The sequence below is a fragment of the Dicentrarchus labrax genome, unplaced genomic scaffold, assembly GCF_905237075.1.
Source record: "Dicentrarchus labrax unplaced genomic scaffold, dlabrax2021, whole genome shotgun sequence".
NCBI classification, from domain to species: Eukaryota; Metazoa; Chordata; class Actinopteri; family Moronidae; genus Dicentrarchus; species Dicentrarchus labrax.
Genome location: NW_026136710.1, coordinates 5,473,541 through 5,545,629, shown reverse-complemented (window position 1 = coordinate 5,545,629; position 72,089 = coordinate 5,473,541). Strand labels below are relative to the sequence as shown.

Here is a 72,089-nt window from a genome sequence, read left to right as displayed (position 1 = left end):
ATGCAGGTCTGACTTCACCTCAGTGACATGTGAAATTACCCCTAAAGCCCCATTTTCTTAAATGCTCAAATGTTGTCAAAATAGAGAAATATTCCTTTAACTGAATTTTTAGGTCTGGACAGGTGGAAGACAGCTGTCATGATCTAAAACAGAAAAGGGGATAATGCTGCCGATGTGTCTGGCTCACTCTGAGGTTATACTGTCATTGTTCAGTAAGAGAAAAAAGCAATAGGGACGGAGGAGGTGGGACAGGGCGGGGCTCCCGAGCCATGACTGGAAAACTTCAGGCATACAGATACACTAGACGAAGGTGGAGCTCATTGTTGGAAAGGCAGCTTTGTCGGTATTACTCCACCCCCTTCTCTCCCTACCCCCTCCCAATGCACACACAGATACGGTTTTCCTATATTTTCTCCGCAGCCTATCATGTAATAGTAGAAACATATGCGCACTGGTGTGCTGACATGTGCGCAGGCCCTGGGTCCACAGGGAGGGTGAGGGATACATGGTGCACTGAAAAAATACTATTAATTCTTCTGCTCCTTTCCTTTTTTCTTCCTGTTTTCTTTCAGTTCCCTCTCTGCTGTGTTGTTCTTTTCACTTTTGACTTGGTGCACAGTATTCCCCATATTCCCCTCCCAGTTCTAGCTTGTTCCATATGCAATATGCTGATCTCCACTTTGCTCCTGTTTCTAATTCCTACTGGCCTGTCAAATTCTCTTTGGTGATTTTCCTCTTGCTATTTACCAGTCATCCTTGCTTCCTTTTTTTCTCTCCCCTCTCACTTTTTCTTTTCCTCCCTGACTTACATTTTCGACCATTGCCTCGTGTGTTGAAACAAGTCGCACAAAGACCGAAAGATGTTTTTAAAGAGAACAAAACTCCTTGACAGCTGCGCATTTGCCTTGGCTCTTACTTTTGAGCAAATTCCATCCCGCCCTTTTGCATCACTCACTGCTCCGTCTGCCTCACGTTCTCACAGCTCCCACGTTTTCTCTTTCCGTCAATTTTTTCCTCCTTCCTTTTAGCCCCCCCTCCTTTCTCTTTCTTCTCTCAACTCTCCCCTCTTTTCTTTTCCCCTACTTTATGACCCCTTCCTTCCAGATCCCTCCTCCCCAGTTCTCTTACCTCTCTTTCTCTGTTCTTATTCTCCCTCCCCCTCTGCAACCCATCCTGAAGGTTGGTTTTGCTTCCATTTCTGTCTTGGACGACAGAATTGTCATTTACTGTGACCGATCCAATATCCCCCTGTCAGCGTGATTTAACCCAATCAGGGTGAAGCATGGTGTGATTGTGACTCCAAGAAAAAACAGGGAGGTAACCGATATCAACAATCAGGATAGACAATTGGGACAGACATACAGTACGTAAAGAGATCCAAGAGATCTTAAATCATTAAGAGTAGTGCCTGTCACAGCTATGTCTGATAGCTTGATGGTGGATAATTTTCTTTCAGGTTTGTCTCATGAGTGTATATTCTTTGGATGGGTGGGTGTTTAGTAAAAAAGGGAGGATGACTCTGGTCTCTAGGATGAGAAACAGACATGGCCTCTGCTCATTCCAGGGGGGAATGTAAACAGCAGTATTTTAAAAGAGTATGTCATTATTTTCTCAAGACTTCCTCTCACTGAGGTTGCTGGTGGTAATGAGAGGAATTCCCACATCACTGATGCAGTAGTTGCTGGATTTCCTCTGGGAAGCTTTGAGCTCTCATATGAAGTGGGATTGGTGGTCAAACAATATCTCAGTGAGAGTGGCGATTAATCATTGATCTTTAAAGTCACATTTAGTCATTCCCTTTTTTTAGCCAAAAATAATGTTAGTATTGGGGTGCCTAGTAGCTCACCTGGTAGAGTGCATGGCCCATATAGGTCCCTACTGGAGCTCTTTGATGCATGTGGTCTCATCTCTTTCTTTCTCTCCCCACAATCTTTTTAATTATTAAAAGAAATTAAAAGTGTTTCTAATGTTATAAAGATTCCTTTTGCTCTCAGCTGCTGGAGAGGTGTGTTGGTGTCTGTGTTTTATTGACAGCAGCTGGCAGGCTGAGCACCAGCAGGGGAACTAGAAGAAAGGCAAACAAACCATGGGCCTCTTGCAAGAACCACTCGTACGTACAAATTCGTTCTCAAGTGGCACGAGTGATTTAAGACAATTTAGAATTTTCTCATAACTACAGCCAAAATGTACAATCGAAAATTGAGGTCTGGACCTGTCATATGAGTCATGTACAGATATTCTTCATTAGTTTGACTTAAGAATCATAATGCCTTACTGATTCTGACAAATTTTGAGTTTAAATACTACTGAAATTAACTAAAACAAAATACATAACTAAACTGATTGATGATGATGATTTTGATTATATAGTACGGTAGTTGTTAGGAAAATTCTCTCAATCTGACAGCTGCACCAGTCTTACGCAGGCCAGTAGCACCTCTGTTGCACCCGACAGGATTTTTTCTGATGAAGGTCTAGTACAGAAACATTGCTAGTAAACGTTTGTATTGCAAGTTAGACGGTGTGCAGGAATTGATCTTTTCTACTTTTGGTTACTCATCCCACTCCTACGCACCTGCCTCATGAAATAGATGTGCAGAATTTTTTTTATTTTTTATTTATAGTCTATTTTGAGCACCCGAGAGTGTAACATCACCCAGTGCAGTCTAATATCTCAGTGACTGCCATGGTCCCTTGGACACCTCTCATATTAGTTGTGGACTGTTCTGCTTTACAAAGGTGTTTTTAGCATCTAATTTAACTCTTTATTTCCTGTCACAGTGCATCGCTGATCCAATGAAGCGTCATTGGCTGCTGCATCTATAGTCGTCTAATATCACTACTTACTGCTCAACTTATCTTTTTGTCTGCTGGTATGCAAAAACAGGGCTGGAAACTACACAGTGTAAAGTTTTACCAAACAACCCAAAAAAATTAAATAATAAATAAAAGGTCCTGAAAACTTTTCAATGGAGTCCTACATGAACACACAGTTTCCTGTCAAAGGATTTAGAAACATTTTAATCAAAATGAAATGGCAGTTGGTGGGTTGTTTGTTTATATGGCAAGCCCTGTCGATCAAATTAAAGGAAACCACACCCACACAGTGCTAATCAAGCAAATTATTTGAGTTTTTGAGTCTTAAACTCCTAATGAATAATAATAATTGTTGATGCTTTTGCAAAAAAACTTTTGATTGTTATTTGATTAAAGTTTTCAGAGGCTTTAATTATTCTCCATCTTTGATCACAAAGAACAACCACCCTCCATCTATTTAGGGACAGTTTTCAAATTTAGCCAAATGACAGGGAAACACCACAACCGTGTGAGGTTGAGGCTTCATTACTTTTAGCTTCTGGAGTCAAACGAGACTCTAAATCATTCTCTTGTGGATGCTCATCTTTAACATTGTGCTGAAGCTGTGGTCACGGTGGATGGATGTGGCCAGGATGCTGCCTGTTTTGTTTTGAGACACAGCTTTTGGTAGGTGACACTCAATTTAGGTGTCAGGTGATATCAAATTAAAGTTGACTTATGGAAACACTGGGCCTGCCAAGAACATTTCTTTTTAGGTGGGTCTGACCACAGCTTTAAAAAGTCATGTGAAAGTCTCTTCACTCTTGATGCAAAAGCCGTGAGAGAACGGATATCATTATAAACTGTCAAAAGGCTGCCCCCGTTTCTTCTACTCTGTCTGAGCTGAAGTGGTTATTTGGATTCCTGAGCTTGTGCCTGCTCCATCTCGTCCTGCCCCAACAAAGCCTCAGGTCAAGGCAGGGCATAGCACGTCTGCAAGGGTCAGGTTTTCATATTAGCCTCGCCTTGCCATCCCCACCTTCTTCTGGTCCCTGCACCCATCTTCCTGCATTACACCAAAGCATATAGTGTATTTTTTATAAGGCAGTTCAGCCAAAAGTATCAGGTATCCAATCCAAATCCACAGAAATGACCTTAATACAGAAAATGTTCCATTTCTTCTCTTACTGTGCTGACAAAAGTACATATTACTTTACATTTTAAAGCTTTTGAAAACTGAGGTTTTCTCATGAAACCATCCTGTGCTTAGTGGAAAACTTTCTTGAGGGGTTGCGATTACCCCGCAATAAAGTTTCTTCCATGATTCAGCAAGCTGGGTCTTTTCCATTAACAATTCAGTTATAGCGGTCACGTGCAACTTTTCAATAAAATAAATGAGTTGACTGGAAGTTGTGTCAGTCAGTCATGGTTAAAACATAAAATGCTATCACTTTAATGACTTAAAAACCTGTCAAACATTAAGAATCTGTAGTGCAGTGTTGTTAGTTGCTACTTCTGACGTAAGGTGATAGGCATCTTGTGGCTACATTTCCTCCATGTTTGTATTGTGTGATGTGGGCTGTTGCAGGCATGTTTTGCCCTCACTCTGAAGTTCTCCCAAGCTCCAGGACATGGTCTTTAGCCCTATTTAATGAGCCTCAACTTCAGCTGCCTTTTTACAGCAAGCTGTAAAGCCAAACAATACAACATCATTAGTGTCTTTTCTCTTGGAATACATGGACTTCGAATCTATTTATTATATAACAACAAAAAGGGAAGTTTGCATGTTACATTCCCACAATAATGACAGATACATTGAGGAGATCCTGTCAAATAAGATTCCCACTTGGTTTCAAGTGGTTTTGTTTAAAATGTACTCTCCACAATTGAAATTCTAACAACAGTATTTCTTCTTTCTCTTCCTCTTTTGGTTGGCAAACAACAAAATCCTTCCTTATTAACACCATCTGGTTTTGGACAAATGTGGTTGAATAATCTGCTTGGTCTCTGCAGGGTGAAGCTCTTTTTTGTCTACTTCAATTATATGTGTTTCAAAATAGCTACTCACAACATACATGTGCATTCATTGACATTCGTTTCTTCTTTTTTTTTTGTCAAATGGCTGCGTGAAAATTGATGCAATTTCATCATATGGCAATTAGAGCTAATGAGGCCCTCTACACATGATCGGTGACATTGGCTGTGACCATCTGCAGGACAGGTGCAGAGGCAAAGTGTAGTTTAGGTTTATGTTGCCAGGTAGCATGAAAGCACCAGAAAAAAACATAGATGAAAGCAGATGAAATTATGACTTTTAGTCCAACACAAAATAAAGCACTGGCAATTACACAAGGTTGAAACTGACTACAACAGCAAGGCATCACCTCCAAGCATCGCCCTTTGCCAGCCGGTGTGACATCTCTTTTTAAAGGAAACGCCAACCAAAGGGATTCCACTGCTGATTATGTACTGCGTTCATACCAATTTCAGCCCAGCTTAAAGAAATGCAGCACACTTTTGAATGTGGCCACTCCATTGAAACCAAAAACATGCAGGGTATTCTGGAAAAAAACCTGGCTTAACTTTTGCTGGAATCGCAATGTGACGTAATTTGGCAATGTGTTGGCCGGTCAAATATGTGCAAGTGAACATTCCTGATATACTTTGTAACGTGAAAGTCGTATTTCTACTGGAAGCTCACAATTGTGACAACGAAGGATAAAATAATTGCCTTCGTGATAACTTTCCAGAGTTGTAAAACCCTGTCTCTGAATACTATAAACTACTGTACGGTGTGCAGCTTTCAAACTCGTAGATCTGTCCAAACTGGACTTCCTGGATTTCACATCTTACTGGTACCTCAAACAGCACACCCCTAACAACACAGCCTTTTGCATTTATTAAACGTAGGGCTGTTTTCAATCCAAACACCCCCCAGGTCTCCAGGGCAGCTGAATTGAGGCAATATACTGTAACATTCTTTACTGGTCTGACTGCATGGTAATGATATGTCCATGATAACTCCTGTTTTGTGTGTATATTGCCACACAAAATTAGTGATCACAGAGAAGGATGAAGGCAGCCAAGAGTTGGACTATTAACATATGTTAGTCCATGAAGTTTGTGAAGTTTGACTTTCATAGGTCAGCATTTTCAAAGAGTTAAGTTTTCCTCATGCACAGTAAAAAATGATCCTGTCATTTTTAAATGTATCCACTCCGGAAAGTGTTTTCAAAAAGATGGATACAGAAGGAAATGCATATGGGGATTGGAAATAAGATGGATTATAAGAAAGGGGGAAAGTAATGATAGAGGATCCTATAGGAGGACAGGAAGCTGGTAGTGGGATGCAGGGCCGAGCGGGTCAGGGGGTTAAAAGGCCCTGTTTATGGAATCCACAGTCTGCTAAAGACATCAGAGCCCTCTCCCTTCAGCTATCAACACTTCCAGGAACGTTAACCCATAATCTCGGTCATGCCAACTCAGATTAATACTCCTACACACACACAGAATCACAGAAAAGCAGTTCACAGTCACGTTTGCACAATGAGTACAGAGCTTTCACAAATATAAAGACATATACAAACACACTATAAACTATTAAAAAAAAAATCCAAGCTATGGATTGGATTAAATGAGTCTTGCAGATAAGGAAAGTCAGTCCAGACTGTAATTAAAAGACCCAATGGGCTTGTGGGAGAGTGCTGACGTGGATGTTTCGCCTGGAAAGAGATGCTTTGCAGTTGAGTCATCCCAGGCAGAGGGAGCCATATTCTGGGCAGGCTGGGCCCCTCTGACCCCTCCCTGGTTCTCCCCCAGGCATCCTCCTCCCTGACTCTGATTTATGCCGTGTTCCCAAAAAGAATCTTTGCTGATACGCTGTGCTGGATGCCACCCCTCCTGGGAGGTCATCCCAAGTCATGACGAAGAGCTGGCCCCCCAGTAGGAAGCTGGCTCCATGAGGAACTCGAGAAGGTCCCCACTCCGGGAGATGGAGGCTGACCATTGGTTGCTGCTGGAAACAGCAGACAGGTGTGGGTCTGTTCCCCATAAACTGCCTCTTACAGGGCCAGAGACCCCCAGAGGAGGCCTGACACCTACACATGTGTGTGTAACTGCAGACACACACACACACAAAACACACCTAAGGCTGGCTGGGTGGGCCTGCTGTTTACTAAGACAACAGGAAACATCACGGCTGTCAACAATTCAGCATTCTGATTGTTTGTTTCTCTGTTTTTGGTTCAACATCTCCCTGCTTTCTTTTTGCATTAACTTCACTTTTAAAGAGACAGTACACCCAAATTATGAAAAATACCCAATTTTTTCTCACTTATAGAGTAGTACAGATTCACTGCACTTCAAAATTGCATTTAAAGAATCTGATGTGTCTTTCCAGCATCAGTGTCCCCATTACTTGAAACTGACCCTTTAAAGTCTCAGTGATCCTTTAAAGTATTGGCAGGCAGATGTTTTTCCATCTCCATGAGGGCCCTAAAGTTCTCCATGCAAGAGGCTTCTCCAACCTACACAGTTTTTCAGTTTGCAATAAATCACATACTCTTGAATAAAATCTTAAAGAATGCATATTTTTATGCATGTATAATTGTATGTATATATGGAGTGTGTATGTAAAGAACATGATTTGTGTGCATAGACATATTTCAACAATTTTACGTCCTATGTTATTGTAATTTAAAGGACCAAATATCACGTTTTTTTCTATTTCTATAAATCATATATACTTTATATTACATTACACAGGCAATATATGACATGTAATTTAGTAAGCATGGTAAGCAGCTCTATAGCTCGCTCTGTTGGCCCACAAAAATGTCCCCACCCTTTGGTGACCACATTTTTCACCCTAGGAGGCCAACATTTGGCATGGACATCAAGTGTGTGTGTATGAGTATGTGAATGTGTGAGTTTGTGTTCATGCCAATTGGTTAAAAGGGGGCATTGGTTGTGCACCATGCATTGGTCCACAAAAATCTATCAATACATTGTGCCCACCTAATCCCAACCCTAAGCAACTGCAGCTTTCTATATGAGGTGGTTATTTTCCATGCATTCCTGTCTTTATGCTAAGCTAAGCTAACTGTCTACTGGCAAGCTAAGCTAACTTTCTCCTGGCATATAGATATTGAAGTGAACGATTTTCTCATCTATCTTTTGGCAAGAGAGCAAATATCTCCCAAAATGTTGACCTATTCCTTTAATGTTTTACCTAATTCCTTGTGTCTTGGGTCGGCAGTGAGCTGCTGTGCCCCATCAACCAATGTTGTGCTCCAACTTCTGTCTAAAATTCAAGGTCAAAATGCAAGCATGGCCACCCACTTTCTTCCTCTCTTTCTTTTTTGTTTTGCCATTCAGTACCTTTTCCATCTCTCTGCAGTTTGCGTTTTCATTCCCCTCCTCCCCATCCGCTTTACTCCTCCTCCACTCTGCCTTCCTCCTACTCCATGTGTGAATGGTGGGTGAGGGGGTTTGGGATGGTGGGAAAGCTGCTTGTAGGAAGTTTTTTCCCCCTTTGTGCTAACGTGTTCACCGGCTGGACAGCACATTCTTTCCACCTCTGTCGGCCTCGCGGGTCAAGCAGAACCATACCTCCTCTCTCTTCTCTCTCTCTCTCTCTCTCTCTCTCTCTCTCTCTCTCTCTCTCTCTCTCTCTCTCTCTCTCCCATGGTTAATACACAGATCTGAGCTGCTGCAGTGGGAGCCTCAGATGTGGTGGTGGTGGTGTTGGGGGTGGTGGGCAGACATTTTCAGTTGAATCACACTTTCCAGCGGTTTCCCCCTCCTGTGTTTTTCAGGTGCTCTCTCTGTGAAAGAGTTAAAAAAAAAAAAAAAAAAAAAAAGGAAAAGGCTTTAAATATAAACATATGTGGCACACCAGTAACGTGAGTGTTTCCATTCCAGACACTTGATTTATGTCTGCCAGCTAAAACACAAGACACAGGATAAAGAGGAGGGGGTGGAAGAGATAGATGTGGTCGGAATGGAAAGACTGAGGATGGAGGAGAAGATGGCAAATGCTCATTAGGTTACAATAAATGCAGGCCTTACAAAAACCTATCTCTTTCCCTTTTTCTGTCACTCACACACACACACACACACACACACATGCGCAAATAGCAACACAAGCTCTCAAATGAGCATACAAATCCTCTCGCAGCTGAGCAGTCATTAAGACGAGATCTGGAGAGTGTTGACCGTCTCCAATGTTAACATCTGGAGTCTGCGCGGCCAGTTTGTTTACTTTATTAAAAGTAGGATATCTCCTGGTCGTTCCCTTAAGCTCACACATGACAGGAGAAACTGCAGAATTGGAGCCATCATAGAGACATGCTGTACAGTATGACTAACGTGAAGTGCTACAGGGGTGAGTCATAGGGTACTTAGGGAGACATTTCCCTCATTGTGGGTTTTAACAGTCCATCACCCCTAGTAATCACCAATATGGACACAAGCACAGACACTGACTAATCCTGATGAGAGGCAATCCAACAGCTGCCGCGTAGAAGAAATCTGAAGAAATCTAGACCCTTAATACTGTGGGAGAGTGGAAAAAACACAGCCTCTTGTTCTGCGGGCCATTCTACATTTCCATGAAATGGTTTAGATTAAGTTTTGGACAGGAAAGGCTGGTCATGAATCTGTGATGTGGCAACACAGTGAGGTCATGACACAACATTTCAGAAAATTGATACATCAACCTGGAAGAGCTTATCATCCCCAGGGAGGTTTGTGAAGAACAAACAGTCAAACACACCTCAGCTGAGAACAAGATGATTAGAGCCGAGGTACAGTGGGTTTACCAGACTTTGGGGAGCCGAGAGGAAGAGCCATAGGGCATGGACGTCCAGAGGGGGGTGAAGATGGTGTGTGTTTGTGGGTTAAAGGGTCAGACATTTGAAATGTAGTGTTGTTCAGATCTCCTGGCTGATATCTGAGGTAATTTAAAACTCTTTTTACACACACAGCTTAAACCTGAGAGACGTATGGAAGAGAAAAAAGGGTGAGCTCATTTGTTTTTGCCTGAGGTCCTGGATGGCGTGGGGTAAGGGATATATGCACTGGTGTAGCCCAGGGTATACGCGGGTTTTTCAGTCAGCATTGCGTATACCCACTTCTAAATCCCAAATTGCCCATTTTTTCCTTAGGATGGTGAAGCCATGACCCAAGCTACTCTGCCTCTAAATGGCTCGTACTCGCTGCCTTTACTGATTAGATTGGTTAACTTTTGGCATGACGACGAATGAGCCAATCGGAGGAAGAGAAGGGCGGGTCATGCCGAGGTAAATATTGCTAAAGACAAATTTACTTTTACAAGTTTACTTTAAATGATTTGCCTTTAGAATTTGTAATGAACCGGTAAGATGAAGCGAGCTATCCAAACAAAAATTCCATTTGACAATTACAAACGTGCTCGCGAATCAACATCAGCCAGCAGCTCAGCTAATGTTAGTGATGCTACACCGGTACAGTTAAGACCAACATCGACGCATCGACGCACATTTAAATAAATGTTCAAAAAATAACTGAAACACCTTGTTTGCCTCATCTATATTTTACATTCATGCAGGCTGCCTGTGTGACCAGTAATACCTACAAACTGCTCCTGATCAAGTCATGTTAATTTTATAATAGTGGCACACTCTGGCCCACAGTATCTGTTCCAAATCAGCTGTTCAAAGACAGTTTACAAAAGAAACTACTGACTTGCCAAGTGAGAGAATAGGTGTCATTCCAGGAATAAGGAATAGTTGTCTCTCACTAGTCTGTGGGCCAGTATTGGTTTAGTAATTTCATAGTTTGGGTAAACTAAATAGAGTAGTCTTACATGTCACTGTTTGTAAAACAGGGCGTTTTTCTGGGCTGCATTAAAAAAGGGCAAAAATTGAGAGTATACCCACTTCTCCAGGGACCACTACACCACTGGGTATATGCTGTCAAGTAAAACGGGGATGGCTGAGGGTAAAGAAAGGAGGGGGTGAATGACAAGCCTTTACTGAAATCAGCAGGTAATGAGAAAGCACTGAAAAAGAGTGAAAAAGCACTCTGCCTTTTATCTCATACACGAGAAGGTGTGCATGCTGTTTCTCTCCACATTCTCTCATGCTTTCAGTTCTTAAGAATCTAGACTCAGACATAAACCCACTCAAACAAACACACACTTCGCCATTTGCTGTAATAACACATACGAGTTGAATGACACGCATCCAACTGCTGACCCAAACTGTTTAAAGTTACACAAGTGACCTGTGATTGTAGGATGATGAGAAAACTAAAACAGTAGTTCTCCTTTAAGAGTAGGTATACAACGCTTTTGTTTATTTTCAAAAGAAATCAAATCCAACTGAAAAGGCTTAACAAAAGTGGTCCTTGAAAGGCCTAAAACATTGGTTCAGATGTCTGAGAGCTGAGAGGTCCCACAGGTTTGCGGGGGAGTAGGTATAGAAAAGAAAAACAAAAATCGGTGAAACACAGGAGATGGGTAATTTTATAAAACTTTGGCTGCCTACAGGATTCTGTTCCCTCCACACATTTGTTGATTGATAATTGCTGCCATCTGTAGTTCTATGGCTAAGAGGACACTAAACAGAGGTGTTTGAGGAATATGTATCCAAAAAATTGCTACAAAGAGAATTAAAATGATCATTTCACCACTATTGTACTCAGCTTCCATTTACAGCAAACCAATTTTTAACTTAGTTGAATCTTTTTGACAGCACCTTTGAAGCACATGCACACTGTCCACTTGATGAATGCACAACACTATCTGTTATACACCAATAACAGTGTACAGTTGACATAAAGTAAAAGTGGCAGGGGTTTAATGATGGACTGAAATTAATTCACATACTGCCTGCCAAATTTAATACAGTTCTGTTAGGAAAGCCCCTTGCGCCCTTTTCTCTGGCGTCCATATAAAGGGATACTGATTAAACTATTGCTCAAGCTTGATCCTGATATCCTTTACAATCAAGGTTCCAATGTCAACATTTCCCTGCATTTCTAAAGTCCTGGAAAGAAGACACAATTAACCTATGATCTCTCCACTAATGGTCTATTTGAACTGTTGCAATCTGGCTGCAGGTCTTTCCATAGCATGATACTACAATTTCAATTGTGGTTAACAAATAATTCCTTGTCCTACAGTCCACTTTTTATTCATTTTTGATCCCACACTATTTAGTACAACTATAACAGTCTTTGAAATCACATACTAAATCCCACTGTAATCTCAATTTTTTTGGATTCTTCTGTATGAGTGAATTAAGTATTTCTCAAAACATTCCCTTTAGAAAACTCCAGGGTCACCTTGGTGTATTACATGGTACAGCTAAGTTTACATGCTTGCTTTATTTCCCTCTTGCCGAAACCCTCTGTACTGCTGTCGATCTAGACTGTTATGCTGATGACACCCAATTCTACACAGTTTATTATGAGCAATGGCTACTAGAAAATAGTATCCCATCCGAGAATACTGTTGTTTTACATCCTTATAGGTATCCTCAATCTAAATCAGTCCCTGATGTGACGCTTGTAATGAAAACCACGAGGCTTGGCCTGGGTTCGTGTACCAGGATAAAAAACCAATCATCTAGAGTGTCTACAGCGTTCCTGCAGTTTGTGGTTACTGACTGTTGATACTGACTCCATCTGTAGGAGGTTTTCTAGACAATGGCAGTGTAGGGAGAACAGGAAACATGCTTCTTTAGGACCACTGTTGTCTGAATTAGATGAATTAGATGATTAAAGGGAAAGTTTAATTATCCCACTGGAAAAAAACAGCTATTTCGGGCAGAGTCTGAGTCAACCAATTAGCCTACTTTTAGCTTATTACTATCCATGCTCTGCTTCAGAATCCTCTATAATGTATTTTAAAGCACTTTTTGTTTATCAATGCTGATCCAAAGATCCCCTTTCTTCAAGAGGTTCTTTGAAGCTGCCTATGTGTCAATTTAAGCCTAATCTTAAAATTCAAAAACTGTCCTAGAGTAATTTTGCTTACTATCATAATGACAAAATGATGGCAGAAAAATATATAGCCTGATCCCTTTCAACTGTAGCTACAGTTTTAATCAAATTGATATCTGTGGATTACATTTAAGGGCTACCAAAGACAAAAACTATAAAATGTCTAACTACCCAGTTTTCAAAAATCCTCTGTGATTCAGGAGTTCTGTTTTTGGTCCAAGCAGCGATGATGGACCTTCACACCCAGTATCTCTTCTGCCAAACCTGATTGCATCATATCACGAGTCTTAGCAGACCCCCCCTCTTCTGGTACAGAATCTGGGCATTACTCAACCTTCAGCAACAAGCAGTCTGCACATTTTCTCCTTCCATCAACAAGAAATGCAGTTTTTACAACTCACAATTCCCCCAAATGAATGGAGGAGTGGAAAATAGCAGGAAATAGCAGAAAGGCGGAGGTGTGGATTGTGTTGTTTGATTGAAAACAGCTTGTTGGTCTTCATTACCATGTTGTTTTGAGAAAAGATGAAGGCAAGGCTGACTTAAGGCTGCAGCTGGGAATTATTTTGTTCCACAGCCTATGCTGATATTCTGAAAGATGATTTATAAACTCACAGCTGTGTGTATAACTTGCTCACCACTGGACATGTTTCTTTTTGGATGGACAGAGTGCTGTCATGTTCAAGATATTATTTGTTTAATCACTGAAAAAGGGCAATTACAAAAAGAAACTCATGTGCTGTGCATAAATAATACAAAATGTATTAGTCAGTTTTCATCAACAACTTGCACATCTACAAGTTAAAGCCAAGCAACATGAAGAACCTTGCCCATGTCTAGCATGATACAACTGTGTAAACCCTCTACAGAAGCCAAGCTCTGACAAAAGTGTTTTAAAGCCTGCAACACTGACAAAGAGTAATAAATCAACAGGAATAAAATCCAATAACATGGAAAAATATGAGACAATCTGAAAATCTCAAGCAGAAAATATAGAAAAAAGCATGATCCCATATGTTTTACTGCCAAATCAAACAATGTTCTTTGGGCACAAAAACTACAAAGTGGCAACACTCTTCTTCTAAAGCAAAGATATTGTTAGCTGATGTTTGCTGATTATTTAGTTGTCGCATTAAGGCCAGATTGTATTTAATTTAACTCATCAATTCTGGCAACTTGAGGTAACTCATGCTAGTAATGGTTTCCTTGGGGAATCCTTCAACATAGGAATGGAATTTATCACCCTGTGAGTCAGACCTTTTTTCCACTTTTCCAGACTAGAAGGATAACCCCATGGGGGTGGAGGCCTTGTTCTGACTGTTGGCTGGGGGTGGGAGATTTCTAGTTCACCACAACACCCCTGCCTTTAAACTACTTCAGCCTTTCCTTTACACCCCCCGCCTAACCCCTCCCAGGAGAGACTCATGACCAAGTGGGGTAGATGATGGTCATGGAAAAAACGGCAGCATCAAAACTGGAGTGCACCTCCGCTGCCACAGGAACATTGCAGACACATTTGTCATTTGTCAGTTAAGCAGTGATCTCATGCAATGGTACCCCAAACAAGACAGGAAGGAGGAGGAGAAAGAAGAAGAAGAGGAAGAGGAGGAGGAGGAGGAGGAGGAGGAGGAGGAGGAGGGAGCAGGAGAGAGTGACAGACAGATGGGCTGGTTATGTGGCATGGCAGTGTCTGTGGCTCTGGTGGTAATCCCAACTCAGCAGAGTTCAGGATCATGGTTCTGGAGAGCACCGCTCTGCTGCGGTCCACTGTGCTCCACAGGCCCTGCTGGAGACAACAACATTACAGGCTCCTGTGGCCGGATTAGTGAGTCACGCTACACTCAGTTTTAGAGAGAATGCACCTCCATCATCTCCTGAACTTACAGTACATGTGGGCTCTGGAGACTACTGTATATCCAACATGCTCCCCCTCCCTCCTTTCTCTTTCTCCTCTCTTTTTCTGACCTTCCATTTCGTGTTCTCTCACGTCATACATTTGGACTCCCTTCTACAACTTTGCCCCCCTCTCATTTTTAGTTAACTTTCTCTCCTTCCTCCCTACTGTAAACGCTCTCTTCTCCTTCCATGTCAGTCATGAAAATGGAGCATAAAACCAGACAATAGCAGGGTAAAGAATGAGAAATAATGGGTGGTTTCGACTGGACCGAAGATAATTTGATTATGAGTCTGTGTTTCAAGTGATTTGCATCAAGGGAGAGTGGAAGTTGATCATAAAATCCTAAATGAGAGATTAGGATTTCGTTTGCCAGAGCGTGTTGCAGTATTGGAACAAACATCTGGCAAACAGCTTTCCTCACATCCCTTCAACCACTCTCCATTTCCTTATATTTCCTTCTTCCAACAATTCACATCTCTACAGTTCTGCATGAATGTGTAAGTTGAGATATTGTTTAACTATGCCTACACTACACTTTGGGAAACTCCCTTTTTATTCGCCTTTTTCTCAGATTTGTACGATCCAATAAATGTACTCATTAAATACAGCATGAGAACTGCATAAATCAGGAAGTCTGATTAAGATGATCTTTCTCTTCTTTAGCAGTTTTATAATGGTCATAAAAGGCTCCAGTTCTCATGATTTGACAGGCAGTCACTTACATGATCTCAGATCACCAGCTGAAATACACAATAAGTAAAGTGTCCCCCCCTAGTGGTGAGAATGAGAAACAAAATCATGACAGCGCCAAATCCTTCGCTCTCTATCACACAATTTCCAGAAGCAAAACATGTGAACAGACAACAAGCAAAATGCTTGAGCTTCGACGAACAACAACATATATATAAGATAGAGCAATAAATCCAGTGGTGTCACCCTTTGGTTACAGGCAACTTGTAACTTGAGTGTAAATCTTAAAAACTGCACCAGCTTGGAAATAAATTAGAATTTTAAAACTCCCTATAGTATTTCCTTGAGGAAGAACATAGTGTGCTTCTTCTTTTTTTCAACAAAACCAGCCTTTGGCTTCGAGTTACTCTGCAAAGGCAATGGTTTCTGATTCATTAGGGCTCTTGCAGAAAATAATGTGTTTACACAAATTGGTTATACATCTCATCTTTGTCTATGTTCCTCAGATAAACAGACTTTTTCCTCTCCTCTCTTTCGTTCTTCCCCCTTTTTCTCCATACTGCTGATGTGTCACCAGCCCCCCTATTCTTCTGCAGCTCCCCCCTTCACATACACACACACAAACACACACACACACACACACACACACACACACACACGCTCTAGCGGTTCCAGATGTGTGCAGGGATGATGTCATGGCAGACCGGAGGCATTGGACTCTGGTCCTTCTCTTTTTCTCCAGAAAACATTCATCGCAGACGAGGGAGCACGAGGCGGAAGATTGAAGCGTTGATAACTTCCCAGACAACATTGTGAGTTTACAATGTTTGAAGCAGAGCTATCTCCCTCTGATTAGTCGAGTAGGTAGGTTTTTCTGAGTCACAGCCTGTTTGTCTTTGAACTCCCACCACCATTATCCAGCATTTGACCCTACAGCCCCTGGAAAAAAGTGTCCACATCTGTATTTTTTGCGCATATCACACCCCTGAACTACCAATGGTACCTTAACATCCTAAAACATGTGTACATCAGTCCTGAGCAGATGTGGCTTTGTTCAAAAGGGGGCTGAGTACCAATGACAGATAGAGTATAAGAGGAGGAGGAGTCGGAGAGTGTTGTGGTGGTTGCTAGACAACTGCAGCGTAAATAAATTGCAAGAGAAAAAAAAAGGGCCATGTAAACCCTGGTCCTCAGTGTGAGGCCTGTCTGAGATCTCTGGGGGATCGTGAAAATGGGGATGACTAGTGAGGGATAACATGAGCTGTCCCTAACCTTGTTACACACCCCAGCTGGACCGGAATTTGGGCCTCAGACACCAGCTGGAAGGAAGAAATCCACCAACCACCTTGTCACAGTCTTGTAAACTCCAGTGAAGAAAAAGAAGACTTCAAGTCCTGTGTGACAACTCAGACAGGACATCAGAGCAAATTCTTTTCACTTATGTGTCACTTGTTGCACACTCTGAATTGATATTTTTATCTTTACAGTTAATTATTCATTTTTCAATATACTTTCTTTCTTAGTTACATTTGGTATTTTAATATTTTTGTATCTCAGATGTCATTGTTGAAGAAGATTCCGCACTAAATCTAAGCAATCTTTGTCAGTATGCATATTAGATAGGCTAATGATTTATTTTAAAGCTGCACTGATCAATGTATTAACAGTGGATCAAATGAGATTTGGGGAAGGGCTTATTCGTACTGATGGAGTCACTGAGAATGATCACCCAAACTTGCAGTTCACTTCAGCTTTAGGGAACATTTTCAGCTTGTTGTTTTGGTTTTTATGGCCAGCAGCTTTACTGTGCAACAGGCATCTGTTTTCAGAATAGTCAATGTTAAAAAAAAAAGCTCTTTCAGAAAAGCTCTGAAAACCAACTTTGCCCTACCTACCCAGCACCTAACCGCAACTATAGCTTCTGGCATCTAGCTGCTGAAAAGAATCCCCATAGGAGTTGGTGGAGAGCAAAACAAAAGAAAAAAGAGGAGTGAATACTGGATTATTGACTATCTGACATATCTGTTGGATAGATACTGTTTTTTAACACATTCGCCATATCACCTTAAAAGTCCAGTGTGTAGACTTAGTGGCACCTAACGGTTTAGTTGCAGATTGCATCTACCTCATTTCACCCTCCACTTCCAAGCGCAAATAAGGTGTGTTAGCTTGTTTCTGCTGCCCCCAGGTGGCTAAAAAGTTTAATTTTTTAAGTGTGTATCCCACAGTGTAATGCACATTGATGTGGAGGAGTTACTCACAGCTGCAAGACATTAAAAACCAATTGTGGTGGTGAGACAGTTTCAGGAACACCTCTGAAAACAAAACAAAAAAAACTATTAAATCTGTGGAAAAACATGTTGCTTTCCCTTAGTGAAGTTTAATAATCTGTGTCTCAGTTTGATTTGAATGTGTTAGTGCACATATTGCACATGTCCTGTAAAGTATGTGGATTTCTTTGTATTCTAACTGAAAAACAGTATACTATGTCAATTAATATATAGTACAAATTCAAATAAAACACCTTTTAGGGTGGCCATTTTCATCCAACAGGCACAGGTAACTGGGAATGTACCTATGTTCCTAAATTCCCCCCTTAGGAACCCCCTAAGTCCTTAACTATAACCCTAACCCTAGAACTGGGGAACAAAGGACCCTGGAATCATAGTACCTTAGTCATGTTCCCATTATGTGCTATATAATTCTTGGGACTGTAGGACCCTGAGAACATAGAAATGACCGCAGTATCTTGTACTGGTACTGTGCATGATGACTCACTTGTATGGGACACTTAATGGAACAAAGAAGTCATTAACATCATTAGTTCCACCTGTGCCTCTCCCTCCACACCCCTTGAGTGTTTAATCACTTTAGTCTTAACAACAGCGTAGCATACCCATCTTCAAATTTCTAAGGAAAATTGAATTCTCTATCCCTTTCTGTGTTTACAGTGCAATGTAGCATTGGCACATGACTCTTTTCTGTATTAGCCCAATGTGTTTTAAACAGCAGAGTAGATCAGTTTAGCAGCTAATCTCTGACTTTAATCAGATTACTTCACTTTAGCCATTAAGCTTAGGTTCCTAGCCCACCCACATACAGTCTTGGTTTGTATCTGAAACTCTCCTCTTTTTCTATAAAAAGATTGTGTGAGGACACAAAACTCAAAGCAAATGATCCAACCGGCTCACAGACAATTGCTTTTGATTCTCTGTTGTGATTAAAATTAAATCCAAATCTTGGCATTATTCCTGTTTAAATCCAAATCCCTTCTCGGTTTTTGTCTGCTGGGTGGTTTCGCTACAAAGGCAGTGTGACAGATCTCCCAGCTGAAGCTAATCTGTCCTGATCTGTGTGGCACCTATGGGTGCTCTGTTATTCTCATAATCAAATTATGTTTTGGTATTCAATTGATTTAAGATGTAATCTCTGAATCCCTCTGACACGATGGCTGCTGTGTCGTCCAAAGTTTCCGAGATGAAACTCTGTCACACCTGGCTTTAGTTTCCTGTCATAGTGAATAGTGAATTCAAGCACCAGCCAGAATCTTTGCCTTTGAAGTTCAAACCTCATGGAGTCAGGCTGAGAAAATCACTACTACACTAGCGATTGCATCAACCATGAGCTGGAGAACCACTGAGACACTTTCACCATTCTTTCTTTAAGCAAACACAATCATGGAAAGCTTCGTATAAGTGATAGATTATTGAGGGGCCGTTTGAAATCTTTCCAAGCATTCTCAAGTAGCCAGTCTTGGTCCATTTAATAACACTTGCCTGTATTTTTAAAAGGAAGAAAAAAAACTATTTGTAAAATAAGAAGCCAGCCATTTTGGTCCCACGGTTTCCAGACATGGGCCAATATCAATAGTTCACATATTAACTTTTTCCAATAGCCAGGGACCTGGCAGAATATTTTTTGTACTTCACTAAAATGCCATTTATTCACATTTCTCTCTTTTCAGTTACAGTGTTGTTGAATTTCAACTTGAATCACATTCACCTCACATTGTAATTATAGTGTTACAATGGCAGCCTTTGTGAATGTTACACTCCTATTCTGGTTAGTTTTTAACTTTTTGTAGCCCCCTTTAAGTGTCAGACATCATACACCCATGCTTTAAGGTAATATTGAATCTTTTCACAGACCCAGAAAAATATCATACTTCTCTATATTCTTCACGTGAAATTCACATTTGTCTCCATAGTGTTTATAGAAAAAAATACAACAACAGAGTTCTACACCTGCAATAAAATGTAATTTCTGGTCGAGTTAAAGCTACCTATAGTGGATTTTTTTCCTTTGTAGCGCTATGAGGCAGGTCCCATTTTGTTTGTATCTCGTGCACATACACTAGGACATTTGTGCAGATTCACAAGCACATGGCAAACGTGATACACATTCCTGCCGATGGTTTTATATGATGCCACTGATTGAAAGTTAGTGGTGGCGACATGTAAAAAGAAACATAGCAATGTGCCAGCAAAAGGCGAAGACGAAGAACACCGCTAGCTAATTAACATAGATGTAAACAATACTTGTTCCAAAATATCCACAAAAATGGCTATCCAAAAGTTTTATGAGGAATGAAATGCATTCAACATGTCTGTCAGACCTCGAGCCTACAAACAAAGGGGTTTTGGTGAGAAACAGTGAATATAAATATAACATAACTTGTGTTGGCAAGAATAGTCCACAAACTCCCATGAACAAAGGCAATGTTTTTCTTTTTTTGTACCACTATTTTGAACTCCAATAATAGAAAGGGAATGAATGTTTATGAATAATCAGGAATCATGAAGATATGGTTATCACCATTTAAACGTAGCTAGCTCTTCTCATGTCATCTCTGTGATTCCTGTTACAAAATAACCTGTTTGCATGCATATGTCCCATATTTGAGGTGCTACAGCTACCAGACAACACTGCAAGACTCAATAGGAGATAAAAGAAAAGGAAGCATAGCGGGGAATTAGACACAGGGATACTGCTGGCTGATGAGGTGGAAGAAAAGGTGGATGTTTGTTGTAACCCACTGATGAAATAGTTCTTAAGGCTGGGACAGGAGATAAATGCGTTCATGTTTCCTGCTCTATTGAGGAATGCTGCTAAATCTTGACTACATCTGACATTTCTGACACAGAAGACTGCTCAGCCAGAGACATTGCACTCAGTGATTCTGGAAGAAACAAAAACATGAATCAGTTTTTCTAGGTCAGTAAAGAAGAGGAAACATGTAATCCTCGAGACGCATCCCAGATGGAAAGATGTGCTTGTTTTGGATTTTGTCTTAATGTGATTTGTCAAAGAAGAAATATGGATCAAGCCTGCGAAAGTTCACCTGCAAGAGTGAGGAAGATTCCTTTTATGTTTTGATATCCAAAAATAAAGGACTGGGGATGTTTAACTGTCATATTATCAGGTTTTGTTGTAGTATAAAGTTGTGTGTCATCGGCATAAGTGAAAAGTATAGAATCTCTAGATATTATCTATAGATAATTATTTAACTAACAAGGAGGGGAATTTTAATATATTACTAATTTTTCAGTCAAAAGCATTACTAAAGATGGGTTGTATAAATATTTTCACAGGATTTCTGTGGCATTTTAACTTGTAGCAGGAAAAGCACAGGTGCAATTAATAAACAGCTGTAATAAACCCACTGTGTCCTACCTGACCAGAACCATATGGTAGACTGACAAAGTTAGTAGCTGGTGATATAATGGAGAATTTAGCAACTAAGTCTTCACAAGTGGAGACCAACTTAGAGCTAAAAGAAGACTGAATATTGGATTTATTGGACATTTAAATAAGCAACTGTTAGTACAAGTTTGCCATGACCTTTTTTTCACAATTTGACAATATGTCAATTTCTTTACTTGTAGCTGTAGCTGAATTAGTAAACATTATAATAAACACATAATTAAGCCTGTGATTTACTTATTTTCTTCTACTGTACCTACAGTACACGTATGTACCAGTATGAACCAGGAAGTATTTTATTGGTACCTGATTTGTACAACCCAACTATTTTTCAACCTCATTATTCAACTTTAAGTCAAACAGTCCCCAGTTCTTGACAAACGTGGTGTTGTGGACATTTAAAAGGAATGTTTCAAGTTCTCAGAGAGAATGGGGAAGCGCCAAAGGGGGTGTTAGATAAGGATATCATTTAGACACATCCTAAATCACACATCCAACCTTTCCTCTCGTTGACTCTCAAAGGACAGTGACTGATAAAAAAAGAAGTAATCCCTCATTTAAATGCGTGTACTTATTTGCTTTCAGCCCGATTTTCATTAGTGGAGCCTTGGGAATCTGTTCTGTGATTGGTAATCAGTTCAGAAATGAGACAAACCCCGCGGTAAGAGTCATCTCATGAATTAACGGGAGAAGAAATGAGATCTGCTGTCCTGCAGGCACCATGGGATTCCATTGGTGACAGGGCCTCTTAATTAAATCGTGTTTTGGGTCATCCAGGGTGGAGGCCATCACTCAGTAGTAGACAGAGTCTCCCTCAGAAGCTGGACCGACATCTAGGTTTAGTGTATGATTCATAACAGCAAGCCTGAGTCATCTCTAAAAGCACCTATTTGGTCATGTTGATTTCTTTGGTATTTTGTTACACCAATATAATTTCCCATAGGACTCCTGAATATAGGACATTGTCCACCCAACAGGCTTGTTAACTATTTCCTAGGGAGGATAAAATAATATAAATGGACCAACATCAAGCAAAAATAACATCAGAAAGTTGATGAATGTGGATAATGCCAATTAAAAGTCATTGTCCTGAACACCTGTAGAATCTAATGCAACCCAGTGAAACTTATAATTCTAAACTTTTATTTCAGTTTGTGGTTTATATGAAGTATTTGATGCAGGAGAAAACATTCATGGAGGAAAAGAGAAGAGTTTTGTATACAAGCCTCATCATCATTAGGGTTTTGCTTGTCTGTGTGTATCCATGTCCTTGGTTTTGAAGGGTTGGGGAGGATCTATGGACTTAATTACTCTGGGTTCGTTGCTGGCTCCATACAAGCGTGGTTGGACCATCTTTGGTTGTGAGATGAGTTCGCTGTGGTACGGCTGCCTGGAGTCAGAGGTGGTCAAATGGTCTGGATGCTTGCCACAGCTGCAGTCACACCGGGGAGAAAAAGACCTTATGAAATTGTCCAAAGATTACAAAGAGCGGCTGGAGCAACAGACGTTCCTTTGTCCTGCGGTGAAGGCATTCCTTACACTCATATGCTGTGGTATTCGCTGTGAATACGCTCTAATGTTTGTTTCCAAATGTCATTTTCCATAGCGGTGTGTGTGCTTGCATGTGTGTGTGATTTATTGTGAGATCTAAAAGAGGATGATGACACTGAGAGAGCTCCATACGAACCGTCCGTCTGGTAAAAATGTCACACTGGAATCTGACCGTGTGGCTCGGAGCCACTGTTGAAACCAAATTACATCTCAAGGTGAAGAGGTCAGCGGAAGAATTTCATTGTTGGTCTTTTTTACAGGGTGGGGGGTTCTTTAATGGTGACAACTAGCTAGCAAATATGAAGGTTCATGTTACCGACCCCAGGAAATCAGCATTTCTGAAATCCATTTAAAAACCAGAGCAAAAATGGCATATGGGCGTATTTTGTCTCACAAAGTCCCGGTCTCCTTTTGTTTCCTTTAATAAACGTGATACTTTCTATAGCTCCCAAAGAACAAGATTCTGTTAATAAAGTGCATTCAGATCATTCTGAGAAATACTTTAAATCTGAACAGCAGTGATGAACTTGCCACTCTGGTAGGGAGCTTTTCCTAGCTCAAGTTTTCCCCACTTAGTGGCAGCATATTTTCCACTATTGCGCCAAAGAATAAATGGGATCCATCATGGTTTTGCTGAGGCCTGGAGAGAACAAAAAAAAGAGAGAGAGAAGAGAGAGAAAAGGGAAAGTGAGAGCTCACAGAGCATGAGAGATTTTCTGGTAGATTGTGAGGTGTTTTATGGTCTCTGACCGACGGTTCTACGCCCTCGTCTCTAATTAGCAGCAGTTAATTAAAGAGCAGAGATGAGTGGCTAGCAGCAGTCGGGCTTTGTGTGGGGAAAGTGAAAAGTATCTGCTGACACGCCTCCAGGCTCAGTGTAAACATGCAGCACACATCCATGGTGCCTTAACCCCCTGCTGTTACAGCTCCACGAAAGTTACGACTGCTGAAATGGATACGTGCCGTGAATCAATTCAAGAGCACATTCAAACCAACCGAGAGCTCCTTTTTTTTCTCCTGAACCAAATCTGAATAATATTTGTTGACAATATTGAGGACTTATTGCCAGATGGCAGTCCAACAAGGTCACAGTATTGTTGTTGTGAGTAGATTGTACAGTCCTGAGTTGTCAGTTGGGACCATAATGGGCAGAATATTATAGAAAACTGAAGCCACAGTCCAAGTATTATCTCAGCTCAGCTCGGGACTCGGCCTGCTGACAGCATATCTATTCCAGATGGAGGAACCAGCTTCCCTCTGACCTCTTTTCGCACATTTTTCTTGGTTTTCAGAGACCTTTGTTAGAAAATGTCTGTGCTTTCAATTCTGGAAACGTCAATGTGGATGCCACTGTGTTCGTCTCTAATATTAAAGCAGGGCCTATTAATGGCATGTCTGTCTGTGTCTGTGACGTAAAACTTACTATGCGTCCAGGCAGTCTGAGGTGGCCATGTGATTGCTTCTTTTGTTGAGTGGTGGCTTGTGTCTTCTTTTCCCACATACTTTGGCTCTGAAAATATTCACCGAAGTTGAAGATCTTCCAGTGAAGATGACGAAGCTGCAACGGGCCAGCAGCTGAGTGCTGTTCAGTGTTGAAAGATGTTTACTCATTCCAGGCTTGAATTGACGTTGCCATCACAAAGACTGTGAATAACAACCTTCCTCATTCTGCACACCTGTACTGTATCTATCCTGTAACTGTAGAAGAACTAGAACAGAGGTCCATGAGGCCCTCGGGGTCTTCTGGCTAGCACTAGCACTACTTAAAGGAAATGAATAGAATGGAATCATATTAATCATCATCAATAATAGTGTTTGATCCTACATAGTGACAGCTCCTGCAAGCAACTGCAGTAAGTTGAAGTAAATTGTGGTATAAAATGCCTACAAACATTGAAAAAGTCAGGGATGCTGCGAAAACTAAACCTTAAATTCAGAACAAAAACAAAAAACAAGTTGTATACGCACCATACCGCTGTTCTACCATTACCCACACACACATACAGGCCATGAGGTGACAACCTTGATGCGTTTCACAGACAGACGGCAGCCCCCACCGGCCCTTGTGTGACGGGGCAGACTAGGCTGATCTCCAGAGGTGTGCTTTCCCCATCAGGCTGCCTGCTCTCACACCAGGCCAGACAGGAACATAGCAGTAATGGAACAGACTGAAACCAGCAGGTAAAACACACTGCGGTGAAACTATTACAACCTGAAAACAGGCTGCTGAATTATGCCCCAAGTTTTTCTGATTTGCTGAAAAAGTTGAACAACGGAACAGTAGCATACACATCACTTCAGACTGTTTGCTAAAGACTGTGTTGATTCATTATTTGTGGACAGTTTAAAGATGCAACCTGAAGCAAATTCAACCTTGGAGTCTAAAATACATAAATTCTCATGATTTCTCTCTATTTACTCTTCAAGGCATTGTTGGTTGTGGAAGACTGCCTGGTCCAGCCAAGATCCTTCCACTCTGGGCTTAAGAATCTTAAATCTTTCAAATCATCAGGCCTAAGTCAGAGTGAAGAGTCAAATCCCATTTGAATTTTGTGGACAAAACAAAATCACGAAGAAACAGAGAGAATACAAGACTACAGTCATGCTTACGGCTCTCTGAGGCTATACTTAGGCACAGTGGTACTTTGAGCTGAATGCATGCTAACATGCTCACATTGTCAATGCTAACAATAAATCTTCAGTGCCACATGAATGTCTGCAGATTTAATGGAAATCCTTGGTTTATTTCACTCAGAATGATAACCATGAAACGGGTTTGGGTCCGATCTGTGGACCTTCGCTGTGTGTCATCCCCTCGCTCTCTCCCTCTTTCCTGCCACTCTACAGCAATTCACTATGGAACAAAGGGAATAAAAGCCCCCAAAAATGAAAAAAGAAAAGAACATGTGGTAGGATTCATCCTCTGGGCACCATGAATGTCTGTACAGAACGAATCAACAGACAGACCGACATTTCCATCCCTAGGGCCTAATGTGGCTAAAGGACATCCACCAATGAATCCATTGTTTGAGAATGGACAGTGTTTGTAGGAAAACTACCGCTTCTCTGTTTCTCCAGGATGATATTTTTGTTTTGGGTTTTTTTTTTTTTTACATATTGAGGGACAGCTGTCAGTACTGTCGAGCTGCTTATACACCGTGCGCCGTACCGTAGGTGGAAAGAGACGTGAGTTCAGTGTACTCCTCCCTCCCACTGTCTGCAGGTTGTTTAAACTCTACAGTGCAACAGACCTTTTAACTTGCACTCACCACACTGCTATGAGAGTTCTGTTGCACACAGTCAAATACCTGAACCTCTTTAATAAAGAAGTACACTGTGTCGAGACATCAAAACTGTCATTTGCAATGCGCGGCCACAACCTTAGAACAAAAGGCAAAAGATCACGAGTTTGGTTTATACCTGCCTCAGGTAACAAATCATTTTTTTAATGAACATCTTGAACGTGTCTCTACAGGTGTAGTAATACTTAGAAGACCTACAAAGGTGTGAATGATCTGCCAGCGACTGAATGAGACTTACTCATAAGTCTGCAGAGATTGTTCTTTGACATATTTGGGCCTAAAGACAAATGGAAGATTAGTCTGAGGCAGGTTTAATCAATCCTCACAGTGAGGTTGTAAGCAGTGTCCTCTTTCAGAGAAGGAGTTTATTGCTGTGGGTTGACCTGTTCCTCTTCACACAGAACAGATGATGTAGATACCAAACCACTCAACGTGTGGGACTAAGAGGAGTTGTCTGACAGTCAATAAGTTTATTTTATGTCTGCTTGTTACACTTTTGTATTTTCCAACCCTCTTACTGCTCTCCGCTTGTCTGATTCATCTCTGTGGTGTCTATTTTAGCGCTCTGATGCCTTAAATTATGACACATCAACATTAAAAAAATATCTTCATAAAGTTTAAATATTCATTTTACCCTTGCTATTTTTAACAGCCAGAAACTACAGATGGAAATTGGCCATTCTAGGCTCACTCTAGCAAATAATTCAAATTGATGAGTAGAGTGTCTTTGCCAAATAAACCAATTAAGAAAGCAAAGTGAAAATAACTCTGAATCCTGGTGAAAAGGGAAATTCACTCCCCCCCAGGATTCTCTGAGGCAATTCATTTTCTTTAGCCATTTCGAGCCACAGCACTGTGCAGCTTGTTGGGTCCCAGGGAGCAAAGGCCAATTAGGCTGTTTGAAAGCGTGTTGGAGGAGGTGAGTACTGCATCTGCTACACAGCATGCGCCTGCATATTTCTGTGGGGCAACTGGGACTGATCACAGCTGCAGCTCGGTGGGCCACAATCAATTGGCAATCCAAATCTGTCTGTGGGCCAGATCAATACATGACTGCTGTGGTGTCTGATGGTCAAATGCAATCTAAAAACAGCAGAGCAGTTAGTAAGAATAATGACAATATGTATGAGAAACACGCCTCGAAGGAGACCTTTATTGAGTCTACGAGACTAAAATAAATGCAGACAGAATCCAAACACAGACGTAAAAGTGTTTTCTGAGGTGCTGTTTGCATAATTCAACAATCACTTCTGGTAGTTTTTTCATGTCAGTCCCTGAAAGCACTGCGTTGTCTGTGAAAAATAGTGCAATAAAAAAAAAAAGAAGTGAAGAAAAGCACTCTTGGAACCTCTTTTGAGGTTACCAAAGTTAGAACTTTTGATGGAACAGGACTACCATCTGATGGCTAACAGGAGGAACTGCATCCAAGTTTCATTGCATCCAAGTTTGTCTGCAGTTCATCACCTGTTTCAACCACACAGTACATCCAGGTTTACAGTCAAAAGCGATCCCTTCAAAATAAATCCCTGAGCTACATTTCATGACACTTGTTTGTTTTTGTTTACCAAGCCTTACATAACCTTTATGTCCCATTGCAGTATGATACAATTGTTTGATAGTGACATACACCCTGAATGTTTTCAGCTCTCCACAGTACATAGCAGAATATAGAGATTATTTAATATTTCCTTTTTAATAACAAAATTCAAGACCTGCTAATGGCTGCTAAATAAACATTTGGTGAGCTACAGACAGCTGTGAATTTAAAAACAGAAAACAGGTTTGTGCATTACTTATTTTGACTATAGGTTCATGTAAACATCAGGGTTTCATCCTTTCACCGCACAAATGAAAGATGCATCACGACTTATATAACAAGGAAATACATTAAATGCAATTCTTACCAAGTATGTATGGATACTACAAGAACTGACATAATTTATCAATTAATAGTTGTTTAAACCAACTATAAGGACTTTCTCACTAGTTATTAAACTAAATCTAATACAGATGCCTTCATATGACTTACATAAGAAAACAAAACCATATATAGTTATTCTTAATTCCTGCTGCCAGGTCAGAGTCCCCTTCAAATCAATGAGGTACTGGAAACTTTCATCCACAGGGGTCACCAAAATCAGCACAAAGTTGACGTTCCTTGTTGCATTAACAGCAATTTAATAATCAACTATTATGGTTATCTACTCATTATTCGAGTTGCTAAATTAATAAAAAACTGTCAAATAGTTTCTGGCTCCAGCTTTGCAAATGTGAAGATTTGCTGTTTTTTCTGTTTTATATTATTTTATTATTGTTGAGTTTTGGGGGGAAAAAAGGCATTTGAAGACATGACCTTATTTATTCCATAGACTAAACAAGTAATACATTCATTGAAAGAAACTGACAGATTAACCAATAATGAAAATAACCTTTAGTTCCAACACATGTGCTAGACAGAAAGAGTAGGGACATTAAAAGTAATCTTCATTTAATTAGCTCACTAATCTTTATCGTCAGACTTCATCAGTCTTTAAGCATCCACAGTGTGGCCTCATAAACACAGAATTAATAACTGTGGATAATTATCCTTGCAGTCGATTACTGATATTGTGGGATCGTAGCTCTTGATTGCATCCAAATCCCCATGAGAAGGAAAGCAAAGACACGAATGACACATCATGAACTTTCCAGGCATATTTAATTGGCACAGTAAACACAATACAAAGTATTCAGTGCTCCAAAACACAAGCATGGGCTACCAAATGGAACAGAAACGAAAAAGTGCAAAAACACACCATTTGGTAGACCTTACCAAGGAAAATAAGTCTTACTTCGCAAAGCAGATAAAGTAATGGTAAGACTCTCAATAGTTAAAATAGATGTTTTTCCTTTTTAAACTTTATTTATATATTCATATATATTCTCTCTAATTCCAACGTGCCATTTCCACTGTACAGGCAGGTTACTCTGGGGGCGTCGACTAAAAGGTTTGTGGTGGTCTCATTGTAGAGAACTGGCAGGCAGAAGACTACTGTAAAGCTACTGCTGCCCTTAAAGCGGTGATGTGTGCCTCATCAGATTTATCGTCTATTGTCGAAAACAGTTAGAACGAACGGAAAAGTGGCTTGTTTGATATCTTGACATATCGAGCGATGGGTGGTGAAAAGCAAACATGATACTTTCAAGAGTCCGAATGGTCAATATGTTCATCAGTCCTCCATTTATTGAGTGTTCATAATATGCTGCATCAGATGAATATTTAAGAATGGCTTCATCCAAAATAATTGTTACTCATATTTGCAGTTAAGGGATTTTAGTCCCATTCAGGCAGAATAAGCTACAACATAGAATTCCAGCTTAAAAAAAAAAAAAAAAAGAAGAAAGTTGAATCTCAACATCATCAAATATAAAAACAAAAATGTTAAAATCATGTACATTATGTGCCGTTGAGCAGGGGGTGGGGTGGGGAATCAGTGGACATCATTTCTGATTATAAAAACTCTCAAATTTGTCATCAAAACCTTTTGAGATAATCACATCTTAATCCTTTTACCAACCATACCACCATCAGCATCATTCTGTTTCTCAGAAACCCAGTTAAGGCCCACAACAGGTAATTTTGGGTCACATTTCAGTCAGAAACTCACAGGAAAATGTGGATCACAGTATATTTTCATATACAGTAGACAGTTAAAGTGGACCATCCTAAGAACATCAGGTGTAAATCATGTCTTCATAGGTTTTATTTTTGGGTAAACTGTTGCTTGGACCAAGTGGAGACTTTTCCACAAGGTGATTAACTGTAAACTAACAACAACTTGCGTTAGACACTCTGATCAAAACATACAATACTAACATTTTTTACATACATACTGTGCTGTGTACTTACAGTAAAACAAATGCACAAGACATCCATGACCTACCTATGCAAAAGATCACTCAGAAAACAATGTTTCTGGTCCCTATCGTCCTTTACTGACAGTTTTGAGATTAAACTGGGGGAACACTGGGAGGAGGAGATCACTCACTCACTGTTAAAAATAGGAAATCATGCTTTCTGATCCAACAGAAGAAAAAGAGATATTTAAAAATAAAGAAGAACCACAGGCACTGAACCCAAACAGTAGCATTCAGGTTAATTCAAACAGTACAACCAGGCAATGAGGGTTAACTGAACAGAAAGGCTGGAGGCAAAGAGGCGAGGGGGGGCGGTAAGCGGACCAAACACCCCCACCACATCCTCCGGGTTGCCAGCAGAGAAGGGCGAGGAGGAAGACAGGGCAAGCATGCAGCACACCGCAACGCTGAGAGGCCCCCAACCTCGAGCTGTTGCAAAAAAAAAAAAAAGGGGGGGGGCACTCAAAGCAGCCGAGGGAGAGCTTGAGCCGCCTGAGGAGGGAAGGGGCCGTGGAGGCGAAGGAGGGGGTGTGTGGTCAGAGAGAGGAACAGACACCAGTGACAAGACAAGAATTTGTAGGATGAGGCAAATGACCCACCATCCAATCTCTTTTCCCTCCAGTTGGTCCTGGATATGGTGGGGGGGTGGGGGTGGTAGTGGATGTGGAGAAAATGGGTCATTACAACACACAAGACCTTTTTAAAATAAGATTCAGATCAAACAAACACGAACCAGAAGCACATGACATACAGATAGATGTTTAGCACCTTCGCTTCTTCCTTTGCCAGGTGGGTGGAAAACCTGCAGATATGGAGCTGATTTTAGTGGGAGGGGTGAACATGAGGTTTTTAAAGCCCCAGATGTAGGCGGATGAGCTGAGGATGAGTCTCTTTTTAGCCACGGTGACTGAGGAGTTCATGACTCACAACACACACACACCGCCCGGATGAAGGTGTTTGACAGCTGGCTTTTAGTCCGTAGGCTCCTGTGTTCTCCGTCCTGTCTCTGACCACACCCTCTGCCACGTGTGTGTGCGTGTGTGTGCAATGGGGGCAAAGGTGAGGAAAAAGAGAAGGGGGTGGGGGGGCGGCGTTCAGAGCGAGGAAGCCAACAGCCGTTCATGACCGCGCGCGTTGCAAGCGGAGTTAGTTACATTAAGAAGCAAAGCTAAAAACAACAAAAAGCAAATTGTATACTGTGGTTGTGATTGCTGTATGGGTGTTAAGAATGGAAAAAGGTTATGAGCGCTAAAATTTAGATGGATTTCTCTTATCGTCGCTTCACATCGCAGAGTTCTGCAGAGGAAGCGCAACACTGCCGATAAGTTTCTCTTATTTTTAATAATGGTTTGGAAAATTGAGATGCGTTCTAATCGGCCGTCTCTCTTTTAGATTCAGGTCGTCTTTCACTTTCTCTCTCTGACTCTGTGAGCGCGTGAGGAACGTGGTGGTTTTCTCCGAGGCTGCTTGCCCTGCCATTCCTCAGCCAGCCTCGCACTTTTAGGAATCTGTAATTCAAAAAAAGAAATACGAACAAACAAAAACAAAAAAATGACAAAAAGAAAAGTTAGAAAGCTTTAAAGGAAAATCGAGTCAAAGACTGCAACCCAAATATTCAGATATGGAGAGGAGGAAGAGAGAACCCATTGCATATATGAACCTACTTGTGGTGTCAGCATGAATGTCATCTGCACATACTGTATGTGTGAAATACCTCCATTAACCCAAAGATGTGTCTGTTTAACTAAGAGCCTTTCAGCTTGTTCCACTTCAGTTTTCATCTGGCTTGAATGCGTGTCATAATGCAGCCACTATACTCTGTCACAACATGCTGAAATCCTGCCATGACAGGGACAAAAATCCCACAAATGCTGCCTCATGCACCACATTTCAAATGCTCTTCAATAACAATTACAGGAGGCATGAAATGTGTATTTATAGTGCCGATGTAAAATGAAATCCTGCACACAAGAACCACATGCTGTGCCAGTAACAGTCCATCAAAGCTGATTAAAAGGTGTGACAGGAAGTTAAACCAAAGCTTGTGTAATGAATTACGAAAGAGATGATTTCTGAGTCAGTGCCAATCTTGGAAAGTAGAACAGAATGTCTAATTGTAGCAGCGGAGTGAAAACATGACACAGAGGCGACACACACCATGCCTTTACAGTTAAAATGCACCGTTCACAGAGGTGCTGCTCAGAGACCCATGCAAGAAATCACAAAGCTTAAAAGTCACGTCCAGCTCCATATCTCAGCCCAGTCTCACCATATAGCTTAGTACAGCTAATTCTCAGTCCTTTATTCCTTTACCACTGGCCTGGAAAAAAGGACCAGAACAGCCCAACACTATCATCATCAAAATGTGGATCAAAACAAGAAAAGAAAACACATTTTAAAGGGGGCTATTAGTTACTAATTTGAGCAATAATTTTACAAAAATGACCCCTAACCGGAGGAGAATAATTACTTTCACAACGTTTTCATGTTGTAACAGCACTATGATTCATCTACAGCATGCAACATTAGAGGGGTGATTTTTATTTTCTTTTTTTATGTTTAGGCTACAAAAATATCTTTTAATATGTATTCATATTTTACAGCAGATTTAAATTACATTTGCATGATTGCACATGGAGCATGCTTTCCTTTTGGGAACAACAACAATTGACCAAAACACAGTAACTTGCGTGATGATTCAATTTTCACTTGATGTTCATTGTCACTTCAGATGATACGTACATTCACTCAGCTGAGTTTAGTGGTTTATTACAATACTGACTCAAATATTTGACCAAAGTTGTGGATCAGACTCTTGATTAAAATCATGTTCAATTGAGTGGAATACAGTCTTAAATCTTAACAAAATATATATATAAAAAAAAAAAAAATCAAGTATTAGTATGTTTGAAATGTACATGTGATCATTGTCAGTGGGTGATTCATACCATCCTGCTAAGGTTATATAGTCATATTTTATTATGTATGACCACTAGGTGGCACTGCAGTGAATGGTAGGTGAGGAACTACAAGCTTCTTTCCACACACACACACACAACTTCTGCCTGCTCAGCTTGCATTCAGTGTCATTTCCTAAACAAATGTTTTGTGCAGAGCTCAAGAACAGTGTAGAGTGACACACACTCACGCTATCTGCCACAACTGTCCAAAATGTCACGAGGCACACCGGACAAATCTGACTGGTCCTTCCCTCGGAGAGAGACAGGAAGTGCGTGTGTGTGTGTGTGTGTGCGTGCGTGCGAGGAGGGTTATTCTCTTATCTGAGCTACCAGAAAAAATCTTTGATCTTCGTAACTTGCCCCACTCATATAGCAGTGAACGGAAACTTACTGACTCACATTAACAAAAAACACACTTTTGTGAGTTAAATGTATGTCATAGCACCTTTGGCATTTGTTTCCAAAAAGACCTCAACGTAGGACGTGGGGACGTAGCCCTCCTCGTCCTCGTTCCTGCGCACTCGTGTCCAGCCGTCTCCTTTGTCTTCTTCTATGACGTACAACAGCTCGCCCTCTGCCACGGCGATTGTGCCCTCGTTGTGACCTGTGGGAAAGAGGAATAAGAGAAAAAAGATAAGCGCATGAATACAACAACAACCTTGTGCTAACTTCATCAAGATAAAAGCTTAATTTGTATATCATGTTTCCTGGAAAGAAAGAGGAACCAGCTGATGTGCAGTAGGAAAACGCAACCATAATCATAATAAGTATAAAGGAAGTAAAAGAAATATGAAATAATACCAGTATTGTTTGGATATCAATGAAGCAACATCAGCCTGCAGAACTGGCTTGCATTCCAGTTTTATGGAGGGAAGTCGCAGCTTTTTTAACACCAGTCCTGGGCTAAACTATCACACATTCAGAATCAGTCTCACTATTTAATGACACTTCATTTAATCTGTCCAGCAACGAAAAACATATATTATGTATGGGTACTATATACCCAAATAAATACTTATACTTAAAATCATTAAAATAGGTAAAATATTGGCTACTTCTTCATCTCTTAAGAACTCAAACAATTAACAGCACTTGATGTTTGGTATTTTAATTTATAATTATGATGTCTGTATCTTCTCATAGAGAGGAAGGAATGTCCCGTTTTGACTCAGAGGACTGATCCAGTTCAACATTTACAAGTCACGGCTCCACCTCTGAGTTACACCCATGGCTGTAGTTAACAGCCTTTGAGAATTTGCTGGATCTGCATTTGAAAATAGTGTACCAGAGAAATGACTATATTTCTATCCACACTCCTCCACACATTTCCTCAGAAACTCTACCTCATTCAGAGGAATCAAAAAGAAAAGGTCCCTGTGTCTAGAAAAAACAGGATCTTACCTAAAGGTCACATGTACTTTGAAATATTTAAAATTCCCTGTCTTCATTTGTTCTTGATGTTTACAACATTTGTGGTTGTAGTTACCTTCAAATGGGTACAAGGCTTTGCAGGTGCCGATGGTGGGTAGGGTCTCCTCATCATCAAACTCATCGTCAAACTCTGGCGTGGTGGAGGTGGGGTTGGGGTTGGGGATGGGGTTGATGTTGGCTTTGACCTGAGTCTCTGAATTCTGTTCCTCCGTGTAGCTGCCATCCGGGCTGCTCAAGGGCCAACACACACACAGTAAATATACTGTGAAAACATACATAGTTTTCTTCCGAAGAAATGAGGAGTAACAAATCTTTCGTGTGACTGAAAGACGTTTTGTTTGTTTGTCAGAGTATACCATACCTCTCTCTGTCCTGCGCACAGTTGTTGCCCACTGTTGTGTTGTTCTGGGTCTCATAGAGTCCACTTCTCCGGTGTGTATCACTCTTGGATGGCATCCTCTCCTCCACCTCTGCTAACCAGCCCTGAAACACACACAGTCGTTATGTACGTGTTGGCTGCAGCGCGTCTTTTTTTCCTACGCGGCAACTTGAAATATTTGTCAAGGAATTCTTTTTATCCGTGACCTTTCAAAGGTGGAACACCTCTGCCTTACACTCCAATGTGTCTGCCATTTATTTACAGGGTTAAACCAGGCCATTGTTCTGGGACTCCTCTCTCCCTGCACAGAGCTGGAATATGCAGCCAGCCCCTCCAGCTGCATCACATCTTCTCCTAATATGGACGAACGGCAGACTTCTTTGGAACAACCCCAGCTGGAGACGTGTGTTTGAACTCCTCATTATTTACTGTCTTATATAAACCAAACAAAATTGCTTCGCCAACACTAACACTCACACAGAGATGATAGCTCAGACTGGCACCAAAAACTAACCTCGAATTTCTGAACTTCAAACTGGAGCTTTTCGATGTTCTGGCCTATTTCTGATAGCCGTGGGTCTACGCTGGCCGGGTCTCCCATCTGAGGGTTCTTCACATACACGTCTTTCATCTTAGTTAGAGCGTCCCTGGAGAGCAAATTACTAAAGTCAGTACAAGTCTTTGAGTCTTTGTTGCACATTAACAGGGTAAATATAAATATGACTTGTCGTATACAGGAGAAGAAAGCTCTGTAATGCCAAATTTTAATCTTTAAAAAGATACCTCTGGTCCATTTCTTTTTGAATGTCCTTATTCAGTTCATCTAGCTTGCCCTGCAGCTTCTTCCTCCTCTGTTCTGGTGGCAGGTGGCTGAAGTCCTCTGGTCCAGAGCCCTGTGAGTGAAAAAAGAAACAAAAATTGGAAAAGAAATAGAGAGAACACATAAGATGAAGAAAAGCAACTTTAATAATTCATTGTTCGTTGTGTTGCTGTTTTAAGAGGGATCTTTCTTTTCGAGATAAGTGCAGTATCTCCCTTTGCTGTAAACCCTGTGAGCCAAGACTCAGGGATAAATGGATAACAGCTCCACAAATGGAGCTCTCGTTATGTTCTAACCACATAATTCACCTGAAGGAGATACTGCAGCCACTCTAACACACTCACAGAAAGTTGGGATGTTTGTCTGTGTAAAGACTTGAGGCCTTTCACCTATTCAGTCACCGCATGTAATCTAGTGCTCTCTGTGAATGCATCGGAAATGTAATAAAGTATTTTCTACATCCTATTATTGCTCATATAGTGTTTCAGTGTGAGCTGGATAATGGGTTTAAAGCTGTCTGACTGTCCTCTGACAGCACTGCGTGTTCTTAAAATTGAGGTTGTTTTAGTAAGAGGTTTTTTGGCCGACCAAGGGGTCATATTTCCTGATGAGAAGGTTTCTAGTCCGTAACAGCAGACTGATGAGTCATACTTCCCGGCAGTCTTTCAAAATTTCTCTGGACATGATGTTTCTGTATCCTGAAGCTTGCTAGCTGGTCTGCATGGAGCCCGAACGAGTTCAAAATTAAATACATAATTATCCATCCATCCATCAGCTATACCTGCATATCCTTGAGGGTAGCTGAGGCTGGAGCCGGGTACACATTGGACAGGTCACCAGTCAGTCACAGGGCTGACGCATAGACAAACAACCCATTCTTGCCTACTCGCCTGCATGTCTTTGGACTGTGGGAGGAAAACCCACGCTGTGAGGAAACGGCACTAACCACAGCACCAGCGTGTCGCCCCAAATACATAATTAGGAAATAAATAATGATATAAATAAAGTACAATATATAAATGAAAACTCAACTCGTTACTGTAGTTGCTTTTTTAATAAAGCCATTTTTTTCACAATTAAACTATTATTTCATGTCATTTTTATTTCATAAAGTCACTTTCAACCCTTTCAGCCAATCACATGCCCCACGCTTTCCAGTAGAGTCCACAAATGCTTCCAAAATTAGTCACTTAGCTTCTGTTAGGACTAGAACAAAACAATATCAAAGTAATTCTCAATAATAAACCTCTCCTTATACTTACAGTGTTGCACATGCTATCTAGCTGACTAGCTGGTTTGGTTTGTGAGCTTGTTTTTATATTGGCTGAACCTGAATAGTGATTTGATTTTAAAAATGTCCTGCAGAGAAAAACACAGAACTTTGTGAAGAACAAAGACCCAGAGTCCATCTTGGGGGATTGAGGCATGTGATTGGCTGAAATGTGAGGGGGCGGGGTTGACAACTGCACAGTCATTAACAGTGACCTTATAAAGTAACAAACTAAAAGTCTACAGCCATAATAGCAGCTCTGTGAGGCTGTGCTAAAGCATAGTGGAGCCAAATGCTATCAACATCATGTTCATCATCTTAGTTTAGTGTATTAGCATGCTAACATTTGCTCACTATCACTAAACACAAAGTACAGCTGAAGCTGATATTGTTAGTTTTGCAGGTATTTGATCATAAACCAAAAATTCTAAAGTATTTAATTCAGTCTTATTTATTATTTTAATATTGAACTCATTGGGGCTCCATAGGGTCTTATTTTTAATGAAAAAAAAAAAAAAGATGTTGACAAAGACATTGTGTTACTGCACTGTTACTTTAGTCTGATCAATTAAGAAAAATGTGCATGGACTGAATAGGTGAAGGCCCGATTGGATCTCACTGAGATGGTAACAGCGGTACCACAGGATATAACTGCAGGAGCTAGAGACTTGAGGTCAGGATTCACTGCACATAAAGCCAGGTCAAACACAGTAAACTAGGTTACCATGGCAACCTTACCCTTTCTCCCTGTATCAGCACGCAACACTTACCGGGCATGCAACATAACAAAGATTTGTCAATCATCATGCAAAGACATGCTTCTTTCTGATTGATTTCTGATTTAAGTTACAGTACAGAAGGGTATTAGTGTTTACATTCTCTATGTACCACAAGGCAAATGATAACTCTATCTAAATAAAATGTAAACTAAAACTATGGGCAGACATTAGGTATGTTGTTGTTGGTAGTATGATACATTTAGGATGAGAGAAGAATGAGTTTAAGAATTTGCTAATTGATTGTTCTGTATGGAATCTTGTATATAAAAATGACAAAAATCATGAAAAGACCTGGTTTTGATGACAACATTTTGGGAAATACACTTGTTTGCTTTCTTACAGACACTCTTATGTCTGTATGCTAATATGAAGCCGGCTAGCGGCCAGCTTAGCTTAGCATAAAGACTGGCAGCACTAGGGAACAACCAGCTTGGCTCTGTAAAACTGGGAACTCCTCACTTCCTGGACACTCAGCTGAAAGCAGCAAATTGAGATGTCGAAAACGTATTAATCATCATTTGTCATTGCAGAACAGTCCGTTTTGCATCTATAGATTGCAACACTTTGCATTGTGGGACTGTTACCAGAAAGTATTTATAACATATATATCCATTTTTATACAGGGCACATTTTCATACCTTTTGGAGCGAGCCAAACTAACCTTTTCCCCATTTTCAGGTTTTTATGGTAAGCTGAGCTAGGCGTTTGCTGGCTGTAGCTTCATATTCAGCACACATATATGAGAGGGTAATCAACATTCTCATTTAAGTCTCAACTAGAAAATGAATACGTTTAAAATGTTGAAACCAATCCTTTAATCCTTGAAGCGCATCCTGTTCTGAGGAAATGAATAGTTGATATTCTGTGGTCTGCCATCATACAGTTCTCTTACAGTATGCTTTACAGAACAGCATTCTATAAAAATAACAAAACAGGCATGCAGTGTAAGGAACTGAGTGAGCAACTACTATATCCGATCAGATTAGTATTTGTTACAAGGACATACAATCTGTCGAGACACGAAGGACTACCAGACAGACTAAGAGACGACATACATAACATTGAGTAAATCTGATCACCTCAATGAGATTCCGGACGTGGGAATTGAGTGTGATCTGCACCATAGAGACCACAGACACAGTTTGGGAGAGACATGACGAGAAAACAACCACGACATGAACACACAGACAACAAAATGACATACAAATGAGACAACGACATGAGTCTGAGGTCCATCGTTGTGTCACAGCAAAAATTGAATTAAAAACTTAAAATCGAAAAATTAAAAAAAGAGAGCACAACAAAAACATAACGGCGTACAGAACGTTATTAACAGTGTGTTACTGCGAAGACGTGACATGCGTGCTATGGTCATGCCGCTATGGTCGTGCGGTTATACGGTCATGCTTACCAGCTTGAGAGAAAGCTTCATGGGGGGGGGAGAGGAGAGGGAAATGGCGAAGAGCAGGAGAGAGAAAGAGAACACAGACAAAAGTCAACATCAAGAGAAAATTATGGCCATTTGTGTCATTTTCCTTTAAACAAAAATTGTTTACATGTATTTTATGATAACGCTTTACTTTGCCAAACTTCACCATTTAAGGAAAAGAGGGTACACCATTTAACAGCTGAAGGATTTGGATTTATATGCTACTGGTGTCATAAAAAAGCTCTTTCAGCAACAGTTCCAGCTATACCCCCCCCACACACACACACACTCTTTTCTAATGTGGTGAAGTTTAGCATTTCTAATACGATGGATTAATGAAAAATAGGAAATAAGTTGGCAACAAAAGCCAACCTACTGCACAAGCATGAAGTAGAGAATGAGAAAAAAAAATGAAGGGAAGACAGATGAAAACAAATATGAAGAAAGAAGTAGAGGGAGAGTGACTGCGACAGGGACGGATGTACCCTTTACTTCTTGATCCCTCTCTGCTGCCATTACAATGACACGCAATTGACAGCAGAGGGCGCCAAAAGCATGTATCACATTAGCAGATCCGTACGTTTGACATGGAGGCAGATGCTGTACACAGACAAGCTGGAGAGACACTTTCAAAACCAAACTATCAAAACTCATTTCTGATGAAGAAAAATCTACACGTAGCCAGTGCGTACATCTCAAATTAAAGCAGCTGGATGATGGTACAAAACACATAAAAGTAATCATGACCTAAAATGCAATTAGAGTAAAAAAGAGCAAAATAAATACTCATAAAAGTGTTTTAACAGCTTATTTAGACCCATTTGCTGAGTGATCACTGAGAGGATGTTGTTATGTTCTGAATACAAAGAACAGAGTAGAGAGCAGGTTAACGACCATTGGCCGTCAGAGCTGGAGCAGATGACTTGTAATCCTGTTAGAGGCTCACAGGCTGGTGCGCTGAGGAGCTCTACGCACTTTAGTCCACTAATCAAGTCACCCACCTGGAATGGCCTGTTACGGTCTTTGCTATGACCACTTGTGATCCTACCTCTCGAATCACCACCAATACACTATTCTTACGTTTCCTATGTGTGAGGAGCACAAAAAAAAGAACTAATTTACACTTAAACGCTGATGTTAAGGGTAAGGGTTAAGGGTAAGGGTATTTAGATGTATAAGTGATAAAAATGCTTCATGAACTGTAGGTTAAGATCTGGTTCTGACCTTTTTCCGTTTCTAGTGCTACAGATATGGACTATGTTTAACTGAGCCAGGATATAAGAGACTTTTAGACCTTTTCATTTAAGTCATGGCTAAAATCTGGGCCTGTAAAAGTGAAATTTTCAACTTCAGTAAAAGATAAAAGTAAAAATCACTTTTACCTACTCAACTAAAGGCTATTTATCATATTTCTTACAACTTCAAAATGTGCTTAAATCTAAGACAGATCCACAGGTCTCTTAAATTGGTTAAGAGAAGATCTTGGATGACTGCAATACAAGAAGAGGTGTGCTACACCTTCCAAGACATGTTCTGGAGTGACTGTACAAACCACTGGTCATAATGAATATAGAGTATGATACAATAGAGTATGATTTTATGGTTTTTACCTATTATTTGCATTTGATAGGATGATTTTATTCCTATTTTGCATGCACAAACAAGAATAAAGCTGGCCTTGATTTAGTTTGCAGTCACTTTCCATGCATCCTTACATCCTTACACTTGTGTTTGGTTTTATTATTCTGCTTATTGTATGATTTCTCTGATGCACCTCATCTACCAGCAGCAGAGTTTCTTTCCTGTTCCAGTTTAGTTTTCTTCTCGCTTCCAATTTTGCCAATTTCCATTTATTACATCGATTTATATCTTGGATTGTTGTTATTAAATTGAATTTACAATCACATAGATTCTAAAAAAATAGCATATCACAGAATAAGGTACTTTTTATAAAGTAAAATAAAGTATTGAATGAAAAATGGGGCAAATGTTGGGTAAATTCTTATCTCTGAGCATATACGTGATAAATCATGCGCTACACTTTGCTTTATGTAGCAGTAAGTTGCATGATAAATGTACTGTATTTTTTACTTTCAGTGCAGTTGAAGCTGGCTCTTGGGAGCTCTTCTTAAGAGTGATTCTGAAAAGTTTGATAAATACAGGCCCCGAGATCTACCTGAACTCTTTCCAACCACTCAGACAGACATAGATACACAGGTATATTATGGCCCATACAGACAGATAACATTGCTGCAGTATGGCACACCAGCACAAAGAAAGCCCTGGAGGGGTGAATTCTGGGTACTGTCAACTGAACCCAGACCCAAAGTGTGACCAACACCTTGCCCAATTTTACGTCCAACTGAGTGTGAGATTTAATTAGCGAGGAGGGGTGATTGCTGGGTGGGATGAATAGCATCCTCACATAATCCCCCGCGGCCTCAGGTGCTTGTGACACTTTGTGAATTGACCCCTAGAAGAAGCTCAGTGGGGAAGCCCTTTATCAGCTGCAGGACATCGAGCAACAGGAAACCTCAAGCTGATACATGTGATGAGGGGTGAAGTCATCATCTTCTCCGATCATTCGTCCCGATTCTACATGTGTCAGAGCCATGTGATCAACACTCAGCCAGGCACAGACACTAGCCTCCTTTGAGAGGACATTTTGCCTCGTTAATGGTGTCAAACAATCTCCTTGTGGAGGCCGAATGTGCCGCACAACAAATGATTATTAATGAGGCTACTGTATGTGCCTTACATGGCTTTTACTAATCACACATCCACACACACATTCGATATTCATTCACACCACGTACCTGCTCACGCTCACAGAAACACACACACGCTGGTACTCACTCCCATCAGACACACACTTACAACATATTGCCTTGCTTCGAAAGCATATGTGGGTCGGCCCAGAGTCCTCTTCATAAGCTCTTTGTGACAAATGAGCGAGCGCGGGGATTGCTGCTGTGGTGGTTGTCAGAGAGAATACAGCTTTGTCAATGAGAACTCAGAAAACAGCACTGACGTCTTAAAGCTCTTATACTGTATACGGTTCTTAATTTGACTCCCAAAACACATACGCTTTCTTTTTTTCAACCCGCACAAAACACATACACGCGCACATACACAGTTACTGTGGATGGATTATGCACCACACAAAGGCTCTCCTGCAGGGGTAGACATTCCCTCCACTGTGCAGAGAGACACAACACCCTACCTCCACTGGCACAACTACTCTGATCCCTAATGTGATACTATATTCTCCTTCCAGGAGACTGGGGAGGAATAAAATTGTGTTTTCTTGAGTCAAATAGTTTTTATATCTTCGCTTTTGCTCTGTTAAAATCTAATACCACATAGTGCAATTAACTGTTATAACTGTGTCACGTTCATATTGGCAAACATATAAAAGGATAATGTACTGCGCCTAGAATTATTTATCGTATTATATCTTTCTGTACTCCACATTAGGATATAACAATGACTACTAATGATAAATTAATTTAATTGTTAGGACCTGGAGTGGCATAAAAGGTTGATTAACCAATTAACAAATTAAATATAATTTCTTTCCCATTATGAGGCAATAAGTTGTTAGCAACTAGGAAGCTCAGGTCTGATGGTTATGACTGGAACTCCACAAAAAAGGACTGAACTGTCTCCTACGAATACAATCCAATAATAAGCGAGTTAAAATCCTGACAGCCCCCAGTCGGATACAGAAACGTTTTGTAACATTACTGCTTATGGCAAGCAAGGTAAAAAATTCAAGACTTCAACAAGAGGCAATTAAAAACATTTTAAATCTGTATTCAAAAGTTTTACATGACTTTTCAGATACCTGATTTAAATTGACCCTGTACTTAAGCTAGTTAGCTCGGTTTGACCAGATGGGTGCAGGCCTGTTTGTGAAAGAGCTGAGGAATTGCCCTGACTCTCAACCAGCAGCTGTTCAGTGGCATTAGCCCAAACTGTCAGTGTGTCAGTGAGGCAGTAGGTCTGGTGTCCCTAAAAGACCTGTTGTCATTTTACTGGATTAACCATGCACTTTCTGTTTCTTTATTTATAATATATGGTAGATTTATTCCAAAAAGAAGAAATATTGTAAAGATTTACTGTAGATCTAACACCTATATACATGAAAAACATAAATAGGTTACCGCCATGAGACATGAAAAGGTGTACAAATTAGCTAAATGTATTATCATGAAATATGGAAAGGAGTACAGTTTAAGGCCTGATTGGATTAATTCAAATAAAGTCTTTGATTCTCTAAAGGGCTTTCTACTCTAATACAGTTTCTAACCTCTCATGCACTGAAAAACTTCACCCTTGTGCTTTGAAATGCTATAGGAAGGTCAAACGTCAATCTTTTTTATCTGTGTATAGTCATAGACAATGCATGTGATTTAACGCTGCACATTTTTTTATCACTCTTCTCAAGAGCTGTTTCAGCACTTCCGCTTTCAAAAACGTGCACTTCCTGCAAGATCTGTGTGCTAGAAAACATACACGCTTCCCTTTTTTTCTGCCGACCTTCAATCATTTCCTCTACGATATGCTCGCACACTGCACTGTTGCACCGCATTGTTCTTTCGCCTTTTCAGACGTCATGTTAGCACCAATTCATACAAATGTTTTTACTTTGAGTAACTGCTGCCCTTTCAAAATATGAGCATAAACAGAAGCTATATTTGTGGGGTCCGGAAGGAACACGTGAGTTGCCGCCCATTCCTGAGGTCAGGGAGAGCTAGAGGGTAGGTTATGGGAAGGCGTGCTATGACCTGCCCTGCCCCAGCAATTCCATTACAACACACACTGGACTTTTGAACGGTAAATGGTGATGACACCAACCAGGATCCTGGGCTGCTGCTGATAAAACCTCCAGGAAGCTGTCTAAAATTACTCTACTGGCCTTCTCCCTCCACATGGAGTGACTCAGTCAGCCTGCCATATCCACAATCCATTACTGTGTTCATATTGAGAGGTTTAACCCTCCTCTTTGTGTTACTTTCCTAACATCACGTGCAAAAAACAAAAACAATCCGCCTCCGGCATAGACTGCAGGGGAGTGTGCAGGGAGCAACTGCAGTCTCCATGCTGCTGCCAAGACTGCTCCGGCGTCTTGCTAATTTCTGTCAAAGGGGGGGAGGTGGGTGAGAGGGACTGTCATTGTGAGCACAGAGTTAATATGGAGAATGAAGGGACAAGATGGAGAGACTGCTGGTGAGTCAGACAAGTACCACGGATTCATGGTTATGCGCTACGTAAGCATGCTAGAGAAGCAAAATGGCTGAGCACTGTATGAGTGAAGGTAAGAGGCCTGTTGTACTGCTGGTTTTCACTGATATTATCATTTTAGTATAACGGTGCCAATTTTAAAGGCAGGTCTGAACTGGAAAATTGGAAAGTGAAAGCTGTAATGGGCCAATGTGAGCACTGTTTTCTAACTGAGGTCACATTGCCTACATATGGATTGATTCAGTCACTGGTAACAGAGGTAATGTTCAATCACCTGTTATATGATACCATGTAGGCATTAAGACCTTCCCAACTGATGTTAAGCAAGATTCTACCTTTGTATTACTTCACTCATACAGTGTAGCAGGTACACAGCACAGGTACAGGTGTAGAGACAAACACACACATGCACAAAGCTTGCTGGACACACACACTTACCCCTCGCCTCAGGCTCCGGAGGCAGTGCATTTTGGGTTTGGAGGTCATGAAGTCGTTGAGGCGGTGGGAGAGGGGCTCCTTGTGCTGCTTGGGAGACTGGGGGTCGTTGGGAACAGCAGAGGGTGAGGGCGGGGATGAGGCTGGGGGGCAGGTGGGGGCTGGTGGGGGGACGTTAACAGGGACATAAGCTACCAGTAAGAGAGGGAGCCGTGACGGAGAGGAGGAGGAAAAACATGGAAGAAGTAGAAGAAGAAGAAGAAGGGGGCAAGAATCCAACGAAAAAAGACAAAGGAGGAAAAGGAGGAGGGAACACAAAACGAAATAAATAAGCCTCCTACAAATATTAAAAAATAAACACACAACAGAAAACCCAAACAGAACGTAAAAGACCAAAGGAACGTCAAACCTAGTGTATCAGTTGTTATGTTGTGGAAAAAATGTCAAACATATAAAACATAAAAAAAAACAGTTAAAAAGAAGAAAACCAGAGTGAGTAGGAAGCGCAAAAATGTGTTAAAGCAAGCGGCTGCAACGAAGCAAACAGCAAAGATTTTCAGTCAAAGCGCATGCAGGCTTCCATTTTGGAAATCCTTTTCCCTTTTTTTTCTCCTTCGCGACCTCATCACATGCCAGCTAGGACGAGAAATTCACCACATCCCCAAGGATAGCAGCAGCTGAATTTGAGGTCATCATCAGAGAAATCTAATTGCTTATTGCTGTCCTAAAACGTCTGACTGCATAATTCATCAACCCGTAGTTGAGGAGTTAGAGAATGAAGCTGTGATGAGTTCTAAGACACCACACAATGCGCATGCATGGGCAAGTGATTCAGAAACCCTTCTTTCACACAATGAGACAGAAAAATCACTAGAAACCCTGATTCTGTGAGGCAATAATGGTGTTTTTCTATAGAATTATCCATATATTAATATATGTTTTATTTTGAAATGTGTTTCTGTTATGATTGCATGCATGTGTGCAAGTGTACATGTACAGTAGAAATACCTCTCTGTATGGCTGTCTCTGCTACATCAGGCAAAGATAATAGAAGCATATTGTTCTGAATAAGTATTCCTTAGTTTTGGGAGCTTGCACACTGGATACAAAGAGTTCAAACACCATTTTCTAGACACATACATCAGTATGCTGGGGTTTCTCATCTAGCATTGCACTCACTTGCTTCTAGCCTTTCTCTCCACACACACAACACACACACTCAATTACTCACTCATGCTCTGGCCTAATTCAATACCAACAGTGCCACCAGCCCATAAGACAGTCAGAGATCAGTTTTGCTGTTCAGAAGTAGGAAACCGAAGGAGGCTACTCAAGGCTGATCAACAGTCAATGGAAAAAAACGGTGAGGGAGACTGTTATTCCAGACCAAGTTAATATCTGCCAGTTGAGTCCGTCCACAAGATGAAAGTAGAAATGCATTAGTGTGTGTTACAGAAGGGAGGCTCCAAAATCGGTGAGGGTGATTGCCAGGGAGGGGGAAACGGGTGGCGCAAATAACAACAAAAATGGCAATAGTAACATGAACTAGCAACAAATTTCTTGAGCTTAAAAGAAGCTAACGAAAGTCAAAGAATCTACACAAAAATGAAACTAAATTAAATACATAACCAGTGCTGGAAATGTAACAGATATTACAAATGTGACATTGAACACATATATTTCTTATAACCACTGTATTAAAAGACAAAACCAACATAACATCATACAACCAATAAAATCCCTGCAGCCCTCCACCCACAATCCACAAGAATCTCCCCGCAGTGCAAGGTCACATCCAAGTGAATATAATCTTGTAAAACAAAATGCACTAAAAACCAGCGAGGCTTTTCTGCACACTCGAGTGTAAATGTGGCATTCATGTGTTACCTTGTTCTTGTTCTTAATGAAAGGCCACAGTTTGCCTTTGCTCTTGCCAGCAGGCTTCTCCTTGGCCTCTCTGGTGTTGGACAGGCTGGTTTCAGACGCCGTCCTCTTCATGGCCTGGCCATAGTCCTCGAACTCCACGTCTCCCGGGGGCTCGAACCCGGACTTATAGGACTCCACCACCTGTTTCGAGTCCTGGTGGTTGGAGAGTGGTTGTAGCCATCAGTGACAGTCTTATATTTGATACATTTTAATCCACATTTTAATTCAAATATCAAAGAAAGAATAATAAAATGCAAAGCAATGGCTAAAAGGTTCTATGCGGTTTGTTTAGATTGTCCAGCTAATCAGCAGGTCTGGAGATAACATGCAACACAATAGTGCCCTGGTGACTCTCTTGTTTGTAGCAGTTTTTGTCTGATAACAGTTCATGAGTGCGTCATGAAAAAAAAGAGGGAGAGCGACTGTCGTTACTCAGTTTGTGGGCCACAGAAGAAAGAGGAAAAGACCTAAATCTGTCAGGCAGGAGTTACGACAAAAACACTGAGGTCGGGGACGCAGCCAGGCTCAACAGACACAGGAAGGAGCACATTAATCAAATGCAATGTGCATCAGCCTATCTGAACTGATAAAGGCAGAGGGTCTGGTTGGAATTAGGATTCTGGGGTCAAAGATCTGCTGTTGTGCACTATATAGATGAGAGAAGACTATGAGAGGAAGAGAGACAGAGAGAGGAAAGGAGCATGTGATGTGTTATTCCCTGCCGTTGTTTACTGTAGCAGCCAGTCACAGGCTGGAGTCATCTCCCTGGAGCTGGGCCATACACACAACTACACATTCACACACACACATATACTATGCGTTCCCTGGGGAAAGTCTGGTTTTTTGTCATACGGCAAGCAGCCAACATGTGACATCTCAATATATCACACGGCTCATTTTCTCTTTAACGTAGCAAATGCCGTCTTTCATTTCAATATCCAAATAATAAAAAATAAGCCATGGGACAGAACTTGTGCCAACGAATGCATATTAGCTTTGTGGAAGTGTGTAAACTGAAAATAGAAAAGGAGCTCTATGCAACTGAAGGTATCGACCGTAGGAAGCACAGTGACTCAACTTCCTCCCATTTCCCAAACAGTTACAGGTGTTAAAGAAATAGTTGGACATTTGGGGGAAATAACTTCATTGCTGCCTGACAGAGAATTAGATGAGGAGAGTAATAAAATCCTCATACCTGTCGATTAAAAAAAGGATTACAGCCAGTAGCTGCTAAGCTTTACATAGCACTAAGTAAATGAAGCAAAGTGTAATAACCACCAAAGATTGGGGTATTTCAGGGGTTTTTTGGATGGAACCGGTAACTTCCTGGAGTCGCCACAGGCCGCCTATCAACTGGTTTGGTCATGCACACTCCCCTGCGTAAAACTTTTTTACACTTCAATTTTTAAAGGATTTAACAAACAAGATATAATGTGTTAATTCCAGTCTTTATGCTAAGCTAAGCTAAGCTAACCAGCAGCTTGCAGTAGCTTCATGTAGCTTCATGTTTACAATACAGACAACAAAGTGGTATTAATCTTCTCATATACCTCTATATCAAACTATTTCTTAAAATCTAAAGGACTGCAGCCATGCTACCTCTGCAACTACACTTGACAGTAAATAAATAAAACTCTGCACCGCCCTCAGGGAAGTGTGTGTATAAAGAGTGGACAGTCCTCTGGAAGAGGGCTGACACACCCTATGCTGTGAGTAATGCATCAAGTCAGTTTCAACCATTTTTCTTCAGATTTCCAGTATAATCTGAGGAAGAAAATCAGACTGTTGCAACTATTAGCTCATTAACTGGAACTCAAGGGGAAACCATTTCCATGGAACTTATTTGTCATTTGTTGAGGGGAATTATGGCATGTATTTCTAGGTGACAGAAGGCGCTAGGAGTCGCTCATGTGCTTGTATTTCATTGGTCTCCTTACTATAAAGGGGAGGTCATAAATTGAATCATTTTGGTCAGCTATTCTCTCAGTTACAACGCTGTCCTCCTACGGCACTTTGTTGTTCACAGGTGGACGGTTTTTATTTTCAGAAGGCCCCCCAAGAGTACTGACACATTTGTTGTTTCAATGAAATCCTAATCGGTGGTGTGTGGGTTGTGACTGACACCATGGCTGAGTGAGTAATATGTCCCATATGGTGGTGTGTGTGCACATATATTTTATTCTGTATACTCACAGTCTTGGGCTCGATGGACTCGGCGGCTTTCGTCATGCCATCTAAACATTTCCCCACGATGGGCAGCACTTGGCGGTCCACTTCTGCAAATGTCTGCATGCACACTCCTAGCCTCTCAATTCTTTTCTCCTCCATGTCTTGAAGTTTCTACATGGAAATACAGGCATATTCATACATAAATACAAACTTTATTAGCTTGTGTTATAGAATAAGAGTTGAGTGGGCAGGGCTTTCGTTGAAAGTGATACACTGTGAGTTTGTCAAACTGTCTTTTGATATTGAGCATCAAAAAATGTACATACCATCTGGTACATTTCTTATGTACTTCTTAAATGCTTTTATATACTTTTAGAAAACAGCACTAGAGAAGTGAAAACTTAAAAGATCTTGAATAAGTGGAAAGAATCATTTTAGTATTTCAAACTCAATGGCTTATTACCCCTCAGTGTTTCTCGCACGTTAAGTATTTATTTTTAGCAGTTGACCCAGAGGGGGGTGGGGGAGGTGGGCTCCAAACAGCATTGAATTGAAGAGCTAATGATTGCACATGAATGCACCATTATAGCAGACTTTTCAATTAGTTGGCACTTATATCTGCATTTGCTCAAAGGGTTTTGAAAGACAGAAATGACAAACACAAAATATAAAAACATTTTCTGGGTTTTAACAGATGTATTTGTGTGAGACCTAAATAAATTTGATGTATGGGAAACACTGGTTAGTTGTAGGTTTGTTTGAAAACTGTGCAACAAAAGTGCAATTATCCACAACAACATAGAAGAAATAAGCCATATGCTGTTATATTTACCTGGAATATGTTGGGGATAATTGTGAAGTAATGTTCATTCTGCTCCTGGTTGAACTTTTGCAGGTAGGAGGAGTAATCACCCTTACTGTCAGCAGCCATCTGGTGCCTCATCTGAGCTTGCTGTCGTGCCTGAGGAAAAAAAACAACACACACAAACATTAATATCAGACACGATCTCGTCACTAAACATCAGTGCCCCCTGATTAACACAAACATATGAGTTACACACACACAGCCAGAGCACCAAAACCTATGAGTTGACACATTTGTGCATACGAGTGTTCATGCATGCACATGTACACACATAAACATAGACCTCGTGGACGCACGGTCACAGGTGCAAATCCGAGTCAGGCAGCAGTGACAGCAGTTGGCATTAAGACTGTACTAAAAGTAGGCCAGAGCAAACATATACAAAGAGAAACAACAGCCTGCACTGGCTGCAGAATGGAGGGATTTGGATTTTGATTGCCTGCCCGGTCTGGCCTATCTCTACTGTTGATAATGTTGATATTTTTAAGCTAGTTCAGTCTCAGGGAAAAGGCAGGCAGTCAGAAACACAGCAGGAGCAGCCTATTACAGATCCAAGGCAAGCAGATGGAGATGAGATTATCTCAGCTAGACAGCATGTGGGGTGTGTGTGTAGCTAAGTACTCCTATCTGTTTCCTCTTTCTATCGGATCTGAGGCCTGTACACATGAAAACAGTTGTTTTCATATGGTCATTTACAACAAAGAGTCACCTTATGAACCCCTGATTGCTTTTTGGTGAACTGAATGCAGATGCAATGGAAAATATTACAGCCATTAAACTGTGTGGGGCAGTAGAGGGAACATAACCCTGATCTGTCATAGTCCTGGGGGAAACATTTAAAGGACCTCGTCCAGTTTTCACCCACACACCAATCTGAGGCATGAGTTGAGTCTCTCACACTCACACACATAGGGGAAAGTAATAGATGACATACTCAAAGAAAAGGAGGACATCAGAGCAGAGACACTCGTCAGACACAAAGGTACATTATTTCCAGCACAGGAGGGATGACAGTTAATACCTCAGTGGAAAATGATAGTCACAGCCTATGAAAAAAAACAGGAATGTGAAATCCAGAGAGAAGCTGAAAAGCACATGTGAAAGTCCAGCTGTTTAAAATCTACGTGTGGACCTGTGAGCATGCATTTATGGATATGTGCTAGGCTGGTGTATGTGCATGCAAAGTGTGCTGAATGAGGGTACACATCATCGCCATGGTAACTTGGCAGATAACGAAACCTGGTAACAAGCTGCTGTGCCTGCAGCCACATCACATCCTGTTGTCATTTTCTGGAAATTACCTGTTTTTCTGTTACTAAGACGTCTGTGTGCATATGCATGTGTGCATCTATTCACCTATTTAAATATCCACCTCTCTATAAAAATGAGAATAATGAACAAAAAGAACTGAATGAAGATTGGTATGAAAGCTGTCGCCTTATACAACAGCCTCTCATTTAACCTTTCTCACATCACATATATAGACCTCAGGGTGAGACGGTGTTCAGCAATAGACAGCGAGACAAACCACCGTACGGGGAGCAGATCACAGTCAGACAGGACAGGGCGTGTTAACAGTGACCTGGTCGAGGCTGTGTGTCAGACTCTACAGGAGAGCGTGTGTGTTTATTGAGACACAAGTAGAGACAGTGTGTGTTCCCACAGATATAACAGACTCTCTGTCCGCTTGACCTACCTTGTGGGAACTTCGCTTCAAGGCATGGCATAAAATAGATATACAAACACACACACACACACACACACACACACACACACACACACACACACACACACACACACACACACACACACACAAACAAAAAGAGGATTGTTAGCCGTTTCCAGCTAAACAAGAGGTTGCCATAGATGCACTTCCTGGACCACCGGCCATGTCATCAGTCTTAAGGGGAAGTTAGTATCACGGTAAACAAACACAATTTCCACTAAAATACTGGTGTTGTAAACTGCTGACTGTCTTATGCTATTAGTAGAGCCAGAACACAAGTGGAGAGGAGGGCACTGTGTCATTTTACTAATGCTTTATGACTGAGGATCTCCACAACAGGGAAATCTGTGTGTGAGGGCTGGGGGTCCCCCAAAGAACTGTAACAGGCTTTGTGGATAGCCTGCTGCGAATCCAAACCCCAAATTGAGGGATTTGTTTGCCAGAGGAGGAGAGGGAACATTTAGAGGTTTGCTCCAGCTGCAGAGAAAACCACAATACCTCAGCTTAACAAACAGCAGCTTTTTAACATCACAGGGAGACATCACATCACAGACAAAAACTCCTGGAGCTTGACAAAATATGTCTAAATCAAATATTGGTGGATTATTTTTTATTGTTACTGACAGGAAACGTAACTGCAAAAGTACATTTCTTCACTAGCTGCAGAATACTATATACTACACAACTATGCCTACAAACATGTATAATATATATATTTTCTTCTCATCTTCTCTATCATGCATCTGTTCTGTCTAACCCAGACCTACTTACACCCCAAGGCTTTAACTGAGGATAAAAAATAAACACAAACTAGGCTGAGGTTGTGACATGTCATCCCTTCCGGTGTTAAATACTCAGAGGCCCTCTAAATAATGAAGGGAATATGTTTCTGCAAAGACAAAAACATGATCATGAGGCACATGATCTGTTGTTTTCTGTGGCTTGGTTTTATGACCAGAGCTGTTTATTACCAAAAAACAAACTGAGCACTTTGGAAATGAGATGTAATTTTTGCTTTACTTTCAAAATAATGTAGCACAGTGCTTCCCAGCCTTCTTTTAAATGTACTCCCACAGTCCTGTCAGATGAACTCACGTACTCCTTCCTCAAGACCACCAATTATGTTCTGAATGTGTCCATTAATTTGTGCTGGATGTTAGTTAACACTGCATAGTATAAAAGTGGATATTACTAGAATATTTTTGGCATTATTATGTTTGTTTAACTTTACATTCGTACTACATGTGGCACAAGCCGGATGCTTAATTCTTTTTATCGACAGTTACTTTTTGCTATTCCAACCATTTATACATTGCTTTTAGCTTTAGACCTTGCTTGCTTATTAACAGCTAGTTTTCACACACTCAACACTTGCTGTTCCGGTGTTACAGGTGACTCAACATGTTGATATATATATAATTTTAATTAAATTCGATATTTTTTATGTTAGTTGAATTATTCTACAATCTTTTCACGTACCCCCTATGAAACTGCAGAAGTACCCCTGGTTGGGAGTCACTGATGTAGCAAATGTAATGATAATGCCTATAAACTTTATATGCTACTGAGCTAAAGAAACTTTAAAAAGGATGTGGAGAAGTCATGCAGCATTGCAGCTTGAGTGTCTAAACCACAGACATCCGCACATTCATGCACCTTTTCTGGACTCCAATTGCAAAATCACAGTTCATAGAATATCAAGATACAATAAAAAAACACAATTACACCAATAATAATGTTAGATTAACACACAGAAGAATTTTTAAAAAAAAATGTGGGAAAGAAATCCAAACACGTTCCACAGTGACTAAAAGAAGTTGAGTCTTAAATAATAACTAATATAAGTTTTTTATTTCTGAACAATGGAAATGAGAGAACTGATGTTGGTCAGAAAACCCACACAGAAAGGAACAGTAAATGAGAAAACTAATATTGTTTGTGGTGATCTATACCTCAGCAAGCAGGGTGAGATGCTGAAAAGCATACATATTCATTACGGTACAAGGTAATGTTAGCCACAGCACCCTATTGTATGGTCTGAGTGAGGAACATACAGCGGGTGACTCATGAGTTTTAAAGCTATGTTAAGTGACTGTTTCTACATCACCACATAGATTCATTTCATTTTTTTCCCAGTCCCTTAATGACGATTCTCATACAATTTCCATTGCTGCATACCATTTTCTAATGCATAACAAAGGCTTTTAGATTTATTTCCTACTTTCATTCCAGCCATTAGCTTTCATCTATTTCACTATACCTTAAAATCCAACTTGCAGGGTGTTCCTTGAGACAATGTATATAATAATTCACAGCAAGGTAAAAAATGAATCTTCTAAGAAAATGGACTATGGAAAAACTATGTGGTCAATGTGATCCTTTCTTGCTTGATAGCATAGCAAATAACCTCCTTAAAGCACTAACACTGATTAAACTGAATATAAATTTCAGTGTCATAAACAGAAATTAAAAAGCCAATAGAAAATGGTCAGCAGAAATGTAAATATACACATTTTGCCATTATCAAAAGCCAAACAACAACTAGCATCCCTTAGGGTTGAGGGGAATCTTTTTAAAGAATCCACATATTACATTTTCACTTTACACAAACAATGATAGGCACTATATGAGAGCAGAAGAATACAACACTGAATTCTGTGCAACCAGTCCTTCATGCTTCAATAAAGGAAATAACTGTAATCAGACACAACACCGCTCTTGTTTCAAGACTACTTTCTTGAGCTGCTGTTCCGGGTCTTTCCAGTTGAGTTCAGTGTTAGCCTAAGCCTATTGTAGCTCCTTGGCTGTACGTCCAGAGTGCAGAAAGGCTCTTTATTCCAGCCTATATTTGCATAATAATCGGGTCTGAACTGTGTCAACTCTGAGCCTGAGCTCTGCTCCAACAGCTGATGAAGCAGTAGGAGCACGCGCTGCTGACCCATGATGCCTTGCGGGCGTGGGAGCTGTGTGGGTTAAAGGCTGAGTTTTTGAGGGCTCTTTCAATTGGTTATGACAACAGGAAATGACATCGGCTACAGGCCCAGGGGGCTCTGGTCTACAAGTCCTGAGAATGGGATGATCGCCGCATGTGTTGATTTATTGAAGAGGATGTATAGTCACAGAAAGACCAAACTATGTATTTGGATTCTTTACTATGAAAAAGAAAAGCCAAATAATATATATAATCCACAACACACATAAAAACACACACAATCTCCACTATGGACACAGCCCTCTCTGTTGCTAAGGCCCATTCAGCACAGCAGAGTGTTTGGTGGCTGCTCAACAGTGATAATGAGGACTCGGTGCTGCTATCAGCTTTGTTTAGCAGCCGATCACTGTGCTGTTGAGACAATGCCAGCTTTTACACACAGTCCCTGGCATCAAACACATGGTCACTCAATCTTTGCTGTCTTTCGGGCTCAGTGTAATGAGGAGTCAGGGGCATAGAAGGGGGCAAAAATGTAAAAGAAAAAGGCGAGAGAAAGGGGAGGGTGCTAGGTGGGAGGGTGAGGAAGGCCAGGCAATTGTGTTAAGCATGGAGGGTATAGGACAAGCTTGCGTGATTGGTGGTTGCTGTACACGACTGAGATGACACATACCTTTTCCACGTCAGCCTTAGTCACGTTAATGTCAGCATCCATCTTCTCAAAGTACTGCTGGGCTCTGTCTGCCTCTTTACAGTCCCTCTCAAACCTTCTTTTACACTGAAAAAACAGAATATAAAATACAATAGGATCAGAGGCATTGTTTCAGTTACTTTCGGCCATGAGCTGTAGCAGGAAACACTTTGTAACTTGACCTTTAAATAAGCATAGTAATGAATGTCATAACATGTACATATACGTCATATAGATTTCAGGCGCAGCATTGTGTGCGACAGAGGTCAGTTTGTCATTGACACAGCAATGGGGTATGTCAAAGTCTGCAGCCTGCAGATTAAATAAATGTTCATAGTGGTCATTTGTGTACAGAAAAACAACCATTCATCCAACCCTCTCTCGACCCCTCTAACGGAACAATCAGTGTTTGTTGGGCCAGCGTGCACTCTGAACTATGCCTATCTGCCTCGCACACAATGGGATCATTGAACGCACAGAGAAGTTTGAGGAGGACAAGGCAGTTATGCATCTCTCTCACACGCTTTCTCTCCCCCGTCAAAGGGGCCAGGCAGAGATAAGAAGTGGTATTCTGCACAATCTCTCTTTTAGCTCCTTCACTAAAACACTAGACACTCCTGGATCTGCTCTTATCTAGGGTTTTAACAAAGCTTGGAATTATACAGTAGTTCTAAATCATTCATCATTCAATCATTAAATCAAGTTACTATTGACAACTACAAAGATGCACAATTGATGTTCAAGTGAAACTTATTTTTGTAACTTTTCTTTCTTTCTTAACAGATTGTTCAGAGTTTTTACATTCTTAACATTATCAGCCTGCTACTCAAGGAGAGGATAACATAAATCATGCAATAACACATTCCTTAAAACAGTCAGTAAGTTGTATTGCACATTCATCCCATAGCCGACTTATAACCACTGTCATGTCCCCATTTCGAGCAAAAGAAATGGCACATTGTTTGAGGTTTTGGGTGAAGACAGGACATGAGGTACCTCAGGGCACTGTGTGAAGCCCTCTCCTGATGTTTTCTTTTCCATTCAGACACCACCTCCTGTATGTGCTCTCTCAGTTTTTGATGATGATGTATTCTATAGTCACACGGCTAATCCTCAAGAGTCTGTTGCAACATGTGCTTTAGTATCATGCGCCATAGATGTTAATGGCTGATTCTAAGGCCTTAGACCACAAACCACGACATATAGACAAACACAGCGTTTAATGTCATGACTAAGGTTGAGTTCTGATAGGCGGTTTGATTTTAAAAAAATACCTGCATTCATTAGCAACAGAGCTAAGAAATCTGGATATCTTTTTTTTCACCTCTCATCCCTCTTTTTATTAGTCCTGACCAATTTAGAAAACATTCCGGTAACATAAGCAAGCTTCTTATCTTTACCTGGCACTGATTGTTGCTTTCACCATTTAAAATGACATATGTCGCCTGTAGCAGATTATATCAGCTGTAGCCAATTAACGTTAATTTCTTAATGACTACCTTTGAAAAGAAACATCATTCTGTAACATCGCTCTAACTTAATCTTTTGTGGTGAATAAACAGATTTTCTCCAGCTTTTTGAAATAATTACACAGGAAATGAAGTTGCAGGTGAGCTTTAATGATAGAGTGAAATGCAGAAGTAACTCATCGGGTAGTTGGTTATGACACGAGGTTATTATGTTCTAGTTTTGTCTCTCTTGAGAGTCACTATAGCACCTGTCACCAATGGAAACTGCTACTAGTGAACAATTATAGTAGTGCACAATAATGGGGTCACTTACCGATTCCAGCTGTTTCCACGAGCTCTCAATGTGCTGCTGTGCCTTACGCCCATCGTGGAAGTGCTGTCAGAAGAGTTTGGGAAGAGAAAAAAACATTAGAAATATTACTATACTATTCACAAGCTTAGGGGATTTAAAAGTAGGTGAACCTGACCTTGACATAGTAGGGATAATAAATTAGAAGCAGTTGGAATGGGGGTATCAACCATACCATTAACACTGAATATTCCTCACAATGTGACAGTATTATAGGTTAACTGCGAAAGTAGGGCAAATTCCAGTAGACACTATACTGTAGCTACATTAAAAATGATAAGCACAGGCTTAACTCTGATATTTATACAAGCTCAAGCTAATGGCTATAAGTCTATTTGATTAAAGATCAGCTAGATCATAGCCCACCACCAGTTCCACACAGGTGCACTAACACTGTGTGTTTTATAGCTCTGGAGGAACAGTGTTACAATTTAAACATTCACTCAGCACCAATGATAACAATTAACTGAATGAAGGGTTTATACTAAGTAGAGATTCCAGTGAAATAAAAAAGGTCAAACATACTGTAGATCAAGTAACAATGACAATCAAGGGACCAGTAACAGTGCAGTGAAGCCGAACAGACGCCATTTTAATGAATCTAAAAAGTCACATGTCATGTACAGAGAATGTGCCAATGGCAAGGTTTGTGTTAAAAAAAAAACTCCTCTGTGCTTTCTTCTTGGGCTTCATGCATACATAAGAGATGAAATCTGGACAATTCTTTAATATATAAATATCTATACAGAAGATCTTTGTAAGATAAAAAAGAAAAATGTATTCAGTTCAAAAGGCAATGAACCACTTTTCAGTAAGAAGACCCATTACAAGAAACAACTCAATACTACTTCTCTACACCAAATCTCAACTTCGTCTGTCATAATAATTTCACACATCACACTATATTACTGTAGACTAAGGGCACGGCTCTATTAAGATACTGCCATAGAAATCTTCTATAAAGTTATTGTTGTTTTCAGTAATAATTATCCAATGTTAGCATGTAAGCTCAGTAAAATATGATAGTAATAAGCATGACAAATGTTATACCTCTTAAACATCAGCATGTTAACATTGTCATTGTGAGCATTCAACTCTTTTGTGAAATAAAGAACGCACATGTTCTGACCATAGAAACCGTTATACTGATAGTATTAACAGTTAAATTTGTTATTCGCCTGTCCCTGAACAAACAGGATACAAAAATGACAGTTACTGTAACTGTTAGATGAGAAAGTAGAATAAAAAAACAGCAAAAAGCTAACTGATAAAGTAAGAACAATGGCTGGACATGAAGTGAAAAGCTAACAGTGAGCATACCAAGAGATAAAATAAGCGTACGAGGAGCCAGATATTGTAATCTTGGGGGAGACAATGCGGTTTGGCACTGCCAAGTATGGCATATTAGACAGGCTAGGTGGCAGCTGCTGGTCTGAACTCACACAGCACATAGGCTGTGTGTTTTTCTAAAGGCCTCACTTGGCCTATCTTGCTCCAGGGGACCAGAGCACTTGGCCCGGAGGCAGAGCACATCTCTCTACGGCTCTCTGTATGGATCACAGCCAGATGCTCTGGAAACACAGAGCACCAATTTCAAACCTTTGTTGTTTTGAAACTAGATTTTGATAACTTAAAGCATACAAATATTATCTCCATTGCCTGCAGTCACTTCAATCTGCTAAAGAATCAAAAAAGACTCAAATTAAAATGAAAATGACACAGAGACTTGACTATCAATGAGGTATCCGTTGGTTACGCAGACTGCGGAAGCTAGGGTCTGTAGCTGAGCTGAATATCGATGCTGCCATTCAATAACGGACACAGGCCATTATGCAGAACAGAAAGCTGTTGCTTGTACTTCTCTTGCATTTTAGGGCTTTGGAAAGCACAAGGAAGTCCTCAGTATTCTATGGAATGACTCAAACACACAAGCAAGTGATGTGAAATTAATACTGATGCAACAGGCCTAAAAGGTTCATCTCACCTGGATAACGCTCAATATGAGAACATGAGAGTAGTTAGTGAGAATGTGCCCTGGTTTACCTCAGGTAGTCGCACTTCTCATTTCCCAAAGTTTCGAGGGAAGCTGAGTAAAATAAGGAAGTGCTCCAGTGTTTCAGAGGAAGTATTTGAGCTTTAACAGAAAATGGGACATTGTGGAAGTCCTAAACGAACAAACGAACACTCAAGCATGTTGTGTTTTTTTAAATGCTCCTAAGACCCTAACCTTCAAATTCCTGATAAGAACAACCTTCTTCAGTGATGAACTTGGAAAATATGTCTTAGTAAATGATAATAGGATTCAGTGAAGATACCAAAAAGCCTCTTCACAACACACAGCACCAGACTGTGTGACATCATTGTTGCTGTGGAGAATGCCTTCAGCCAAATATTTGTCTCCATAACAACATATCTGAAAAATATCCAGCATCTCATTCTCTCTGCATCAACAAATCTTCCATCACCACAAAGATAAACAAACTTTGCTGACACTCTTCCCCAAACAGCTCCACCAGCTTCACAAGACCCCGCTGGAGGATGAAGGTCTACCGAACACATGATGTTTGCGTTACCAAACCAAGACACATGAGCTCATTCACTTTCAAACACAATAAAAAAAAGTGTATCAAAGTTTGTGACTAACAACCATCTGTGATGCAGGTATAAATGCGGCTGCCATTAGAGCAGATCTTCTGCAGTGTTGCGCATTGTTGTGTTTAAATTCATAGACTGAGATACACATGGCCCACAGGAAAGAGTAGACACACCCCATCTTTTAGCTTTATCCCGTCCCTCTCAGTAACAGCATGTGTCTGCTGGCACTGTCAGGGACATCTGGGGTACTTCAACGGGTCGGTGACCTGAAGCTGCCACTCTCAGTTACCAGGCATTTGAAAGACACAGTAAGAGAGGGAAAAGCTGGACGTTAACACACTGACAAATTCTTGACCCGAACTCTGAGCTTTATAACTACATCGATATATTAACTGCAATAAAAGTGGGATTGGAAAATATGATCATTATCCATCCAGGCACATTAGATCAGAGACAGCAGATTTAATACTTAATAATGTGAAACAGGACTTTCTCTCTGTGCTATGACTAAATTCCTCATTCTAGCCCCCTGCTCTCTGCACCTCCTGGTACAACACAGACCACCAGACTCTCTATGGGTACCATAACATTTGAAACAGAACCAAGGCATGCAAGAACGAAAGGGCCCAAATGTAATAATAGATGAGGTTATAGACAACTCTGATTCTGTAGACTTGTTTTGACAGATTTCAATCAATCAGTCAATCTATACACTACCAACAGATATCATCTTTCTCTGCATACACATCAACTACACCGTCCTCTGTCTACCTTATCTGCCTCCCTGCTTTCCAGTGTGAGTGTCAGCCATGCTCTGATGAGGCTGAGTGTGACACGCACCCTGTGTGACTCACTAGCTGTCCCCACCATATATACATTCAGAAACTGTGTAATTAGTTTTTGAGCGAAACAAAGATATGAGGTGGAGAAAAAAGGGAAAAGTCTTTCGGACCTGTCTGACAAATAAAGGAACAAAAACTTGGCTCCAGCGCAGCGTTACGCTTTTAAGATTACTCGTGTGAAGAGGTACACATGTACAGCTGTGCTCACACACAAGCTGATCTGTTAGTCATTCATTGACGTGACTTGATATGTAGGAATGTGCACCTGCAGCCCTGTACAGTTGTCAACACACATACTCATTAGGTACTAGAAATAGCCACAAGTCATACAAAATGTAGGGACTAGAGAGACGATTAAACCTCATGAAAGCTCGACTGAGATTTTTCTCCTCATGTTTAAACCATTAGGCGGCGGTTCAAACAGAGTGATATTGCATTCTGGAGTGAGACGTGCACACAGCGACGATGGGAAGATCCAACAATCAATTCTCCCTCCCTGCTTCCTATTTGTCTTTCCACTCAACACAAGAAGGCATGTGAGGCCATAGAGACACATTGTTTTTACACTGTGGCTGCATCTTCTGTGCCTCCAATGAGAGCAGTACTGACTTTTTGCTAAATGTAGTGCTTATTTTCCTTTCCCTGCCAGCTAAATAAGATGTATTCATCTTTTCTAGCTGGTTGAACTTGTCACATCGCAGTAGGATAAGACAGATAAAAAACTTCCCCCAACAGCAAAACATATAATTACGTGGTGGGCTGTGGGTGCAAGTGGATACAAAAGAGCACACTCTGAACTAACGCTCAAGTGGACTCCTTCAGTAACATATCGATATACCGCATTCAGTACATATAGTATAGTGACATGTAAGTGTTAGATTGAATGAGCAGTCTCTGGAGGTCTGAATGTTTAAGGGTCTTTATCAGACCTCATTAGAGAGGATGCCTAAGCCCTGTGATCACAGACGTGGTGAGGACAGCAGTATGCTGACCGAACACCTTATTATGATTCCTCAGCACAATCACAGTCCGGTGAGACTTAGGCTCTTCATCCCATATTAACCCTGCCTGCTCTTCATCGTTGCCTATTATACTATTAGGCCATAAACAAGCAATGTTATCTTGTTTAGGTCATGATATATTTTGATAGTTCTTCCAGTGCGTTTTATAATCTAAATGTAATGAATGAAATAGGTTTGCATAACACATTAAATCGAGCAGTGTGACCTATAAAACCAGATTCCACTTTTGTAAAAACAAGTATATCTGCTCTCAAATGAAATCCTTTCAGACAGCATTCTTGGCTTCACCTCCTATGCCACCCCAAGCTGAGCTTAGCAAGAGGTTCTCTCAGGGAAACAGCAAAGGGAGGTGGGGTGAGTTACAAAACAACCCCACGTGAGAAACTAATGAGTTATTCCCCCCCCCTCCTTTCTGGTTTGTAGTTTGGATTTTTACCTGTTCAATAAGCTCCCTATAAACCCAGGAGGGGCAGGCCCTGACCCTCCTCTAATCCTACTGTCTGGGTCTGCCTGTACAGCTTTGTCTGACATGGGCACAAATCAAAAAGCTACAGAAAGAGCACTGAGTGGTGCTTAAAAATTAATGTGAATGAAACCAGAGAAAAGAATGACGGGAAGGTGGGGAAGTCATGAGTTAAGACTGCTTTACAAACACCTTTTAGAATCTTTTCTACATACTGAATATGAAACCCTGAATGTTTTTCTGTAGGCCAATTGGGTTGCTGTGATTCTAGCCTTTTCAACACCTGAACATCTAAAAGAGTGTCATTCTCCATCATCCATGAGAGTGTGGAGGGCGTGAGTGCGTGAAAAAATAGATACATAAATAAAGGCTACATTTACCCTGCAAGGACACTGCTCTGAACTATTGGGTCAGTTGTCTTTTAGATGAAATGATCTTCTGTTCTGAAAAGACACTGTAAATGATGGGGTCATGCTATGAAAGGAAACCCCCTGCACTGGCTAACTGAAGAAACACTGTTGTTTAGTCAAGAGAGGCAGACACATGACCAACTATTCACATTATCAGCTGCAAAAAAAATGAGGCTGAAGAAAACTGAGAAGCCGAGGGGTGCAAAGGTTGTGAAGGAGACACTGTGGGGAGATAATGAGAATGACAGAGGGGAGAGAAACAGAAATAAGTACAAATAGAGGAAAAGAAGAGGAAAAGTGCAGCGAAATGAAGAGGAAGGAGGGTGTCAGAGTGACATCCTGCAGACTCAGTGCAGCAGGGGGCTGTCCATGGACCCTGTATCTGGTCACTAGAGAGACAGATGCTATGTCAAGCCCAATCAAGCCAGGCTAAACCAAAGCCAAAAGAACAAAACAGGCATGGAGGGGGTGAATGAGTCCTCTAGCACTGGAAATCCCCTTTCTCTCTGTGTTTGCTGCAACTAAGACCAAGTTGAAAATCAAAACCGATCACTAATAATGTGAGGGATTCCTATATTTAGATGGAGTAGCAAGCCCAGCAACATGGATTGTCCCCAGTTGTGCGCATGAAAATATACTCTAAAAAAGGTCACTGTGCCTTTGAGCAGCCCTCTGGTTTTGGTTTTCCACCCCAGTTCCCTCAGCTGGACTTCCGTGACACAAGTGTCCATGACAGATTTTTTTTCAGAAAGGACTCAGTTCTCTGTTCCTCCACCAACTCTATGGATTTAATGGGCACCACACTGTTATCTATGAATCATGCGCTGCAGGTCCACTGCTCTTCCAAATCACTTTATAATGGTGAGGATGAAAGTGACATCAACATTTAAGAATAGTGTGTGGTGCACCAATCTTTTGTGAATTGGTTTAAAAGAGAGAAATAGGCCTGTAATGATAGAGAGACGAGGACTTTGTTCCATAAAAAGGACTCAGTAAGTCACGTTCTGCACTTCTGGCGAGCCTTTGGGTGTATCTATATTTATTCAGCGATGACCTCAGTTCATGCAAAATAGAATATGCAGAGAAAACAGGCTACTTAATTTCTTGTGGGCCTGTGTTTCTGTTTTTCTCTACAGAATCCATGTCCTACTGTCTAAAGTAAATGTTTGATTTACAGCAAAGGCATACGGAAAATAATAACATGATGTGGACAAAATTCAGAAACAGAACTAGAAATAAAACGGGAAAAAATCGGATATGGAAAGAGCGGAATGGTGAATATAAAAAGATGACTCACCGATTTTCTCTCCGACTTGATCTCCTGCAGGTAGCGCGAAAGCTCGGTGATGATTTGAGACGTCAGGTTCTCCGCTATGACCTCGTGTTGTCCCGCGTAGTCATTTAACTCGTTAAGTGTCGTCAGGAAGGCTCGACAGAAGGTGTACCTGTTGGGACACAGGAAGAGATGTCAGTGGAAAGTTGGTATAGTTGCCAAAACAGTCCTTTTGTTCAGAAATAGCACAGGTTTCCACAGCGTTACATGCCGAAGGAATAGTTTGACATTTGGGGAAATACGCTGGTGGAGAGTATGATGAGAAGATCAATGCCAACTCTCATATCTTTTTGCTGAATACAAGGATATAGCAGGCATCCAGTTATGTTATGGCCCTGTCCAACAATAACAAATTCAGCGTGTTAAAAGGTCAATTTGATGTTTTATGTTAGCTTATCTGCCAGACTATTTCTTGAGTCATCTAACTATATTTTTAACTGTATTTTTCAAAATAGAAAAAAGTTGAAATATTGCTTTAATCTATTTGGTATACAAAATCCTTTAACTTACTTGCTCTCTTCCTCTTCCCGTGAGTTCTTCTTGGGTTGATACTTCTTTGATAAATTCCTGTGAGGACAAAGAGTTCAGCTTTGTCAGACATTTCTTACAGTATCTTTCCTAAGAGCACGGTCTGCAGATGGGTAGTGCGCCATCCCCATTATACTTCCCTGACACTGCCCTTATGGACCTGGCAAAGGATCATCCAGTACACCATTCAATCCGGCAGAGTGCTTTCTGCTCCTGCTACTACATCCCCTTTCCTCTCTTCAGGTCATAAATCATCGCCCCCAGGAGTATGCATGCAGAACCAGTCACCAGAAACAAGCATGCTTTTTCTTATGCAGCCGTTGCCCTCGTTTTGACTCTGGCTGCAAGTTAGTGGCACGAGATGAGTGCAGTGTGAGCAGGAGAAGCAGAAATGAGATATACAGAGTTGTAAGGTAAGATGTCACTCGTTCCAAGTGAATGAGTGTTATTATGTTTACGACAGTCTTTCAATGTCCTCCTCTCAACCTAGCAAGGGTTGTTTTGTTTGACAGGCAACAATACATCATTTCACACTTGTTTTTTATCATGACAGTGTGACACACTCACCACCCAACTGTGCTGATGCTCTGTTTGATGGCTACTCTGTCAACACAACATAATAACGCGCACTATCTTCTGATGGATTTGGGTGCACATTGTGTACTTATGCCTTTGGGATCCTTTGACTAATTGAAGGGCACTGTTGTCAGGTTCAAAACAAGTGGTGCTAGTACACAAAAAACAGGCCTACACAAACGAGACAAGCCATTTATATGTTCACTGAGAACGTGACAACCAAAACGTCATACTGTAATTTTCCAATCCTATTGTGTTTATGTCTTACAGGTCTGTCCAATGCTTTAAATGTATGTTGAGACAAATTATATAATAATATAATCATGATAATCTTGAACAATTATTAGTACATCATTTAAAACACAATACCCCTGTCCACTTTTCATATCAGAATAAAAATGTCAATATCAACTGCTTAGAAAGAGCTGATAACAGTTGTTGCCCTTGTTACGAGATTGTAGCACTTTATGCCTGGAATGGAATCTAAATACCTCAACGTGCACACGTTGTAAAAGGACATGCTACATTCCTACTGAAATGAATAATGCATGTGTAAAAAAAATATAAAAAAACATACATGTAATGTGTGTCTGCACTCCATCCAGCTCGTTCTGCCAACATCCCCCACGCCTCCCCTCCCTGGCGGTGTTTGCACTGTTGCTAGGCAGATCTATCCGTCTATCTCCCTCCCTGTCCTTCTCACCTCGTCTCTAATTATAGTGCTGGTTCACACTTAACTCTATTCATTCACTCACAGCCAGATGTCATATGTCAGATTGTATTTGCCCACTTACCTTGATAACATATTTAACAAACTTGGCGAAATTAAGGTAGCAGCTAGCACTTAATTAGGAGGATTAAACAAGCGCTGTTTGGTGTATGTTTGTGTGTCTGGTTGGAAGATGATACCGCATGAGTGCATGAGTGCCACGGCTTGATACTGTAACCACGGTAAAGACAGACAGTTTTTTCACCCTCACCCAGTCTCTTTTGTTAGCAGGACTTTATTCCCACTGTGATATGGATTATACCAGACTGGAATTTGAGGGGGAAAGGGGGAGGAGGAGGCATTAATGCATTGCCCTGCAATGACTGGACTGAAGCATTGTGCATGTTTACACCAATGCAGTGGAAGAGGATTATTCATGGATTACTGCAGTGTGTGGTTGGTATGGTGATAGTAATGGTACAAAGTAGTGTCATAGCCATGGTGGTATTGTATTGGTGAGGAATGTAGGCTATTTGATGTAGTTTATACAAACTTATTTGTAATGTTACAACTGCTGAACCTCACTTATACAGCTGGTGATCAATAATTACTATAACTCTGACTGACCCAGCTCTGTAGGCATTTTTCACAGTAGCATTTGACTTATTATAGTATGGAAAGCACAAGTGTTATTAATTATATTAGGGCTGGAACTAAAACAAAAAATGTTCATTATCAATCTGCTGAATATATTCTTAATTAATCATCTAAGATAATTGTATAAAATCAAAATGTTTTCAAAATTCCTGAGAAGTTGTAAATGCCGATTTATCTTATTATGACATGTCAAGATGTCTGCCATGAAAAAAGCCTGTTACCTCTGGAAGGACATAAAGGAAAGATAAATCTGTCCAACGACACAGATGAGATCAAAGGGGTCAACTCACTTACTTTATTAGATCCAACAGCTCTGCGTTTCTTTTGGTTTCAGTGTGCCCTGTTAGATTAAACCTGATTTCATGAGCTAAGTTGATTACAAAGAATAACTAGTCCTGAGGTATGGTAAGAGGCACGATAACAAAGAAGTACAGTGTGTTAAGAACACAGGAAAACCCTATGACTCAAGCTATCCTGTCTGTACATCCTAATTTCCTCATTTCAGCCTTTTTCTGACAAGTGTGTCAATGTGCACGTACATGCACATGTTTCTGTGTGTGTGTGTGTGTGTGTGTGTGTGTGTGTGTGTGTGTGTTTACTAGATACAGACACAGTTTGACAGCGGGCCCTCTGTATAAGCACAGTGACTGAAAACATCCGCACCATCTGTGGAGCCTGAAGTTCAATAAAAGCCAACCTGCCATGGAGGGATGAGTCCAACCCTGTTCTTTTGTCAAACACACTAGAGACAGATGCTGACTAATTGAATTATGGGATATCTCTATGTGTTCGAATGTTCGAGCCCTATTTTTTTTTGGGACACAATATTTGTTTAAAAAAACTAAATTTGTTGTATTATTTGGATTTAAAGCAATGTATTTTGGACTAAAAAGAACAACTATCCAGAATCTATACACATGAACAAAAGCTCATTTAAGCACCATAATAAAAGAAGTAGGATTGCACTTGCACACTCTCTGTTTCACTCATTTGCTTTAAATAAATTTGACACCGTTTCTCTTAATTCAGATGTTTCAGCAAAGGAGACATAACAGCCCAAACTAGGAGATATCCAAACAATCCACAAATATAAATCAGTATTTGGCTGTTTGATATGTGTCTGTCTTTAAGTGTGAAACGTTCATGGGTGCAGGGCTTAATGCATGCATTACACACAGACTACTAGTCCTATTATCTCAAGCTGCCTTAACTAAAAATGACAAGTGGTATGGTCTGTGGAGGATCTGTTACCCAGGGTCGCTATGTGAATACTGGATTGGTATTGGCTAGTCACAATGAAATGGGGGGTTGGGGTCAATACTTAGAGCATTAGCCATATTGCCAGACCTCTTTTAAGATGAGGATTGTGGATTTGGGGGGGGGGGGTATCTCCTACTGTGTTGGGATGCAGGGGGCCTTAGGAGATGGATCCTCTCAGTGCAGGACTGCTCATGTGTGCTCATGCTCCCATCAGTGCCTTTGAAAATCAGTGACTGCACCAAAACAGAGTTTGTGCGGGGAGAATTGGAGGGGGGGGGCGGGGCCGACACTTGTGGTTGGAGGAAAAAAAAAAAATCTGGGTCAGACGTGGAGTTGATAATGCTGATACCTAGTAGTCTCTATGGAAACACAAGCTCCACCCCACCCCACAACCTGACTTCCTCTTGCCTGAAGCAGAAGCTAGCAACATCGGACAGCATGCATGCATGAGAGTGAGGGAGAGAGAGAGGCAGACAGAGAGTCTCTTTAAAAAAAAAGAGAGAGAAAGATGGAGGAGGGAATAGACATCCTCTTCATGATTGTTTATTTAGCTCTACACTATAAAGCAATTATGTTTCCCTAAAGAGGAACAATGCTGTTGAAAAAACAAGGATTTTTTTGTTAATTACTATAACTCTAATGTCCTACTTCCCACATGGGAATCGTCGTTTCAGTTTCCCCCTCCAGAGGGAGGTCAGAGGTCACGGTCAGCTACATAACGAGCTGGTAAGGATGCAGTCTCTTGTTTCAAGGACACTTCGGTAGGTCAAATCCTGCTGTAGAGGGGGGTTTCTTTATCTAAGCCACCTGGATGGAAACAGCCACACCAAATACAGCCCTGCAACCCTGAATGTGGATTCATAAGTCGGCTTGAGTACTCACCTAATTTGTTTTGCATAGCTGATTTCAATCTCTGACCTCTCCTTGACAAATTTGGTGTATTTCTCCACATATTCGATCCCCCACTGTGTATGCTTCTCCAAGTTGTCAAACTGATCCTGCGGAAGAAGAAGAAGGAGACGTAATGATTAAATCATTCAAATTCAAAGGCGATAGACATTATCAAGAGCACAGGAAAAAAAGGAAGACAAGTCAAGCATTTAAAAGATTAAATCAACCTGTCAAAAACACTGTATTGTAAATATTGTTATCAAATACATGTAATAAAAATATTGTCTTTCAAAAATTCAACTTATACTCAGCCTTGATTATCATACATTATATAGAAATATAAATATTGTGCGTCTGCATTCCCTCAACCAAAAGGAGTTGGGCATATACTGTAGGTGTCAGTCAGTGGTTATTCTCAGTCACTGATCAGGGGAAAAACAACCCTCTGACCTACCCCCAGGACTACAATTCATACATTAAAGCCCTTCAAAGGTTGTATGTCTGGCCTATGACTGACACTGTCCTCTCCAGATGCAACCATTTTGAGCTAATATCATCTTAAAGCGAGGTCTGTCCAAGGGTAAGTGCAGTTCATAGTAAAAACAGGCACTAACAGCCTCCACTACTGATAACCAAATACAGCTGTTGGGGCCGAACTCATTATTCATGATTTGTTCCTGACTTGTGAGGAAAAAATGAGCCTCTAGTTGGCTGAGGTCACGTCTTGAAATCCACCAGTTCAGAAAAAGAGAGCATTACATCTGGGATACCAATGAACACACACACGCCACAGCTAGTGTACTGACGATAATAAGACTACTGCTGAATGATCTTCTTTAGATAGTGTGGGTGTAATTTTAAAGATGAACCAAAAAAACGACCTTGGTGTGGCTCCAACAGTCCCCCATCCTCTCCTCCACCATGTCTGGAGTCTTCCCGAATCCAGCTAATAGTTCCTCTAGCAAAACACACTAAGCTTGCGAAGTGTCAGCTCAAAAAGCTTCATCTGACTCTCTGAGAAAAACCATGCAGTATACTCAATGACTGCTCTGAGCATCTCTGCACTAAAAGCATTTTCATATCACAGGAAGCGGTTGTGGTGATACACTATAGCCTACACAGTCTCGAAGCACTTTGAAGTATCTAAAAGTTTACCTGACTTTGCTGTTAGAATTACAGCATGCAGAACATTCAGAGCAATGCACAATTTAGCTTTATTGAAGTTACATCATGTCGCATTACGTGTGATTAAAATCTCTCCAATACCTTTGAAGCAGCATTCACAAATTAAAACGGCTCCCAATTGAAGCACTCAAGGACAACAATAGAGAGTACTTTGAGTGAGAGGGACTTTCCAGCCTGCATTGTTAGTTAGTTTCAATGAGCAATCACTCATCAACAAGCCAATCAACAGAATAATGACAACATAAAACCAAACACATTGACATTTTCCCTGAAATAATTAGGGAACTCCTCAGCCTCGTCACTCGTCTTTGTTTGTCTCCCTCAGTTTTTGTGCCCTCAGACACCTATCCACTGTTTGTCTTGTTTCTACAACAAGCTTTCCATCCCCTTTAACGCCTAAGACGTATGACATATGTGTCGACTAAAGCAAAAACAGTATTTATGTCATGATCACTAGTCAACAACCATTCTTGAAAGAAAAGCACTGCAGTCCCATCATGCACATACAACCCTCCTCTCCCAACACACACTCCTCCGCACACATAACTCAGATTACCCTCTTCGGCAGGGGCACCATCTTATCCAGTGTGTCTCTGTGTGGAATGTGTAACCTTCTGAAATATCCCAACTCCAGAAAATGTCCATTCAAAGGGTGAGGTTAGGTTAGAGAAGGCATCCTTAGGACCAATTCCCAGGTATCCAAAGCAACGGGTCGCAAGTGCAGATTAGTGTGAGCGTGCCTGAGTTGGGAACAATGTCCACTGACCCCCGCTCCCACACAATAACAAAGAAAACTGCACAGTTGTAGCAAGTGATTCCCGATTGTCTGGAAGAAGCAAGAATCCCAGAGAGCAGAGGAGGAACCCGATGCAGTACTGGCCTAGCACACACACATTCTGAATATGAGGCCAGGGCTGCCCTCAGCATTCAGGCTTAATGCTCCATCAGGCGTAAGGTGGAATAAGTGGGATGGGACAGGAGGACAGTGAGAGAGAGCGGAAAAACAGAGGGAGGGAGAGGGGGGGCTTGAGAGGAGCACAAATGACAGAAGAGGCGGGATTACACAGGAGGGGATTACATTTGGGGGTTGGGGGGGGGGAGACTATCCTACACAGCAGGGACCTAATAAGTTTTCACATTACCATGCCTTAAATAGAATTATATATATATATATATATATTGCAAAGTCAAGTTTATTGTATGCAATATGTTGAGTCATTCTGAGCTCACGAATCTTTGCTAATATGAGACGGGATAGAAGAGGCAGCTGCTCAAGTAAAATGGAAAAGTCATCAACAAAGCAATTCTCCAGCTATAACAGAAAAAGCACTTAATAAATTATGAATCGGGGTGAGGCAAATATTGAAGTCAACAACACATTATGTGAAAGTGTGTCGGATGCTAAAGTGCAGGCCGTGCTCATCGAAATATCTAGCCCTGTACATTTTATACAGTTGGTCAAGAATTTGGCACTGGCAATAGTACATGAAAGCAGATGTGAAGTGGGGGAGATTTACAGACAGATAATTAACCAGTAACTATTTAGATATTATTTTTGGTAAGAAAATAAATTTAAAAAAAAATCTGTCTGCAATGAATCGGCTTTCCAGTTAGTGTCTGTGCACTGCATGCAAATTATAGTGTCACAGTTGGCTGAACAGTAACTAGACTCATATTCAAACCTGCAAAGGAATTTTTGTAAAACCTCCTCTTATGGCCCCCGTACTAAAGACTCCTGCTCCAACTATAGACCTACTTCCATTCTGTCATCCGTGGCCTCTGACACCCAGCCTTGTTCCTGCAGGGAGGGAATAAGTGGGGGACCCTTCCAGGAGACGAACAAGCCCACTCTGCTTGTTATTTCAGGACACAAGCCCACTCACTGTGATGCATGTACTATTGTGGTAGTACATGAAAGAAAATAAATAGAACTGCGTTGCTAAATATTGTTTTATTATCCAGGAAATGGGAAACAGGTTCAAACTGAGAACAAAGGAGACACTTAGCAGTTACTAAATATATGTAGGTTGTCCGTGTGCTGTAAGAAAACAAACATATGCTTGTTTAAGGATCAGCCTCCTGACCTGCAACCCTTTCCCAACTGGTGATGGAGATTATGGTGCAGTTTAATGTATTAGACTGCCAGTTAATCTGAACTAATGCACATTATTTAGCTACCATTGCAGATGAGATCTCTTGATCCGACCCGTACTGAGGGCCCTTTGACCTCCATCCCTGCAGCACAGAGGTTTTCTCTTTCCTCTCTATTTTACTGTGAAACCCATCTGCAGTACCTGAAGATGATACAATATTCATAACTTCTTTCGCTTTCTATTAATAGCATATCAAGTATGAAACACAGCAGTAGGCTGAGCAGTCTGTCTGTTGGTCATAACACTAGTGATAATGGTAACAGGTCAATATCAGCTGGGGTTATAGTCAGGAAATTATAGAGGGTAGGATATTCTTAGAGCAAAGTACTGAGGGTGTCACAATCAGCTTAATGACAAAACACATCTGTGGCACTTTAAGTAGCTCTCATCCCCATCCTTTATTCAATTCAATTCAATTCAATTCAATTTTATTTGTATAGCGCCAATTCATAACAGAACTTATCTCAGGACACTTTTCAAATAGAGCAGGTCTAGACCAAACTCCTTATAACATTATTTACAGAGACCCAACAGGACCACCATGAGCAAGCACTTGGCGACAAGGGCAAGGAAAAACTGCCTGTTAAAAGGCAGAAACCCTGCAGGTTTCAACGAAACAAGGTGTGGAATAAATGGAGCGTGTGGAAGAACTGTTCTGTGAGGTGAGCAGATGGGTTTCACATAATAATGCACCTGTCAGCCTCAGAGGCAAGCCGGTTCATGATGCAGGAATGCAGATGACACAAAATAAGAACTGTTTGACTTGGT

The 72,089-nt window shown here is 40.8% G+C and overlaps 1 protein-coding gene across 1 annotated transcript; it reads right to left on the bottom strand.

Annotated features, from left to right (window-relative positions):
* Nucleotides 1-32,343: 32,343 nt before the first annotated feature.
* On the bottom strand, nt 32,344-69,025 carry LOC127370030 (formin-binding protein 1). Its single transcript, XM_051411720.1, is given in 17 exon segments — nt 32,344-33,387; nt 34,270-34,442; nt 34,576-34,697; nt 35,108-35,240; nt 35,377-35,486; nt 38,874-38,888; nt 44,577-44,725; nt 44,728-44,764; nt 46,461-46,652; nt 48,693-48,839; nt 49,501-49,629; nt 54,862-54,966; nt 56,662-56,724; nt 63,327-63,474; nt 63,873-63,929; nt 67,975-68,090; nt 68,865-69,025. Coding segments are annotated over 17 exon segments (1,917 nt in total). The 5' UTR covers nt 68,907-69,025; the 3' UTR covers nt 32,344-33,208.
* Nucleotides 69,026-72,089: the final 3,064 nt, after the last annotated feature.